We start from the raw sequence: 72,089 nt of genomic DNA, 5'->3' as shown, positions 1-72,089 counted from the left end.
TGGGTTTTCTTTCCATATACGACGGTGATAGGTTTTGCATCTAACATGTTTATCTCATTGGTCTTAACACACTCCCGTATATTTAGTTGGAATGAATCCAAGAGACACTATATATGTGACACTATATATGTTCCCTAAACATTAGGCAAACTTGGATAAAGTGTCTTTGAGCCCCTTGGTGGAATTTGCAGATTTAATCCTTATCAATTCCCATTAAAGACCTGGGTGGTTCAACGTGAATTTGATTTGACTTTCTAAAGGTGCCGAAGAGTCATTCGAGTGGGGTTATGATTTCTTCCCGTTTTCTCCTTTAAAGGCTCTTTTCTTTAGTTATAGTATTAACTGTTCAATTATGGTTTGGTAATGGATTCGTGTTAACATCAGGTGTATTATCTCGCTAGAAATTTATCTTTCCTACCCTTATAAGATCTCGCACCTTATATTTTAATGCTAAGTAGTTCTTGATGGTATGACCTGGATTGCCAGAGTGATACTCACATCGAGCATTGCCATCATACCACTTTGGAAATGATGGTTGCAATAGTTGTGTGCGAGTACAAGGAGGTGCTTCTCTACTAGAATTGGAAAAAGTTCTACGTAGGGGATGAGAATTGGACCAAACATAGGCCTCTCCCATGGCGGCCTTACTGGAGCTTAGGTCTATGGGGACCGGGTTGGCATAATTATCATGGGGGATTTGTAACGGGTATAGGTAGACGATACATAAACGGTGAAGTATTTGTGGCATTTATAGTTGGGTATTGGGGGCATGGAGGTATTGGGCTCGAGTATGGAAAGTAAGAGTATAGGTATCCTCCTGGTGTGGTTGTTTGCATTTCTGCTTCCTTTTTCTTCCCAACAGCACCTCTCTTTGTGCTCAAAGGGCATCTATTTTGCCCAACTTCAATGTATTCTCTATCATTTCTCTAGATAATACTATATCCGTGAAGGTCTTAGAGGTATTACCTACTATCTTGCCATACTATATGCCTTTTAATGTACCAATGAACAAAATAGTGGTCTCCTTTTTCATGAGCAGAAGATGTACTTGCAATGCCAGATCCCTCCACCATTATGTGTATTCCTTAAAACTTTCATTTAAATTCTTTCCATGTTTTGCAGAGTCAGACGTTCTGGGGTCATGTCTACAATTTGTTTGTGTTGAGCAATAAGTGCTTGTGTGAGCTCTCCCCAAGTTTGAATCCAGCTCCTGTTCAACTTTACATACCAACGAGCCGCAGGTTTGATCAGACTGTCTTGAAATATATGCATTAGCAATTTCTCATCTTTGGAGTAAGCAACCATTTTCCTATAGTACATGACAATGTGGATAATGGGGAAACTGCTACCATTGAATTTTCAAAGTCAGGGGAACTTTGAATTTTGGTGGGACGACCACATCGGGTACAAGACATAGGCCTTCTACTTTTACAGATCTGAAGGTGTCTAATCCTTTCCTTGCTTTGCCTTTAACCATTGTAGTCATCATTTCCATCATCCTTTTCATCTGTTCCTCTAGTTTGGCCATGCGAGCTAATTCTTCTCCGTCATTTTCTTGGCTTTTGAGTGGGTGTTATCCTGGTGAGCTATCCTTGGTCCTTTGTCAAATGGCATTTTTTTCCAAATTTAGAAAATTATTTGGATTAGTCATAAAAAATGTTCTTTTATTTTTTTAAATAATGTTTCTGAATAAACAAATGAGCGAATGAGCGAATGAGTGAACGAATGGATGAATGATTGAAATTGAGGCACATTGTCGTAAATATACTGGAATATAAACATTTTCTTTTATGGAAGGTTCGAAAATTTTTTGGCTTATAAAGGTTTTTTTTCATTTTTCATTCATACTTAAAGAAAATCCTAATCGATCCTATTGCCATAGGGCAAATCTCTCATCATCATTCTTCTTCTTCCTCCTTATGAGCTTGATGAAGTTTTGGTAATATGCCTGAGCCACCTCTAGAAGTTTCATTGCAAGCTCGTTCCTAGTTGTAAAAGGAGATGATTTTTTTTTGAGTTCTTCAATCTATTCACATATGTCTTTAGCTTACTGAGTGAAAGCTTGACCTTCCATGTGCAATGTTGCAAACACCTCTTCTTGGCTTACTGTAATTTATTCCACCGCGATAAAACGCTCTGCATGCTCTGTCTATTCTTTCATGATCTCTTTGTTTTGGTCTTCTTTTGTCTTTAATTCTTTAGTCAGACAAAAAATTTCCTCCTCTAGCACCTTCATTTCAGTAGTTTTCTCATTAGACACCCTCTTCCAAGTTCGCTCTTGTTCTCGTGCTTTCTGGAGTTCATTAGTTTGCAGACTCAGATCTGCCTCCAACCTCTGAATCTGAGCGAAGAAGTCAGATCTTTCTCGTTGACGTCGTTCTCACTATGTTCTTAGTTCTGTCTCTCTTCCCTTCATGTCTAACCGGTGTTGCTGTTGTTGCCTCATGATTTCTTCCTCCTTTTCCTTTACATATGCCTGATGCTACTCTTGTTGCCGTCTGACCTCTTAATCTCTCCCCCTTAGACACATCTCTAAATCGTATATCTTTTCTATTACCTTGGCTACGTCATCTGGGACCTTCCTCTTTCCCTTGAATTGTGTTGACACAAAAATTTTTCTTCTTTTTAGGCGCCACTAGATATACATTTTTGAGGGGGAATGGTTGAAAAAGGTTCTTGATTGCAGGCTCAAGGTTTGACCCCACTTGATTCGTATCTCTTCCAATTTCTTCAAAAATCCTTAGTCCTAAATCAAAGCTTCCACCCAGTTTAAACCAACTGTAGCAATTATGCATTGATCATATCTGTATTGGCTCAGAACCGTCAACAAGGAATAACTGACAACTCCTCATATGCAAATTAAGGGAACCCACAAATGACTACCACACCTGATGAGTAACGTGCTCCGAATCATCCATGGATCCTTCTATTCTATTTCTTGGTATGTCAATGTACTAAGGTTCTAAACCCACTCTTCAATAGATTGATTAGGAGGCCACTCACTTTGCAAAAATTCCTCTATAGGCCTGGTTGAAGGAACAAACACCTGACCAAAAGCGCTTATAGAGGCACCTAAAATGGCTTTTCATCCATACGAACAACAACTGTGTGTATCCTAAGAAACACCAATATCTTTTCCTTCTGATGAAATTGAGAGAAATAATGGTTTCAGCTAAGACTACTGGAGCAGGATTCACCTCTCTTTCAAACTGAAATAGGAAATCAACTAACTCTACACTCACATATCCCAGAGCTTTTGGGAACACAATCAACTCGTATATGATAAACGCGAATAGTGCCAAATGTCTATCAGCGCTGGCCTTTCCCGTAGCATCTTTAATGTCGAACTAGGAAATGTAGGGACCATTTTTATCTTTTAATCTTGCTTTCACCATATCTACAGGTAATCCCATCAGATTGGCTAAGGGTCCCTGAAAATCGACGTTCCACTTCCAATATATCCTAAACGGATCTTTAAAGTCATAATGGAGAAAGGGTAGAATATTCCTTGATAGTAGGTACCATATCTACTTCATTGAACGTAAAACACCTATAAGTGGGATCTAAAAAATAAACCATGGCCTTCAATAGGGCATCATCCGGTTTAACATACAGAAGCTGTGTTACATCGCCATACTTGTCTCAGAAGCGTATTTTCTTAGCCTCGTCCCATGATTTTCATATTCCCTTTAACTCATTTTCACTATTCCTCCTAGAGTTCATGCTGACTATTTGAGGCAGGCTCGAGTCAAAACTATCTATCTGGCGATCGCCTTCTCTGCTCTAAGTATCCTCTGACATTCTAACTATTATCCTTATATTCTCTACCCCATGCCGAAAAACTGAATCTTCTTGAAGTGTGTTCATGTCGAATATAGATATAACACTGTGCCCCACATATTTAAATGATGCATGAATTATGCCATAGAGAGACACAGACACAAGGAAAACAAAGTCAGTAAAAAAATAATGAAGTCAAATGAAAAAAAAATGTGAAATTAAATCATAAAGCAATACAAACAAATTCAAACACAAAAGATACGGATAAATGCTCATGAGGTCCTATATGGTACACATCGGCATACATAACAAAATAGGATAAGTAAATGAAATGAACAAATAAATCAATATTTAACACATATTCAACAATTTAAAATGACATTAGACAATTAAATAAATTAATGCACAAATAAATAAATCTAATATGCACAAATACTAAAAAACCTAGCTCTCAAACCTAAGTAAGTCAACTCACTAACATCCCCAATGGAGTCGCCAAGCTGTCATAAAGTTGCCTACATAAGAGTACGGGAATAAGCAAAGCTAGACATAGAGGGCCTAAATTAACGTAGAGTCGCCACTAACCAATTAGGGCTATGTTGGTTAGCCACCTATCGTCTAAAAGTCTAAATTTAATACTATGGAAAAATCTTAAAAGTCTAGACTTGATCTCATCACCAAATTTTAGGTTCGGGGGTTACATGTGGGAAAGATTATAGCACCACCACAACGCCTATTCGGGGATAGCCCTACGAGGTCTTAGGAGCTAGGTTTATTATTATTATTATTTAAGCATATTAATGTCTTAATTTAGGCTAAAATCTTATGGAAATCTTAAATAAAAAATCTAAAGAAAATGCCTACGATTTACTTGTAACTTGATTAAGATGTGTTCACCAAACTTATCTAATTTGAAACTTAAATTAGAGATTTTACTTTTAACGGAAACCCTAAAGGATACCTAAATAATTCTAGTAAAATACCTTCAATTCCTAAAATTAAATCTATTTCAAAAATCTAAAAAAAATCTAGAAATTACCAATGAATTAAGAGAAATATTAAAATCCATCTACAACTTATTTGATCTATTATTATTATTTTTTAAAAGATTTAATTAATAACATTGAAGCTATCAAGATCTTATGAAAGTATCCTGTGCCGAATTTATGATTTATCTTACTTTAAAATTCTTGATCTAAGGTTTAAATTCGTCAAAATCCTATAATAATATATCTTAAATAACATTTATTAGCTTTCTTAAAAAATTTCTAAAATAAAATACTTAGAAAGACCTACTTATGATTTACAATTCACCTACAAAAATCTTTAGTTTTAATCTTGAACAAAGTCCTAAAGAATATTTACATATTAATTTAAGATTCTAAAGAGGAATCCTATACGATATTTAAAATTAGTTTAAAACCCTAAAAAAATATCCTACATATTATTTATAATTTTCTAGGGTAAATGGTAGATAAGATCTTAAAAACTAACCTAAATTTAGATGTAAAAACCTTATGGTTTCATTAAGATGTAAAAACCTTATGGTTTTATTAAAATGTAACACCTACTTAACTAACTTCATGTCAACATTTATAAGATGGAAAAATGACCTAAAGTTCCCTCTTTTAAAACGTTTGGTGAAACAGGGTTAGAGCAATTTCTAGATTCCCTTTTCTGTCTTTAGAAATTCACCATAATTTGTGTAACAATAACTAGGACTCACAATTTATATGTATGGATTCCTTATTGAGTCTATTTTTAAGTGAAACAAACAGCATAGTCATTGGATTTCTGTATAGAAAGAAATTTGATTCATAGTGCACAGGGGTCAGAGTAGCTGAACCCTGAAATAGGGGAGACTTTAACTAATAAACTATACTAATTGGCCTGAAAAAAATTCTAGAAAATAATTAGTAGATAGATATATGAGTCTAGTTTCAGGAAAAATTTACAGATCTTAATTTTGAGTTTCGGAACTCGAGATATGAATTTTTAAGCGACTGTGATGCAGTTAGCCATCTTGTCTGGAAATTTTAAAAATAAATTGTTTGAGCTGTTTAATTAATGAATTAAGTCCGTTAATACCTCGTGCTCAACTCCGGCGATGGTCTCGGGTACGGGGGAGTTACAATGAAAGTTTTCTTTTAAAAAAATCACTACTTTTCTTAAAAATAAAAGCTTTATTACCAAATAGTTGAAAAACATCAAAACTTTGTTTTAAAAATTTAAACTTTCCTTTAAAATGACTAAAAACACATATTTTTATCTTTAAAAAATCTAAACTTTCTCTTTTCAAAAAATAAAAATAAAAAATTTTCCCAAGATCAAGGCTTTTTTTTAAAAAAAAGAAAGAAAACCCTTTATTTTAAAAGGGGAAATGATAAAAACAAGATTTTATTCCTAGGGGCGGAGGGCCGATGTTCCTGTTATGTCCCCTTCATCGGAGCTCAAACTCGATCCCTCAAAATATGTATATGGAAAAAAAAAGAAGAGCAAAAAAGAAATAGAATGCTTGTTATTATTGTTGTTATTTTTTTTTTACCTTTTTTTTAAGAACAAAGTATGAAAAGCCTCCCTTTTTTCTTTCTTTCATTTCATTTCATGTATATAAATATTTTTTAATCTTGTTTATTTGTTAAAAAAATTATAACAATAACATTTAATAATAGTAGTAGTAATGAGGCCTAGACGTCCAGACCAAGTTCAGAGGTTACATTGATGATATTAAAAAGTCTACATTTATAAACGAAGTAAAAATGAATCCATTTAACATATTATAATTACCACAACAATTAACTATCTATGTAATCTCAAACATCATAATATCGTAGAAAGTTGTAATAACTAATGGTAAAGTTAAAAGGAAAGATAAATGGATGACCTAGAAAGAAAAGTCAAATCCCATATAGAATCAGCGCAACATGACTTAACAAAATAAAAGGTCATTTTGAAAGGAAGAAACCAAAATGAAGAACTAAATATTGAGAAAGACTTACAAAAGAAACATAACAGAAAAAGAAAGAACAAAAATGAAAAGAAAAACCCGTTGGAGGTTTTTGGAAAGTTTTAAGTAACCAACCGAAACTAACTACCATACAACGAAATTCAAAATAAAATATTTTCTATTGCTTTCGCTGGGATTCAAACACAGGACCAATGGGTATACAAAAGCTTAGCTATTGAACCAGTCGGCACATTCTTGACATCAATTGATAGAATCTAACTTATAAACCCAACGTTCAAAGCTAAGAGTTTAAGCAAAATAACAAAATTTCTAGAAATAGGATTTGAACCCAAAATCTCACGCACATACCCCGAACACTTAACCACTGAATTAGATCAATTTACTTGTCATAAATTTCCAAAATCTAAACTCAAAATCGATGGATGACCACTCTTGGTTTTAAAACCCAATTTCTTCTAATCCAATTTTTGGGATGTTAAAATAATAATAATTTGGGCCTTTGGTAGGCCCAAAAAGGAAAGAAAGAGAAAGGAAAAACAAAGGCTTCCAATTGGGCTCAGAAAAAATGGGTGTTTACAAATCCCGTCTTTGAAATGAATGATCTTCTCGACTATCCTCGTACCACGAACTATATTAAGTGTGGGCTCGAGCAAGACAAGCCTCGTCTACCTCCAAGCCATTTCTATTGAAGACCATGCGACATAGTAAGAATGTATTGATTGCTTAAAGAAATTGATGATACCCTAAAGGAAAGATCCAGAGAGAGAATATCACTCAGACTCACTGGAACCAGTTGTGACATAAACAACATCAATTTCATATGCATGAAGTAGAACACCAACCCCTAGAAGCAAAAAAATAACAACACATAAGTTTTGCCATCAAGTCCTCTACCAAAACATAATTGAATAGAAGGCCAAAAATAAAGTAATGTTGATCATTAATCAACCAAACTAATAATACCTGTACCTAACATTATGATTAGCCAGCATTCCCATATAATAAGAACCACATTTGGGAATAAAACAGCCGTATATGCCACTAAAGATAAAAAACTCAAAAAATATCCAGAGGAGATTGTTGTAAGATACTTGGCCATAATGGTTGCATTCAGACATATTTAAAATTCAAACACTACCTCACTGACTACTAAAGTCATCGATGGTCTCACATTATTCTGTTTCACTAAAGTAATCAATCTAGGAGAAATTCTGGTTAACCCATTCTTTAGATATCATAGCAGTTAAAGTCGATTACCAGTTAATAACTTCTTCTTTTAATAGTGACGTTACACATTCCAAATAATCTCTAGAAAGATCTTCTATCTCACTAGAATTCTCTATATTTGCTAACCAACTCTCGGCTTTGACCACATTATTACTTATTCATCTGCTAAACTCTTCGACTCCTCTTTTGTAGGCTTAATCAACATAAATCTTGTGAATATTCCATTATATAAGACTTTAAGAATGAAGGGGTAGAGGTTGTAAAGCCACAAAATTTAACTCTCATGTATTCCATCAAACATAAATTTCATTATTAATATAATCACTATGAACCTCTACTCTAACCATTATAAATTTTGCTCATCATTAGAAACCTTTTAATCAGATACTTGAGTATCGCTTCCAGCATCATCGGAATTAGCTTGATTGGAATACATCTTTTATCTATACGTAAAACAAATCCCATCAGGCTTAGGAGGCATCATACTATCACAGGTTATATAATGACATGTATTTCTAGATTCCTTACATGCTACATTCAGTCCGAGAACCAAGTAAACCGTAGCTCTTATACAACCAAATGTAACACCCCTAACCTATCTCTTTCACCGGATTAAGGTTACGGAGTATTACCGATTAGTCATAAATCATACAACATCATAACATTTAAATAACCAAACATATTATAAGCCATTCATTCATATACCTTTTGTCCCTAAATAGAGCCTTCGAGGCCCTAGAAATAGCTTAGAAGCAATTCGAGACTAATTTGAAACAAAATGAAAAGTCCAAGAAAAAAATTATAAAATTGGAAAACAGGGGTCACATGGCTATGTATCATTCGAACAAGGGACACATGGCCATGTCTCAGCCTGTGTCCTCACCCGTGTAACTCATTAAGTAGGGTCACACGATCGTGTCACAAGCTTGTGTGCCATGTAATGTAATCTCTCAGATGCCACACACGCCCATGTGCCATGATATGTAACTCACTGACCTAAAATATCAAGAAACTTACAAAGGACACATGGTCGTGTGTGTGTCACACGGCCGTGTGACATCCCATGTCTCAATCCGCGTGAACCCAGCAATGTACCTAAAAAATCATGCCAATTCAAGTCTAATTCATATCTAACCAATCAAACCATTTAGGCACACATTCAAGGGTTCAAACACCATTCAAGCATACATAAGCAAGCCATTCAATCATCCAAAATCACCTAACCAATATGCCATTCTAAGGCACCACAATAGCATCAATACATCATTTACCTATACATGCTAAAATTACCTTAATACATACATAAAAACCTAGTTCAAATATGTGCCAAAACTTGTCTCAAATTGCCCATGTGTAAGCCATCATCAACTTAACAAAAGAACCTTAAAAACAAGCATAATAAGGTAACCAAAATGATATAACTTGGTAAGGCATCAAAATATACCAAACCAACATACCAAATAGACATTCAACCCTATACATGCCACTTATAATCGTAACCAAAGTAATAAAAAAAACTACCAATATAAGGAATGATTAGTGTGATGGTGCTCTGATGAGATTCTAGTCTATCAGGCCTTCCGTTGATCTACAGGAAAAGAAAACAAATAACATAAGTAATAATGCTTAGTAAGTTTGTATAAAGGCAACTTAACTACTGAACATATTAGAATAAACAACTAAACATAATTTTGATTGAATCTTAAGCTAACCTTCGTTTTCTATTCAGTACACCTCTCATGGATAATTATTGTAGTCTTACATATACATATATATATTTTCCTTAAGTATTTCATATAACCATTTCACTTAAACATCTCTTCTTACCATAACACTTACACACTTAACATAAATTCATCTTTCATTTCAAACTTGCATATACATTTATCATCCCAGAATCACTTCCTTTCACTAAGCAATGTGAAAACTAAATAAATAGATTAATCATACATGTTAATCATTTACGAAGCACATATAGGATTAGCACTGAAAATGGTTCATCGTATGCTTCCTACATTATAATAATACAATCCAAACTCATTCATGTATGTGTATAAATATCTAACTTTAACCGTATAATCATCAATATAATTATACTCACATATGATCAAGTAGTTCATTGAACGTTTAACATTTACTACTATCTTGACTATACATTAGCCTTTAATCACATAAATAATTTTGTAAATTCCATTAACATTTAGTTCGATGAACTAGTAACTTGACTCGGATACTCGGGTAACTACACCACACCAGAGGCATCATAGATGCATAATAGGAGCACCGAAGTGCTGACAGGGGAACCGTAGTGCAAACAGGGACACCGAAGTGTGTACAGAGGCACCGAAGTGCAAACAGAGGCACCGAAGTGCAAATCCCATACAAGTGCGCATACTGACCCTATTGGCATGCCAATCGTATCCTAGTGATTACTATGTTCAACTGGGTATTTTATGTAATTCATTACCTTTATACATATTTATCAATCAAGGGCACTTCATCATTTCTGTACACATAATATGATAACAATAAATTATCATACTGTCAATGTGCCATCACAAGGATTGCCACCTTCCATTAATCACTTTCATATGAATTTAATTTCAATATTTAAAATACTATAATAACATATAAAGTTTCACATTTATTTGTACAATTTACCAACAACAATAACTTATTTTCAAGAAACTTACAATTTACATAACAAACATTATGAACTTACCTTAATCCAAGTAACATTTAAATAGAAAATCTATAATTCATAATCACCAAATACATTAGCAATAGTTCACATATCATTTAATTTGATTAATTCCTTTAAATGATCCACAATAATAATTTATCACATATTTATCAATTAATTTAACCATAATATAATTACTATTTACATTCATCCCAAATGGAAAATAATGATTTCTATCTATATACGAACTTACCTCGACAAATACAGTTGTAACAACGAAGTCGACAATTAATCCAACTATAACTTTTCCTTGATTTTGATCTGTTTGGTTTGTTTTGTGATTTAAATAATAATGTTTCACACAATTAAACCATTCAATAACTTAAAATAATCAATTTAACTTATAACACTTGTAACACCACAAACCCGGCCCAAATGTTATGGCCGAATCTGGCGATGTCACATGAAAGTGCTTTTGAATACTAAGTTGTTGTTAGGCCATTTTTGTTATCTTACATTATCTCTAAATCAAGTTATTTGTTTTCAAAACATTACCCATTTATTTCCAAGTCATTATAATTTGCGAAAGCTTTTAAAACAATTTATGTAGCATGAGTGTTTGGAAAGAAAACATTTATAACTTTTGAAACCCATGTTATCCTACATCTAGTGATTATGAATCATAAGCAACGAAAAAAAATCCCAAGTTAAGATAAAAATCCATAAAGGCCTTATTATAGTAAAAATTACCCCAAATAATATTGCTTATAATCATAATCAAATATTAAAATATATGCAGTTGTGTGGCCACCTTTGAGTCCCCCGCTGTTCCGATCCACCTATGTCTGGGGATTACCTCTGTAGTGAGACAAAACGGGTGAGTTTACGAAAACTCAGTATGTAATCCCCATGCACAAAAACAGATAGCATATAGATAATCACAGTTTGGCATAAGCCTTTTTTCAGTAACACTGTTAGTCCAGTTTGGGCCTTAGCCCATCTCAGTACAGTAATAGTCACATATATGCAATCACAAGATTCCTACCCAACCAGCCTCTACACACTATCTCCGTCCAACCCTACACTCCATGTGGGGATATAATCAACCCACCCGACCCTACACTCCAAGTAATGTTGAATATGGCACCATACAGTAATATGCAGCTGAGCTGCCAGTAAGTCAAGCTCGAGGCCTATCAGTGCACTTCCTCTGCATAATATAACCCCTAACCCAATGTAGTGCAATATACAACATGTTATGCCAAATCATAGTACTATACATGTATTAAGAATCGTTTTAGCAACATGCCTCATATACAGTCACACAAATGTTTATATCAAATAAGAGTATAACAATCATTTCAGTCAATCAGGGGTCTAAGTACACTTACTGACCCTACAGTAGGTTCACAGTCGTCTTGAGCGACCCGTGCAACCTTAGCAGTTCAACAGTGACAATGCACCCATAAGCCCATGTCATTTGCCCATGTGGGCCCACACGCCCGTGTGGCCTACAAGGCCCAAAATGGCCTTAGCCATGTGGATCACATGACCTGGCCCAATAATCCCACACATCCGTGTGGTTCACCTGTGTAGGGCCCACACGCCCATGAGGCCCACTCGGCCTAATTCGGCCCATGTGGCGTCAACGATTCACATTTTTTGCTTTTTGCCGATTTCAGTTTGTGAGGTTGTGTTTACACACACTAATTACGAAAAATGCGCACACCGTTCTTGAGCACTCCAAACCTATATTCAATCATAGCACACAATTAATCACTTAACAATAGGATTAAAACGACCCCTCTTATAACACTTATCCAAAATATCAATTGCCACTTGCCTTTTTTGAACAACTGAGGCCTTGCACTATTGAACCGTTGATAATGATTAATCACTATCTCTACAGTTAGAACCTGAATTCCAGTTGAACCCCTATTAATAAGTATTCGCATGTCTAACTTGAAGAAAAACAAAAATCAACTTATCGAAAATGCAAATCCAAATATAGGGAAAGAAACTATCGGCCTACACCCAAAAAGAAGGCCAAAAGCACCACAATTCGACAGAGACAAAATATGGAACAACTGCACCCCTAGCAATAGTCGACAACTTAATCCACAAGAATAAATAAGAAGAAAGAAACCAAAGATAGCGATTGTAGGTAGCAAAATCGGCAGCGGAAGGGAGGTGTTTGGTGAAGCAACTACTATGGCTGAGAGGGAGGAAACTACCGTTTCACCAAAACCGATTGGTTGAAAAAAAGAGAGAACGACAAGAAAGGACAGGTTTTGGCTACAAAAAAAAAGTCGACAGCTAGAAAAATAAAAGGTACAAAACAGCAGGAAGCAAACAAGATGAGAAGAGAGAAAATTGCCAAAATCGAAAGAAGTAAGAGAGGGACAGGAAGAGTATTCAGCCAAAGAAAAAGAGAAAATTGATAAGCAAAGCGGAAGGAACGATTACCGTAGGGAAGAAAAAGGTCAAAATAGACGAAAAAGAAAGATACCCGAATGAACCCTTAGCAATATTCGACCTCCAAGAAGTGAAAAATGTTGACAGAAACCGAAATGTAGAGAAAATACCATCCAAAGCTGAAATCCTGAAAGATAAGAGTTCAATTTCGGCACCAACTCTCCCACTATCCTCAAATTCCCATATTTTCCTCCCCAAATCTCTCAAAACTGTCCACTCCTCCCTCAGCCTCCTAATTCAAATTCCACTACAACTCTTCAGTAGCTCGGTTTGACTAAAACAACCACACGGCACTAGCAGCAAAATGAAACACTCCACTACGCCCATCAGGACTCAAACTCAAGTCCCCCAGCATTTTACCACACTACTTAACCACTAGACCAAAAAGCCCATTCTGTCATGTTATACCCATATTTATTTATAAACATACTGACTAAAGACAATGGTTAATTCATTTAAAACAAAAATTTTGCACAAGCCAAGGCTTGAACCTAAAACTTCTCAAACACTTCCTAGAACAAATAACCACTGAGGCAAACATACAATTGTGTCACAACATAAATAAATAAATACTAAAGATTTTTGGGGCGTTACAACACTTATTATTGAAAAGGTTACAAAATTACCCCTAATATTTTAGCTTTTATGCAATTTAATCCCTAAACCTAAAATTCCAAATTTTAACAAAATTTCAAGAGTGCCCAAGATAGCTAAGTTCATTTACATACTAAGACAATGCCTATTTATTAAAATTTCACAAAAATTCCAAATTAATTTTAACATTTCATCAAATTAGTCCTTTAACTAAAATTATAAAAATTTACTTTACAAAATAGTCCCAATCAACAACCAACACTCCAAATTAATCATTTAACATCTAAAGTAACAAAGATTCATTAATGGAAAATCCAAAATCTTTAACAGTTTCAAAAATGAAGGTACGGGTTAGTTGGACCTAATTGAAACGATTTCAAAACATAAAAATTACAAGACACAGATGCAAAATTGACTCACATGCAAGAAAATAAAATTGGCCAAACCTTCAACCTTTCCATGGAGTTTTCTTGTTTCAATTTTGGTGGAAGAAAATGTTTTGGAAGATGACCATTTAATTTTATTTTTTTATGTTTTATTTACTTTATTATAATTTATCATTAAAATCTAATATATAAAATTTATAAAATTTACCTACAAGCCATCCCACTATAGAAAAATGGTATAATTACCATTTAAAACCCTCACTTCATGTTTCAATAATCATTTAGCATATATTTTTAATAGCGATTAAATTTTACAACTTTTACGATTTAGTTCTTTTTATTTAATTAACTATCTAAATGTTAAATTTCTTAACCAAAATTTAATATAACCTTAATAATACTCCGTAAATATTTAATAAAATATTTAAGACATCGATTTATAGAAACAAGATCCTGCTACCTCATTTCCTAAACCCACTTCACTTGAAAGTTTTACCACTTGAACCTAATTATTCAACCAAATAACATAAATTACCATATCAAAATCAAATATAAAATAATATTTGACTCATGAATATTAAATAATAATATTTACAAACTTACTCATCAAATTTGTGGCCTTAAAACCACTATTTCTAATACTACTGAAAAATGGGTTGTTACATCATGTCTTAGGCCTAGTGGACATAAATTTGCCTAAAATCTAGTCGTTTCCTATACCATTTCATGCATAATCATCGAACCAAATGTGCACATATACAAGGCATTAAACCATACATAAACATACATATATATATATGCCATTTCAAGACCCTAATTCAACTAACCAATATACTATTCAAAGGCACCTCAAATACACACAACAAAATTTCCCTAAACATACATATTTTACCACACTTCAATCACCAATTACTAGTTCAAAACTTACCAAACATGCCACAACTTGACCATTACCATACCATCTCAAAACATACCATTTGATTCATTCAAAACATGCAACATAAGATAACCACAATGACACAATTTAGGAAGGTATCAAATGGTACCAAACAAGCTAGCTTCACAACTTATACATACCTAATCATCAACTAAAATTTCAACTAAATACCATTACAACTAAATACCATTACAAATCCACCTATACATGCCATTATAACCTTGGCCACAACATTCAAAAGCTACTGATATTTATATTGGATAGTGATAGATATCTAATGAGGTTTCGATAATCTATAAAACACAAGAAAGAAACTACAAAAATAATTAATGCTTAGTAAGTTCGTAACGATCAAAACATAACTTACCATTTCATTTACTTTATAATTGTAATACCAAAGAAACCATAAGCTTGGCATAATGCCTATACAACATCATCAAATGCACAAGTTAGTGCATTTATACATGGTTCAAATGAATTCATCTATAACAAGTAATTTACACATGTATTCACATCATTTAGATCACCATTCCTTTTCATAGGTTCATGATACATTTCATTTGAACACTTACTGTCTCATTTCCTTTTCATACTCTTTGAACCATCTAGAATATCATTAGATACTCAAGAAAGCTCACACGAAGTGTGCCTTTACACCGTAACCTTTCCTTTACATCATTGCTCACACGAGCTGTGAAATGGGCTTGCTCACATGAGCTGTGGGTTGAAACGTAAGCTACACAATGTTGCTCACACGAGCTATGGAGAATCCACAATCAATGCAGAACGTTAGCCATCAGTTGGACATTCAAGGCCAGCACCTGAAACATGAAATCCCTAATGACATGTCATTTGTATCCTACGAATTCCTAAGATTCCATTAGGACTCGATAGCCGTCATTGCATTAATTTATGCATACATCGATCAAGTTACATTATAATTAACATAATAACATACATTTAAAAAACATGAATATAACAACCATTGATACGAACTTACCTAGACAACTAGGGGCGTAGAAGTTAAAACGAGTTATTCTGAAGCTTTTGTTTTGCCTCGATCTAGGTCCATATGTGTTCTATCTTGATCTAAATACACAAATTTCAATCCATTTAATACCTCTAGTATTCAATTTAGTCCACATTTCATATTTATGCAAAATTACTATTTTTCCCCTAACATTTTAACTTTTCACAATTTAGTCCTTAAGCTCATAAATTGAAATCTAATCATTTTAATCCCCCATTCAAGCTAATCAAATTTATTAAGGATTTATATCAACCCAAATCAACCATCATTTCATAAATTTAACATGAACTTTTACTATTTTTACAAACCAATCCCTAAATGCAAATTTCATCAAAAATCACTTGACAGAACTTGTTTATCTCTCAACAAAAATTCGTAATCTAGAATTTAACATCAAGAAACATTCAAAAGCATTCATTTCACAACCATCAACCTATAACAATTTTACAAATTGACCCTCGAGCTAGCTAGATTAAGCTAAAATGACTTCACAAACATTGAAATCATTAAAAACGGGACTTGAAAACACTTACATGAACTAAAGGAAGCTTGGCCAAACCTAGCTGCCAAACCTAGCCCTATCTTCAATGGTGAAATTGGATTGAGAAAGAAGATATGAAGATGATACTTATTTTTCTTTCTTTTGCTTTAGGTTTTAATTACTTAATAACCTTTTTAACCTTTAAAAACTTTATTAAGTCATCAAAACTCAACCATAAACATCCACTAACAATACAAGTGGTCTAATTACCATTTAAATCCACTCACTTTAATGATTCATAACCATTTAACCCTTTTAACTAATGAAACTTTACTTTTGTACTTTTTTATGATTTAGTCCTTTTCACTTAATTAATCAAGCAAACATCAAAATTTCTTAATGAAATTTTAATACGACCTTACTAATATCCCATAGATATTAGAATAATGATTTACTCATCAGATTTGTGGTTCCAAAATCACTGTTTCAATTTCACTAAAAATGGGTTGTTACAAAAACTCTAAAATGTGAAAATGGGCGAATACATTAAGTATTCAAATGGATTTATCAATCCATTAACAAGGAGGATTCTAAGTGATTCTAAACTTTCATATTTTTGATAACATGGATGTGATTCTGTGATTTTCTGATAAATGTGATATTATATGACTTATTGACACTCATGTTATTTGATATGCATGAAAATGAACATGCCACTATTTCTGTTGATATTCTGATTAGCTGATTAGCATGTTAACCATGCAATTATACTGATTCTAATTCGCATGTTAAGCATGTCATTATACTGATTCTGATTTGCATGTTAAGTGTGTCATTATACTGATTCTTATTCGCATGTTAAGCATGCTGCTATACTGATTCTGATCTGCATGTAAAGCATGCCTACTAAAAATTATGTTCTGTATGTCATATCACATGCATGGGGTTGGGACATGAATGTATGGAAGAAGTTATAAATGCGTATTGATATTAGTAAGCCATCATTGTCGGGTAAGCCAATGTGATAGGTCATCGTTGTTGAGCAACCCGAGATGACTTAATCGGCGGTATACTAACAATATTATGTACCTAGAAGCTTGACTACATTATCTAGTGCCATGTCCACATTATTGGTGTGTTATTGGATGGACGAGTACTGGGGAACTCATTATGGTGTGTACTGAAGATAGGTAGGAAATGTTTTCTAGAAATCTGCATTGTTTCTGAAAATACTTTGCATTGACATCATTGTTATGCATACTGATAAATATGGTTTTGAGATTGTGCAATTATGTATATGTGATTTGTTATACTATTGATATTTTGTTTTAATTTCTATTGCTATGCAAATTGACCTACACTGGGCTTTAAAAGCTCTCACCCCTTTACGTTTCTGATTTTTCAGATAATAAACGAGGTTAGGACATGGACTCAGCTTACGAATGTGCATTCGAATATTTTTGAATAAACTATCATACTTTATTACTTGATATTATGGAACTGTTATTTATTATTTTGGGCTATGTCATGAGACTTTTTAATTTGATTTTGTGGTTTTTCGATGAGATTGCATGATTGGGCTTTTAAAACTACATTTTAAGATGGTTTATAAATTTGGTAAGAAAAACTAAATTTTCCAACTCAACGACAAACCCAACTCGATGTTGTTATTTCAAACTTAAGAATTGATTTTTATAAATTTGAATCTATTTTCCCACTTAATCAATGTTTTACAAGACAAGTCAAACTACAATTTTAAAATCAACAAATGAGATTTAGTAATTTTCCAGTGCGACACTTTCTTCGAAATATAATGTTTTCTGTATATATTCAAAACTCGAGTTTTCTATATATAATCTAAGTTAATCAATTTCTTATAATTACTTTTCAAAAGAAAATTTATAGACACTACTAGACTCTTTTCAAGTAAGTTAAAAAAATGTCGATTTTTATTAAATGATGATTTCTAAAAGAAAAATAGTTAAATGTTTTTCTACGCCATCAACTTGCCCAATGTGATCTTTGAGATTCAACCATAAAGTTTAGGCTAGGTTTAGGGGCTTACATTTAGGGGTATTAGAGCCTGGTTCAAAACTCAAACTATGGTTATTTTCGAAAGTTGCATGCATATTTGATAAAAAGGGATATTTTGAGAGACATCCATCCCGTAGGTAAAAACTTATTTTAAAGAAAAATTTTGATTTGGATAAAAATTTGAGACTCCGAAGCTGGCCAAGATAAGTATTTCTTACTTATTGAAATTCTAGATTGTGAAACTATAGACTGTGAAACAATAGACTATGAAACTTTAGATTGCGAACACTATATATTATAAACATATAGTGAAACTATGGCAAAACTTTTAGATTCGAAACATTTTGGAATAATAACAAAAATACGTTTCTAAATTGTCTGATAATTTCATAAAACTTAGACAATCGATAATGAAAATACTTGTGGTGTATGAACCTGAGATATGAGAGCTCATGGAGAACAAGGTCAAAAGACCCAAGTCGGTTCGTCTGTGTCACAAGTACACACTCTCGAGTCAATGGCCGAGCATGTTGAGCATGCACCTACTATTGATAAGAGCCAACATGAGACTGCTGATGATTTTGTAATACAGGTCATGCTTAGGGTGCTACAGCGAGTAGCTGGAGTCCATTCTGGAGTGAATAGTCATGGAACTATAGTTGAGAGGCTTCATTCTAATAGAGCTAGGTTACCTAGGGGCATTACTGGGATGACCCTTATCATAGTTGAATACTGGTTAGAGGCCATGGAGAGAATTTTAGATTATATGGAGTGTACCCCTGAACAAAAATTAAGGGGCACTATATCATTGCTAAAAAATGAGGCTTATCGTTGGTGGCAAGAAGTCATGAGAGGTACTTAGACAAAGAGGCTGACATGGGACTAATTTTGGATGATTTCTAGAAAATATATATCGGTACCAGATATGTCGAGGCTCGAACGTTAGAGTTTATTAATCTCAAACAGGGGGACAAGTTTGTGGAAGAATGTGAGGCCAAATTCTTAAGGCTGAGTCACTATACTCTGTGAATAATCGCAACTGAATAGGATTAATGCGTTAGGTTTGAAAACAGACTGGTATATGGATTGATGGTGCTGGTAGCCCCTCATTAGGAAAGGGTTTTTGAAATTTTAGTGGAGAAAACCAATATCGCTGAGGAAGTGAAGTGTGTGGAATGTGAAAGGATGGGCAAGGCTAGTGTCCCTATTAAGAGAGATGTTGGTCTTACTACTCAGGCTCTATGACCCAAGAACCAGGTCAGAGATGATAGACCTCGATAGAATAACATAATTATTAGTGACATAACTGTACTCAGTCCCTTAGGACAATCTGTTTCTGTGAACAAAATTTGTTAAATAAGAGGTATCTCTGGCAGACTTGACGAAATTAACTTTTGATGAATTTGATCTTTTTTTTGGAAAGGACTGGTTAGTGGAACACCAAGTTAGTTTGGACTGCGCTACAAAGAGGGATACCTTGAAAACTTTTATTGGGAAAGAGATAGTGATGGTTGGAGAGCGTAGAGATTACTTATCTAACATGATCTCCTCTTTAGTGGCTGAAAAGTGTGACATCCCGAATTAGGGCCTAGTTAGAATAGTGGTTTTAAGACCACAAATTTGAGATAAAAATAATTATTTTATGATTTCTATGAGGCCTATAATATGAATGCATGCTTCTGTGAAAGTTTCATGAAGGATTTCTATGCATAAAATGTCTAATTGAATTTTAAGGACCAAATTGAATAAAATGTAAAACTTGCATTCTAGAAGCTTTAAGCATGAGATTGCTTTAGATTATGAATTAGAGGGTCCTAATTAGCAAATTGACCAATTTTTATAATTTTGGACAAAAATGGGCATGCATAAGAAAAATTTGAAAGAAAAACCCTAAGGGCAGTCATTTGGTAATTAAATGAAATAAAAAGGGAAAATCAAATGAAAATGTTGTCCATCTTCCTCATTAGCTACCAAAATTTGTGGAGAAGCATAGCTAGGGTTTTCAAACTTTTCAAGCTTGGAAGTAAGTCCATTCTAGCCCCGTTTTTAATGTTCTTTACGTTTTTGAAATCCTCATAACATGATGTACCCGCCTCTAACCATATTTTAAGCTAGGGTTCATGTTGAAATTTTGACCCATGCATGAGAACATTTTTTTTATTTTTAATGGAAGAATATGATAGTTTGATTTGTGTTCAACATCTGCTACTAGGTGATTTTGCATGAAAACACCTTAAATGGACCATTTTGTAAAAGATGTAAAATAGGTGATAAAAATTTAATTTTTGATGAAAATATGGGCTGTTATGAGTACAAGGAAAATTCGGCTAGGCTTGGGTAACAAAGAAAATGCATGCATTTCATTTTACGAGCCTAGGGACTAAATTGTAAATAAGTGAAAAGTTAGGGGTAAAAAGGTAATTTTACGAAGGCATGAATTATGGATTGATTTGAATAATGTGATTAGTAAAAAAGTTAAATTTGGCATTATAGATCAAGAAAAACGTGAATCTGGTCTTGATCAAAGGAAGAATAAAGTATACGATGATTAGGCTCGATTATCATCATTTTTGTATCGAGGAAAGGGCATATGCAAATAATGTGGTGTTGTAGCATGTTTTTAGTGTTTTGATATTATGTGATAAATGTTTTCTTATTATTATGAGTTATATACTTAGTGGTTGTTATGGAAGCATAAATGATAATTGGCTGCTACATACGACATCACGAGCAAGTAAGAGAAAGTATGCCTTGTGCAAGTGATGAAAATCCCATTTGAACCTTAGGAATAGTGTAGGATACAAGTGACATGCCACTAAGAATTTAGAAATCCGAACTCGTTGAGTTGGTCCGGGTTCGTGATATGTATAAGGCATCCGAACTTATTGAGTTGGTCCGAGTTCGTTATGGATGTGAGCATCCGAGCTTGTTGAGTTGGTTCAAGTTCATTATGGATACGATATATGTAATTGGGTTCCAGGTAATGGTCTTGTGTGTCCTACCGGTGGCTAGGTGATCCTTGAGTTGGTCGGATACTTGACAGCTTGTGTGAGCAGCCCTTGTAGCTACACCTTGACCGAAAACTTTTATGAGCAAGCCTGTGAGTAGCTCCATTGCAAGCGTTACATGTTACAAGGTAGCTATGGCTACGTATGTATATGTGGCACTTATGTGCATGTTTTCTGTGTATCCAATAGTATTCCGAGTGTTCAACGGGTAATATAATAAATGTGATGAAAGTTCCGAGGAGGGCATGTTAAAGAGGTATGGTTATATGATATATTACGATGAGTACATGTTTGTACGCTAAACCTATGAATAATGCCTTGGTAAAGAACGATTTGTGATGAGCAAGTATATATGTACATATGATAAGTAAGCCAAAAGGTTTGAATGATGGATAATTTTTATGTATATGTTACTATGTCTTTGCATGTTGATTTCTTACTATCATTGCTGTTACATCCCAAAATAGGGCCTAAACAGAACAGTGGTTGCAAAACCACGAATCTAAGATAGAAAAGTTTATTCTAATTAATTTTTATAATTTACCGAGTGATTAGATGTATATGTTAGAGTATTGATGGAAAATTTTATAGATAACATGCTTAATTTACCTACTAGGGCCTAATTGCAAAAGTTGATAAATATGAGTTTTAGATGCTAAAGGATTAAATTGAAGAGTATAATTGAAGTAGAGGTCCTTAAATGGTAATTAGACCATTAGGTTTTCATGGATAAAAATGGACATACATAGATAAAAATAGATAAAGTTTTAATGAAGGTTATTTTAGTCATTTGGTAATTAAAAGATTAAAAAAGGGAAAAAGATGGCAAAATTTGCCCATCTTATTCATTAGGCTAAAATTTCAAGGGTTCTGCATAGTTAGGGTTTTATCAAGCTTCCAAGCTTCATAGTAAGTGATTCCAAGCCCCGTTTTTAATGTTCTTTACGTTTTTGAAGTCCCGGTAACTTGATTTAGCTTATTCTAGCAATAATTTAACCTAGGGTTCATATTTGGAAAATACCCATAGGTGAAATGTGTTTATTTTGATGTTTTATGGTAGAATATGAAGCTTGAAATTATGTTAAACGACTTGAGCTAAGTGATTTTAAGCGAAAACAAGTAAAACGACAAAATCGGTAAAAATACCTAATGGTCATAAGTACAAGTTAGAGTGGGAATTTGATGTTGCCGTAGGTAAATAAATGATCAGCATGTCATAAAACATAAGAATTAGGGAGCCTTGGAGAAAAAGTGTAAATATGGAAAAGTTTAGGGGCAAAATCGTAATTTTTCCAAATTTAGAGTTAAGGACTGTTTTGATAAATGTGAATATTAAATAATTTAAATTTGCTAATATAGATCAAGAAAAACGAAATTCGAGGTTAGACCGAGGAAAGAAAAAGGTTGAGGACAAAATAAAAATATTTGATCCTATTTTGTATCGAGGTAAGTCTGCGGTAAATAAATGCAATGTTTTAGTATTTATAATTAATGATGTTATTTTTCAGCATCTATATTTTATTTTGTAAATTTATTCCTTGATGATTGAAGCAAGAATTGATGGAGAAATGATACTTAAAAGTCTCGGTTGAACCTAAGGAATGTGTAGGATACAAATGTCATGACATTAGGGTTTAAGGATACCAAGTAAGACCATGCCAAGGCATGGCATTGGTAAGTTTTACAAGGCAAGGAAATCATGTAAGACCATGTCAAGACATAGCATTGATAAACTACGACAAGGCACAGATCCCATGTAGGACCATGCCAAGGCATGGCAATGGTGAGTTCATAAGGCAAAGATACCACGTAAGACCATGTCAAGACATGGCAATGGCATGTTTAAAAAGGAAAGTTACCCTTGTATCCTTAGTATTCCAAGTGGGTCAACGGAAAATTTAAAGAGTGTACCAAAGGGAAGGTAATATAAGTCCATGTTCGAAAGGTTCAGGTTATCTTGATAATTCATTTAAAATGTTGTTATTTATTTACATGCAAACTTACTAAGCTTTATGCTTACTCCCTTTCTTTTCTCTTTTTTTTTATAGTATCGCAAAGCCAACTCGAAAAATCATAAGGACGTCGGAGATCGCCTCACACTATCAACGAGCTATTTCGGTATTTTGTGACTAGAAATACTTTAAGTTATGGCATGTATAAGGACTTGGCTATTTTGTGTGTATGTTCTTATGATATGATGAATGTAACAGCCCTAATTTGACCCTGGTCGGAAAGTGGTTTCGGGACCACAAAACCTAGTCATAAAAATAATTAACCGTTATATTTTATGCTTATTGTATGTGAACATGCATGTGTGAAAGATACATACCTTAAATTTTGTTATTTGAATGTGAAATTTATTAAATAGGACTTATGTGAGACAATTGTGAAATGTGATAGCTAAATTGTAAAGTGGTCTATTAATGCATGTTGTCAAAAAGGTGGACTTGCATGTCAAATTAGCCATTTTTTTTAGTGGCTGGCCATGATATTGATTAATATATATTATATAGGTTTTATATTAGCATTTTAATATATAAAATAAGATAAAGAGTTAGTGGGAGGAAAAACCAAGGGGAATCCATTTTTACTCCTCCATTGCTGTAGCTTGAAGGGAGGAAGAAGGAAATTTTTGCTTAAATTTTCAGCTTAGGTGATGGCTATAATGAGGTAAGTACTAAGAAATTCTTGAAAAATTATGCATAGTTTGGATGATTGGTTTGAATGTTACCTATTCCATGTTTTAAATTTGGGTTATTTGGGGGAGCTAAATTAGAAGGAAGAGGAAAGCTATTGCATGTTAATTTTGAGCTCAATTAGGAGCTGCTTCCATAAGAAATTCGGTAGCAGCAAGAAGAGGAAGGATATCGTTCAAGGGTGGGCTCGACTGCTGTTCAGTAAGTTCTTCAAAGGAAACTTTGTAAATTTTTTTATGTTTAAAATATATTTATTACATGCAAGTAATGTTCGGCTAATAGGACTGTTAAGTAGAGTTTAGTAGCTTAAAATACATGTTATTTTTAGCAAAATACTGCAGTTAGAAGTGAAGAAAAATTTTGATGAATAAATGCATAAGTTGCTGGTGAAATCTGCCGCATGAATGTCTATTTCTTCAACATATAGTTGTTGTATTGAACGTGCATTAAATTCTGGTGTAATTGGTCTGCTGCTGTTGTAAATAAGGAAAAATATTAGTTGTTAAATGTTAACCTTATCTCTGTCTGAAAGAGATATTTGCGGTCCGAATGCCGAAAATTTTTAGCATTCAATTCCTCTTATTTAAACTGATTAAAACATGCTATAAATGCAACATTTGTATACGCTATTCACTCACCAATTAACTGACAGTGAGCTTAAAATTAAGCTGTTCGAATGTGTTAGATTCACTATTCAAAGCATCATCATTTATGCTGTTTTATTTGGTAAATGTAGCTGTCCGAATGTGTTAAGTTCATTGTTCGATGCACTACCATATATGTTGTTTTATTTAGTAAATGTAGCTATCCGAATCTGTTGATTTCACAGTTAAATTTAGATGTTGTTATACTGCCAATTGGTGTTAATTAAGTTGTCGATTTTGGGTTAATAATACGATCCGAATGTGATGTTGTTATGCTGATTTAGTAACTTGCATCGTTGATGATTTTACAATGTCTAAAACATAATATATATTAAGTATGAATTTACAAATTAAATGCCCTGTACAATTGATGAGTTGTTATATTAAAAATGTCTTCATTTACGTTCGATTTGAATGCTTAAGTGAAATTATAGATATATATAATGAAATTGATTGGTGATACACATGTTTAAATAATATGTATGCAAAGGATGTGTGAAAGAGTGAATTAGTAATAATCTGCTTGGGACGACAGCAGTAAAGTGATTTTGGAAAATCACCATAAATTGTGGGAGTTGAGTTAGAAGCTGAATAAATCATGTAATTAAAGCTTGATGAGTCTAGTTTCTTATAAAAAAAACTATAAAAGCAAAAGAATTTCCGATAATGAGATATTTGAAGTAATGTGGGACAGAGTCAAAATGACTTCTAGATCCCCTGTTCTATTTTTATAAAATCACTATAAAACGTATAAAAATAGTCAAATGATGAAATTTATATGCTTAGACTCATTAATGAGTCTAGTTTCAAATGAAATAAACAAGAACATGTTGTGAGTTCTGTACAATGAGAAATTTATTTCGTAGTAAAAAGTGGTCAGATTAGTCAAACAGTGAAACAAGGGAAACTTTAGGAAAAATCTGGTGTTGATTGGCTAAACCAAAAATTATGAAAATTTTATGGATAAAATATAAATGAGTCTACTTTCAAGAAAAAATTACGGAAATTGATTTGGATTTTTGTAGCCCTAGTTATAAATAAATTAGTGACTGTTGCTTAGGAAGTCAGCTTATAGTGAAATTGTGATTATATTGTAAACATTGATAAAAATTTGCTAATGAATTGTTTACTGATTTCTTATAAGCTTACTTTGAATGTTATGTTTCTCTGTTTATTTTTGTAGATCTTTGACTCTTACTATTAGCTCGGGGATCATCAGCACTTCGTCACACTATCTACTATTGTAGTAATCATGTGATTTGGACTTAGCTTATGGCATGTATAGGATAGACTATAAATAGAATGATATTTTGACTATTGTATATAAGCCATGCGAATATGGCATCTTATGGAAGTTTACTTTTATAAGTTTTAAATTCGATCCTTGTTTGTGTCTATTAGTTATATAAATAAATGATCTTTTATTTAAGAAAAGGTTCAAAATTTTACTGTTTTGGTCCGATTCCTAATTTCTGGTAACTTCTCGTCCTATTCCGGCGACGGTTACGGGATAGGGGTGTTACAATGAAAGAATGGCATGTGAATACTTGGTAATGATTAGCTTATGATATAGCTAAATAAGAACATGTTTTGGTATTATGTATGCCTAAATGAGGTTTGATGCAAAGAAATTTTGAAGGAGTAAGAGTTGGTCATGGAACAGTTAGAACAGTAGCAGTGATTTGGTTTTGTAAAAATAACTAAAAATCTTAGAAATGGAATTAAATTTTGAATAAGATATAGAATTAAATTTTATTGAGTCTATTTTCATAGGAAAGAAACAGAGCAAGCAAAGGAAGTCTATATTCTGAGATATTTAAATTTTTGTAAGATTGGTTCAGAGTGACTTTATGATCCCATATTCCATCTTTGGAAAATCACTAGAAATTTTACAAAAATAATTATAACTAATATTTTATATTTATAGATTCCTTAGTGAGTCTATTTTCATTAGAAACAAACAGAAACATTATCTGAAATCTGTATAATGAGATAATTGATTTTTAGTGAAGAGAGGTTAGGTCCACTGAACTGCAAAATAGAGGAACCTTTAATGTATAAAATATAAAAATTGGCCAAACCAAAAATTCTAGAAAAATTATGGTAAGAAGATATATGAGTTTCATTTCAAAGAAATTTTATGGATTTAAATTTTGAGTTTCGGAACTCGAGTTATAATTAATTTAGTGACTATTACGCAGATGGACAGTTTTATTATAAATAGTGAAATAAATTGTTTTGATTTGTGTAAGTAATTGAAAAATTTTTAATGTTCCCAGTTTGGTCTTGAACCATTCCAATTGCACGTTTTAGGGGCCTGAAGGTCCTTTTCAGGGATTTATTGGATGAATGCGAGTGAATTAATTTAAAATAAATTTTTTATGCCCCGAACAAGTAAGATAAGTCTGGTAACGCCTTGTGCTCGACTCCGGCGACAGTCTCGGGTAAGGGGTGTTACATTTATTGGTATCAGAGCAAGAGTTTAGTTGGTTCTTGGAATATTTAGTAGAGTAAGAGTCTAGCTATACATGCCATACTTATATTTTAAAATGTTTTTCTTTTATAGTTATAGATCCCGAACGAGTTGGTGCAGATGATGTAGAAAGTAACGCACTCGCTCCCACAGAAGGAACAGTGCCACCAGATAGTAGTGAAAGGCCTGTTACAGTTAGTTAGGGAAGAGGGGCTCGATAAGCCTTCTTCCAAATTATGAATGAATGGTTTGCTGAGTTCGTTCGGACGAATTTGGCCGTTAGACCTCCACCCCCTCATGATCTTCAGACTACCCATGTAGCTTCCACAATTATAGATACAGTCAGAAGAGAGAAGCCACCAGTTGATAAAATTAGAAAACAAGGGGCCGAAGAGTTTCGGGCTATTAAAGATGATGATGTAGAGAAAGCTGAATTTTGGCTCGAGAATACTATCAGGGACTTTGATGAGTTATCCTGCACAGTTGAAGAGTGCATGAAGTGTGTTGTATAACTTTTACGAGACTCGACCTACCATTGGTTGAAGACACTTGTGTTAGTAGTACCGAAAGGGTTACTTGCGATTTCTTTCAGGAGGAGTTCCGTAAGAAATACATTAGTCAGAGGTTCATTGACCAGAAAAGAAAAGAATTCCTTGAACTAAAGCAGGGTAAGATGACAGTGACTGCATATGAACGCAAATTTTTCAGACTCAGTAATTATGCTTAAGAGTGTATGTCCACTTAAGCTATTATGTGCAAGAGATTTGAAGATGGGCTCAATGATGATATTCGACTGTCAGGTTGTGTTTTAGAAATAAAAAGAGTTTGTTATTTTAGTTGAAAGAGCTTGTAAGGCGGAGGAGTTGCTAAAAGGAAAGGGTAAAGTTGAAATTGAGTTGCAAGACACGAAGAAAAGACATATAAGCAAGTCGTTTCAGTCTACATCCAAGAGGCCTAGAGAGTTCCCTACGAGATCTAATTTTTCAGCAAGGTATTCTAGCCAAAACAGAGGTAGAAGATTTATGGGTCGAAAGCTCAGACCACTTCAATTGCGAGTTTAGGCAGTATTTAGCCTGATAGACTCAAGTGTCCTCAATGTGGTCAACATCATCCAGGTCAATGTCGAGCAACTAAGACTAGTTTTTTTCGATGTGGTGCATCGGGTCATTTTAATCTGGCTGAGATGGTTAAAAGAGAAGTAATAGCAAGTGTAAGATCAGGCAATGCCCCCGTTAAAGGTAGACCTCAGAGAAGTTCGGGAATAGGGGCAGGTAGAGGTGCATCTAAAGATTCAACAGTGAGACCAGATGTTCGAGCACCTGCAAGGACCTATGCTATTCGTGCTCGTGAAGAGGCATCCTCCTCCGAAGTAATTACATGTACATTTTCTCTTCATGATGTTAATGTTATTGCTTTGATTGTTTCGGGTTTGACCTATTCCTATGTTTGCAAGAAATTGATGCCTAGTATGACCATGTCCATACAGTCTACGATATTTGTGATTAAAGTATCGAATCCATTGGGTCAATATGTACTAGTAGACAAAGTATGTAAAAATTTCCCTTTGATGATTAGATGTTACTGTTTTCCGACTGATCTCATACTATTGCCATTTGATGAGTTTGATGTGATTCTTGGTATGCATTGGTTGACTGTGCATGACATGATAGGGAATTATGGAAAGAAATTCATTTAGTTAAAATGTAAAAATGGTGAAATTCTTCGGGTTAATTCAGATGGGTCAGATAGTTCAATTACCATGATTTCTATTATGTCTGCTCAAAAATGCTTGAAAAAAGGATATGAAGCTTATCTTGCTTTTGTGTTGAATACTAAAGATCCAGAGTTGAAAATTGAATCAGTGCATGCAGTATGTGAGTTTCCTGATGTGTTTCCGGATGAACTACCAGGTTTGCCTCCTATCAGAGAAGTTGAGTTTGTATTGAATTGGTTCCGGGTACAACACCCTTTTCTATTGCTCCTTATAGAATGGCTCCAATAGAATTGAGAGAATTGAAAGTTCAATTGTAGGAACTAACAGAAAAAGGCTTTGCAAGACCTAGTTGTTCACCATGGGGTGCACGAGTGCTCTTTGTGAAAAAGAAAGATGGTTCGATGAGATTGTGCATAGATTATCGGTAGCTTAACAAAATGACTATTAAGAATAAGTATCCACTGCCTAGTTTTGATGATTTGTTTGATAAATTGAAGGGAGCTACTGTGTTCTCCAAGATAGAATGAATTGAATTTTCAGACCTTACTTGGATTTAGTTGTGTTCATTGATGATATCTTGATTTATTCTCATGATAAGATGAACATTCAGAGCATTTGAGAACAATTTTACAGACTTTGAGAGATAATCTGCTTTATGCCAAGTTTAGCAAAAGTGATTTTTGGTTATGGGAAGTTGGTTTTCTTTGACATATAGTCTCAGGTGAAGGCATTAGAGTTGATCCGTGCAAGATTTCAGTTATTGTTGATCGGCAGCCTCCCAGGAATGTATCAGAGGTCAGAAGTTTTCTTGGTCTCGCCGGTTATTATAGACGATTTGTAGAGGGATTTTCCATGATAGCTACTCCATTAACAAGATTGCTACAGAAAGATGTCTAGTTTGAATGGACTGAAAAGTGTCAGTAGAGTTTTGACAAGTTAAAGGCATTGTTGACTGAAGCTCTTATCTTAGTACAACCAGAACCGGATAAAGAGTTTGTGATTTACAGTGATGCATCCTTGAATGGACTAGGTTGTGTACTTATGTAGGAAGGAGAGATAATTTCTTATGCCTCTAGAAAGCTAAAGCCACATGAGAAAAATTATCCGATACATGATTTAGAGCTAGCTGTCGTTATATTTCTGTTGAAAATTTGGAGACATCACTTGTATGGTGAGAACTGCCAAATATTTACTGATCATAAAAGTTTGAAATACTTGATGACTTAGAAGATTTGAACTTGAGGCAAAGAAGATGGCTAGAGTTGATTAAAGATTAAGAACTAGTGATCGATTATCACCCGGGTAAGGCAAACGTAGTTGCTGATGCTTTGAGTAGAAAATCTTTATTTGCATTAAGAGCTTTGAACATCAGTTTAACCTTATCGAATGATGGTTCTATCTTAGCCGAATTAAGAGCTAAACCAATGTTTCTTGAAGAAATTTGTGAACTTCAGAAAGATGACTGTGAGTTGCAAGCCAAAAGAGCTTAGAGTGAGTCAGGTATAGAGTTAGATTTTTAGATCAGTTCTGATGGTTGTTTAATATTCAGAAATCGGATATGTGTACCAAAGAATGATTAGCTTATTCGAAAGATTTTAGAGGAAGCATATAGCAGTTCCTTGTCTGTTCATCCAAGTAGTACAAAGATGTATAATGATTTGAAGAAAATGTATTGGTGGGTAGGAATGAAGAGAGATATCTCAGAGTTTGTTTCTAGATGCTTGATCTGTTAGCAGGTAAAAGCTGAACATCTGGTACCATCAGGTTTATTGCAGCCTGTGTTAGTTCCTGAATGGAAATGGGACCGAGTTGCCATGGATTTTGTGATAGGATTGCCGTTGACATCGAGAGAGAAAGATGTAGTATGGGTTGTGATTGATAAGATAATGAAGTTGACTCATTTTATTCCAGTTCATATGGATTATTCACTTGACAAGTTGACGGAGTTGTATATTTCAGAGATAGTCAGACTACATTGAGTACCATTATCGATTATTTCAAAAAAAGACCTGAGATTCACTTCGCTGTTTTGGAAGAAGTTATAGGAAGCTTTGGCCACAAATTTGAGTTTTAGTACAACTTTTCATCCTTAGACTGATGGTCAATCAGAGAGAATTATTCAGATACTCGAGGATATGCTTTAATGTTGTGCCTTAGAATTTCAAGGTAGTTGGGAGAAATATTTGCCTTTGGTAGAGTTTGCTTATAATAATAGTTACTAGTCGAGTTTGAAAATGGTACCTTATAAAGCTTTGTGTGGACATAAATTTCGCACACCTTTGTATTGGATAGAGCTTAAAGAAAATTAGATTTACAGGGTTGATTTAGTTAAAGAAACTGAAGAGAAAGTGAAAGTTATCAGAGATTGCTTGAAAGCAGCTTCAGATAGACAAAAGTCTTATGCAGAGTTAAAAAGAAAAGAGATTGAGTATTAAGTTGGTGACAAAATGTTCTTGAAAGCATACCCGTGGAAGAAAGTCTTTAGAATTGGCAAGAAAGGCAAACTAAGTCCATGTTTTATTGGACCATTTGATGTGACTGAAAGAGTTGGACTATTAGCATATCGGTTAGCTTTGCTGCCAGAGTTAGAGAAGATTTATGATGTGTTCCATGTGTCCATGTTACGCCGTTACCGTTCTGATCCTTCACATGTGATTTCACAAACAGAGGTTGATATTCAGCAAGATATGACTTATGGTGAAGAACCGGTAAAGATTTTAGCTCGAGAGGTCAAGCAACTAAGGAACAAAAGTATTGCACTTGTGAAAGTATTATGGAATAGGCATGGGGTAGACTAGGCTACATGGGAACCTGAAGAGGTTGTGCGAAAAAAATATCCAAATCTTTTCACAAGTAAGATTTTCGAGGGCGAAAATCCCTAAAGGGGGGAGAAATGTAACATCCCAAAATAGGGCCTAAACGGGATAGTGGTTGCGAAACCATGAATTCAAGATAGAAAAGTTTATTCCGCGTAATTTTTATAATTTACCGAGTGATTAGATGCATGTGTTAGAGTATCGATGGAAAATTTTATAGATAGCATGCTTAATTTACCTACTAGGGCTTAGTTGCAAAAGTTGATAAATATGAGTTTTAGATGCTAAAGGATTAAATTGAAGAGTATAATTGAAGTAGAGGTCCTTGAATGGTAATTAGACCATTAGGTTTTCATGGACAAAAATGGACATATATAGATAAAAATAACTAAAGTTTTAATGAAGGGTATTTTAGTCATTTGGTAATTAAAAGATTAAAAAGGGAAAAAGATGGAAAAATGTGCCCATCTTCTTCATTAGGCCAAAATTTCAAGGGTTCTTCATAGCTAGGGTTTTGTCAAGCTTCCAAGCTTCATAGTAAGTGATTCCAAGCCCCGTTTTTAATGTTCTTTACATTTTTGAAGTCTCAGTAACTTGATTTAGCTTATTCTAGAAATAATTTAACCTAGGGTTCATATTTGGAAAAATATCCATAGGTGAAATATGTTTATTTTGATGTTTTATGGTAGAATATGAAGCTTGAAATTATCTTAAACGACTTGAGCTAAGCGATTTTAAGCGAAAACGAGTAAAACGACATAATTGGTAAAATACCTAATGGTCATAAGTACATGTTAGAGTGGGAATTTGATGTTTCCGTAGGTAAATAAGTGATCAACATGTCATAAAACATAAGAACTAGGGATAAAGTTTCATTTTCGAGCCTTGGGGAAAAAGTGTAAATATGCAAAATTTTAGGGGCAAAATCATAATATTTCCAAAGTTAAAGTTAAGGACTGTTTTGACAAATGTGAATATTAAATAAGTTAAATTTTCTATTATAGATCAAGAAGAACAAAATTCGGGGTTAGACCGAGGAAAGAAAAAGGTTGAGGACAAAATCAAAATATTTGATCGTATTTTGTATCGAGGTAAGTTTGTGGTAAATAAATGCAATGTTTTATCATTTATAATTAATGATGTTATTTTTCAGCATCTATATATTTATTTTGTAAATTTATTCCTTGATGATTCAAGCAAGAATTGACAGAGAAATGATACTTGAAAGTCCCGGTTGAACCTTAGGAATGTGTAGGATACAAATGTCATGACATTAGGGTTTAAGGATACCAAGTAAGACCATGCCAAGGCATGGCAATGGTAAGTTTTACAAGGCAAGGAAATCATGTAAGACCATGTCAAGACATGGTATTGATAAACTATGATAAGGCAAAGATCCCATGTAAGACCATGCCAAGGCATGGAAATGATAAGTTCATAAGGCAAGGATACCACGTAAGACCATGTCAAGACATGGCAATGGTAAGTTTAAAAAGGAAAGGTACCCTTGTATCCTTAATATTCCAAGTGGTTCAATGGAAAATTTAAAGAGTGTACCAAAGGGAAGGTAACATAAGTCCATGTTCGAAAGGTTCAGGTTATCTTGATAATTCATTTAGAATGTTGTTATTTATTTACATGAAAACTTACTAAACTTTATGCTTACTCCCTTTCTTTTCTCTCTTTTTTATAGTATCACAAAGCCAAATTGGAAAATCATAAGGAATTTGGAGATCGTCTCACACTATCAACGAGCTATTTTAGTATTTTGTGACTAGAAATACTTTAAGTTATGGCATGTATAAGGACTTGGCTATTTTGTGTGTATGTCCTTGTATATGATTAAAGAATGAAATGTGAATACTTGGTAATGATTAGCTTATGATATAGCTAAATAAGGACATGTTTTGGTATTATGTATGCCTAAATGAGGTTTGATGCAAAGAAATTATGAAGGAGTAAGAGTTGGCCATGGAACAGTTAGGAAACAACAGCAGTGATGTGGTTTTGGAAAAATCACTAAATATTTTAGAAATGGAATTAAATGGTGAATGAGATATATAATTAAAGCTTATTGAGTCTATTTTCATATGAAAGAAATAGAGCAAGCAAATGAAGTCTATATTCTGATATATTTAAATTTTTGTAAGACTGGTTCAGAGTGACTTCATGATCCCCTGTTCCAATTGTGGAAAATCACTAGAAATTGTAAAAAAAGAATTATAAGTCATAGTTTATATTTCTAGATTCCTTAGTGAGTCTATTTTCATTAGAAACAAACAAAAATGTATCCAAATTATGTATAATGAGATAATCGATTTTTAGTGAAGAGTGGTCGGGTTCGCTGAACTGCGAAACAGGGGAACCTTTAATGAATAAATTGTACTAATTGGCCAAACCAAAAATTCTGGAAAAATTATGGTAAAAAGATATATGAGTTCAAAATATACGAATTTAAATTTTGAGTTTCATAACTCGAGTTATAATTAATTTAGTGTCTGTTACGCATATGGACAGTTTTATTATGAATAGTGGAATAAATTGTTTTGATTTGTGCAAGTAATTGAAAAAATTTTGATGTTCCCGGTTTGGTCCCAAACTGTTCCAATTGCATGTTTTAGGGCCTCGAAGGTACTTTTATGGATTTATTGGATGAATGTGAGTGAATTAGTTGTTAAAAATGTAAAAAAAATTATGCTCTGAATAAGTAAGATAAGTCTGGTAACGCTTCGTGCTCGACTCCTGTGACAGTCTCAAGTAAGGGGTGTTACAATTGCATATTATTTGTATGTGGACTTACTAAGCTTTAATGCTTACCCCCTTCTCTTTCCATCCCATGTAATTCCACCAAGCTAGCTCGGGGATCAGAAGCTGTCAGAGTATTCAATCACACTATCAAAAGATTATTTGGTATAGTGAAATTGTTATTTTGAGTATGGCATGTATAGGGGACTTGGTGTTTTTTTTGTGATATGTGTCATGCTATTTGGCCAAATTGTGAAGGCCTATGATGTTGATGATTCATTTTGTAATGGCCATGTGATATGGCTTATATTTGATCATTGGGCTATAATCTAATTACCCATGCATACATGTGTTAGTGCATGAAATTGGTGTGGAATGCTCCTAAATGGTGTAACAAAATGAATGTGCAATAGGATGACATTATGAAGATGTGAGAGTGCCATGGTGTTGAATATTTGAATGTCTAAATATGTCATGTTGCATGCTATCAAATATGTTTGAATGTATGAATGATTGAGGGTGACAATTGGCTTGGAAAATAGCCTTTAAATGATCCACACGGGTAGACACACGGGCATGTGTCTAGACTGTGTGTGACACACGGACTGCCCAACGGGCGTGTTGAATGGTCGTGTGTCCCCTGTACCCTAATTTTTGCAAGTCAATATGCTTAGTAGTAAACACACATGCTAAGACACGGGCGTGTGTCTTGGCCGTGTGAGAGACACGACCTACCCACATTAGCCTGTACTCTGGCCATGTGAAGTTTGTACCTTTTTATGAAAAATTCATTTAATTTTAATTGACCACGCGATCTGGCCACACGACCGTGTGACCCTAAATTGATGCTGACGTCATAGTTAGAGAGCTACCTGTCTCACACAGGCGTGTGGCTCTGTATTAGGGAAAATTTCCCAAACTTTTCTTAAGTCTTCGATTTAATCCCGAATCCCTTTCGATGGTTGTTTTGGGCCTTCCAGGCCCAAATCAGGGACAAATTATGTATGTATGAATTAATTTGTTTTAAAGAAAAATTTTATAGCCCGATTTTTGCTTGAATGACTGTGTATGTGTTCGGTAATACCTCGTATCCTATCTCAGCCTCGGGTACTAGTAAGGGGTGTTACAAAAAGCTTGTGTACAAAAGATGCGAAGCCTATCTGACTTATATTCTAGACATGAATATTAGTGAGTCAGCTGTACAGAACATTCATATAGTGAGGGATTTTTTTGACGTCTTTCCAAAGGATTTACCTAGATTACCTCTGGAGCACAAGGTTTAATTTGGCATTGATCAATTCCCTAGAACAGCTCCAATGTCCATTGTCCCTTATCGTGTGGCACCTAAAGAGTTGGTGGAACTTAAGGCACAGTTATAGGAACTTCTAGATAATGGATTATTAGATCAAGTATGTCACCATGGAGAGCCTCTATTCTATTTGTAAAGAAGAAGGATGGATCTATAAGAATCTGCATTGATTATCGACAACTGAACAAGTTAATCGTAATGAAATGATACCCTTTACTGAGGATTGATGATCTATTTGATCAGTTCAGAGGTGTGAAAGTGCTCTCTAAGATCGACCTAAGGTCGGGATACTATCAATTGAAAGTAAAAGAGACAGACTTTCCTAAGACCGCATTTGGGACTTAGTATAGTCATTACGAGTTCCTATTGATACCCTTCGGTCTCATGAATACTTTGATAGCTTTAATAGATCTAATGAATCGGGTTTTCAACCATATCTTGATCGATTTATTGTAGTCTTCATTAGCGACATCTTGATCCACTCTAAGTATAAAATAGATCATGATGAACACTTGAGAGTTGTCTTACAGATTCTCTGTGAGAAACAGTTTTATGTTAAATTAAGTGTGAGTTCTAGCTCCACGAAGTGAAGTTCTTGAGACACATGGTATCAGTTGAAGGTATCTATGTCGACCCTCAGAAAATTGAGGCTATCATTGATTGCAGTTCCTATGACCAAGCTGTTGAGGAAAAGTGCACCTTTCAAATGGACTGAAGAGCAGCAGGAAAGTTTTGGAAAGCCTTAGTTTCTGTTGACTCAAGCGCTTGTTTTGATCTAGACAGAGTTTAGAAAAGATTATGCGGTATACAATGATGCATCTCATACCAGTCTTAGTTGTGTTTTGTTGCAAGACAATAAGGTTGTGGCCTACGTCTCTAGACAACTTAAGCCTCACAAGTGTAACTATACAACCCATGATCTTGAGCTTACAGCTATTGTCTTCGCTTTAATTGATGAAATGTGATTTTTCTTAAAAGAGAGAGTAACTAAGGTTTTCAAGGAACGATAGGATAGGTTAGTCACAAAGGTGGCTAATGTAATCTTCACAATTTGACCATAATGTCTAGGTCGAGTTTAGGAGGTTACAAGATGAGTTAGAAGTTACCTTAGAGTCATAATGGCCAAAAGGTATAGGTTAGCTACTTCTTAATCTTCTTCATCAAAGGAATCCTCATCACTCCATGTAGCCAAATTGGCTTTAAGCTTTTGTTTTCTTGATCCCTTCTTCCATTGAGTAAAATCAAACTTGATATGTCCCAGATACTTGCTCTTAAAACAAATAATGAGATCTTTCTTTTTGGTAGATTCAAGCCTCAACCCCTCCTTTTTTTGGAATTTTCTTCCTTTATTGGAATTCATGAACCTCATGAATCTCCTAAGAAACATGGCCATCTCTTTATCTTTATCCACCTCTTCACTTGATTCACTATCTTCACTTGTGGTGGATTTAGAAGCAACAACAACCTTTTTTGTAACAACCCGTTTTTTAGTAAAATCAAAATAGTCATTTTGGGACCACAAATATGAAGTCAAAAATTTTATTTTATTATTATTTTATGGTCTAAAGCATGATTAAAATACCTTATAAAAATTTTGTTAAGAAATTTTACCGTTTACATGTTTAATTTGATAAAAATGACTAAATAGCATAAAGTGCTAAAGTTGTGGTCTATTAGCTAAAAGTATTAAATAGCTATAGAACTTTAATGTGGAAGTTTGGATATGGTAAATAACCCATTAATGAGATAGTGGAGGATGTTGGCCTGGCATATTGAGTAAATTTTCAATTATTGAAAAGTTAATTAAGTAAATTAATTAATAAAGAAAAATAAATAAAACCAAATTAAAGCTTTCTTCTTTATTTCTTACTTCAACCGAAAATGGAGGATTAGAATAGTCATGGAAGAGCTTGTTTTGGCCAACCTTAATTTGTCAATAGGTAAGTGATTCTTGTTCTATTTTTAATGATTTTATGTTTTCAAGATTATTGTATCTTAATCTAGCTAGCCCGGGGATGAATTTGCATAATTGTTTAACTGCTAGGATTTTACCATTGATGAAAATGTTTGAGTTTCGAAGTTTGATGATAGAAAATGAAAGGTTGTTGTTAGATAAACAACTTTTGTAAATGGATTTTTAGTGAAATTGTCAAATTGGGATTAAATTAAAAAATGTGTTAAATTATTGGTAAAATTTGTAAATTTGTGAAATATGTGGGATGCTATAAACATGTATATAATTCCGCTAGGATTGGGTAGGGATAAAATTTAATGAATTTCATTTTTCAATCCTAGAGACTAAATTGCAAAGAATTAAAAGTAGAGGGGCATGATGGTAATTTTTCCAAAATATGTGTTGGACTAAATTGAATGTGAATTATATTGAATTAAGTTAAATTCATTTGTATAGATCCGATTAGACCTCGTATGGAGTTACATCGAGGCAAAGGAAAAATCTCGGATTAATCGCCTTCGTATCTACGTATACTCGTCAAGGTAAGTTCATGTAATTTAATTGTGTAATTATATGCTTTAATTCAATTATATGTATGTGATTTAAATTATTGTCACATACGAATACCAATCGCATATCCGATGACATACAACGATTATCGAGTTCCGTTTGAACCTTAAGAATTTGTATGATACAAATGACATGTTATTAGGGTTACCGATTCTCAACTCGAGAGAGCTTACTGATATTCAGCTCGTATGAACTTACCAATTATAGCTCGTAAGAGCATACCAATTCAGAGCTTGTATGAGCATACATGTATAGGAATTGATGGATTACAGTTCAGTACACCTTGTGTCTTCTACTTGTGTATCCAACGATATTCTAAATGAGCACAATTTTGTAACAAGATTATAAGAGTTCAATATGAACTGCTACAGGTATTTACATGAAGAACATGGAAATGATGTTACATGATGTATTGATATATGAAATGTATGATACATGTATATGAAATTTGAATAATGGTTGAGTTCATCAGTGTGTATTAGACATTATATATATGCTTTTACATGACTAACATGTTGGTGAATATGTGATTAGGCATTTGGCTAAATTGAGTTGGGATTTGCTATGTTTATTTACCTAAATTGTAATTAAATGGTAGGTTAAATTCTATGTTATACAAACTTACTAAGCTTAAATACGTACTCTATGTTATTTTTCTGTGTTTTATAGTGATTCGAAAGCTCGTTCAAGTTGGAAGCTTTTCAAAGCTATATCACATTATCCATCGACTCTTTTGGTACTTTTAGTTGGTTACATTTTGGTTATCATGGCATGTATAGGTTATTTTGGCTAAATGTTGGCCTATATGTGTTTTCTTGAGATTAGCCACTTATTTGGCTTGTGTTTTGGTCTGTGCATCATTTACTCTATAATGTTGATGTGTGGATAGATTTGTGGTTGGATGATAAAAGGTAAAATAGTAGTTGAATACGCATATGAGGTATGTTTTATAACTTGGTGTGATTTGGTGCTACGCTATGGCAGCATATATGTATTTGATGCTATTGAATAAGTGGTATAATTGGTGCCAAATGGTAAGTTTTGGTAAATGACTTATATGTTGTGTATTGATGCAATTATATATATATAAGTTGGTTGATTACTTGGTTACATGGATCACATGATTACATATATTTATACTTGTCATTTGAGGTGCCTAAGGGGCATATTGGTTTTATGTGAATATACCACATGTTTAAAGCTTGCTCATGTCTATTTTGGTTGCTTGGTTATAGTTAGTGTATGTGTGCAATGTTGAGTGTAGGTGGATGCCAAATTAGGTGAGAAATGTGGCTTATAAAATAGCCTATTTTCGTCCACACGGGCAGAGACACGAACTTGTGTCTTAGCCGTGTGTGACACATGGCCAAGTGACACGGCCATGTGTCCCCTGTATCTTTCAAAAGGGTTGAAAGTCAACTATTAACAGCCTAGCACAAGGCCTGGCACACGGGCGTGTGTGGCTACTTCGAAGGGTACACGGCCTAGTACACGGGCGTGTGGCTTGGCCGTGTGGCCCAAGTCAGTGAGTTACACGGGAACAGACATGGGCTAGGACACGGCTGTGTGTCCTTATTTCAAATGTCCATATGGCCTGAGACACGGGCGTGTCTCTTGACCATGAGTCACAAACATGATAGAATAATTATGAAAAAAATTTGTTAAGAAATTTTATTGATTGAGTGTTTAATTTATCTAAAAGGTCTAAATTGTAATAGGTGCCAAACTTGAGTTCCTTTAGATAAAGGTGTTTAATTGTTATGAATTTTTAAATTTGAGGAGCTTAGATGGTAATTAGTCCATTATACTTTGGGATGGACAAAAATGGACATGATTAGGTGAAATTTTAAAGTTTTGCATTAAGGGTATTTTAGTAATTTGGTAAATAAAGACAAATTAACTAAAATAAAAGTGTCCATCTTCATCAATTTAGTCCCCCTAACCAAAATTTTGGAGGAGAAGACCTAGCTAGGGTTTGGCCAACTTTCAAGCTCGATTGTAAGTCCGTTCTTGTCCCGTTTTTAATGATTTCTATGTTTTTGTGAATGTTGTAACATGGTCTAGCTATTCTAAGGACTAATTTGAAGGAAAGTTAAAGTTTAAAATATTACCCATGTTGGATGTATTTGTATTTTGATGTTTGATGATAGAAAATGCATGTTTTTTGTTAGATAAACAACATTTGTAAAGTGATTTTCGATAAAAACGTCAAATAAGGACTTATTTGTAAAGTGTTGTAAAATGTATGGTAAACTATGAATAAATGAAAAATGTGGGCTATTATGAGTAAGGGTAATATTCGGCTAGGCTTGGATTGTGATGAAATTGAAAGAAATTCATTTTACAAGCCTAAGGAATAAATCGTAAAATGTTAAAATGTTAGGGGTAAAAATGTAATTTTTTCCATAATGTGATTTTGGACTGAATTGAATAGCTTGATGATTAAATAAGTTAAATGTGGTATTATAGATTAAGAGTTCGAGTGTAGATTGGAGGAAAAACAAAGTAATTGATGAATAGATCCTTTTCATCCTTTTTGTAACTGAGGTAAGTTCATGTGTTAATAAGCTTTGTTATAATTGTATTTTAAATGCTTTAATATTGCATAAATGGTATGAACGACTCTAGGGCACGTTCGATGATGTTCTGGCCAGCAAGAAATCCCAATCGAACCTTAGGAATAGATTAGGATACATGTGACATTTCACTAGGCTATTATGTTATGTGATCCGGGTTCTGCTCCTGTACGTCCTACCGATGGCTGAGTATACCGGCATATGTTACAGTTTCTTGACAGCTTGTGTGAGCAGACCCGTTGATGGCTCGAGAGCGAGCATATATGTGTTATGAGATAGAGGTAGCAATGGCTACATATGTGACACCTTGTGTGTAAGTTTTCCCGAGTATCCGATATTATTATTCTAAGTGGTTCATTGGGTATGCCAACAATAAGAATTTGTATGAAATTATTACGAGATGGTACAAGCACGTATATAAATCTTCTGATTATTAAATTCGTGAAATGATGATTTCAAGGTAAGTTTGTGATGGAATGAATTATGGTCATGATACTATGGTAAAAATTTTCTAAATTGCGTAAAAATTCCCTCTGTGATAACCCTAAGTTGGCCCTAGTCGAAAAGTGGTTTCGGGATCACAAAACCAAGTCACAAAAATAATTTAATGTTATATTCTGTGTTTATTATATGTGAAAGTGCATGTGTGAAAATTTCATGCTTTGATTTTGTCATTTGAGAGTAAAATTATGAAATAGGACCTATGTGAAAATTTCTGAAAATGCTATAGGCCAAATTGTAGTGGCCAAACAATTTGTAGTGTAAAATAGGAGGATTTGCATGTCAAACCTCCCATTTTACATGTAGTGGCCGACCATCATGTTGGTGGTAGACAACATGTGCAAATTTTTTTTATTGAAATTATGGCATGAGTATGGCACAAATATTATATGCCATTTTGTGTCATAAATTGTTGGGTAATTAGAATAATAAGAGTAACAAAAGGAAGTGAAGGAAAAGTTTTGTCCATCCTTGTTCATGGTAGCCGAAAATGGAAGAGAAAGGAGAGGAAAAGAGCTCTTGAATGTTCGATCACTTGGGAAAGAAATCCAAGGTAAGTTCATGGTGCTTTGCTTCTATTTTGATGTTCATGGGTTTTTCTTGTTTCTACCTTAACCCATGAAGCATATTTTTGATATTTGGTTGTGTTGTGAGCATTCGGTCATGAATGGAAATGAGAGAAATGGTTGTTGTTTCATGTTCTTTTGATGAAAAATGGAGAATAGATGAAGTTGAGCCAAGCAAATGAGCATGCATGTGCCTTAGATGCTAAGGGGAAAAATCAGCTAACATGTTGTGTGTATTATGGCCGAATGTGAACTTGGATATTATTGAGTAATGTTGTGCTTTAAAATGATGAAAGGAAGATTATGCTTAAGTGAAGTTATAGGTATGTGATGATTGATTTGTGATATGCATGTTTAAATAACATGCATGCAAGGTATGTGTGAAAGAGTGAATTGGTAATCAATCTGCTTGGGACAGCAGCAGTAACGTGATTTTGGAAAATCACCATAAATTGTGGGAGATGAGTTAGAAGCTGAATAATTTATGTAATTAAAGCTTAATGAGTCTAGTTTCTTATAAAAGAAACCGTGTAAGCAAAATAATTGCCGATGATGAGATATTTGAAGTGATGTGGGACAAGGTCAGAATGACTTCTAGATCCTCTGTTCTGTTTTTATAAAATCATTATAAATTGTACAAAAAATGGTTATAAGATGAAGTTTATATGCTTAGACTTCTTATGAGTTTAGTTTCAAATGAAATAAACGAGAACATATTTTGAATTTTGTACAATGAGAAATTTGATTCGTAGTGAAGAGTGGTCAGATTAGTCAAATAGTGAAATAAGGAAAACTTTAAGAAAAATCTGGTATTCATTGGCCAAACCAAAAATCCTGAAAATTTTATGGGTAAAATATATATGGGTCTATTTTCATAGAAAATTAACGGAACTTGGTTTGGAGTTTCGTAGCTCCAGTTATAAATGATTTAGTGACTGTTGCTCAGGAAGACAGCTTGCAATGAAATTATGATTATGTGGTAAACATTGACAAAAATTTGTTAATGAGTTGCTTATTGATTTCTTATAAGCTTACTATGATCAGTAGGTGTGAAAGTTGAATATATATATATTATATTTTGAAAGTGTTGCTTGAATAGTCGAATAATGACTAGTTTAAAATCTTTAAATTTTAAGCTCAAGAGCATAGAGGGGCAAATTCGGATAAGAGAAAAGAGAAAGGAATCGAATAGCCGTTGTAATCATTCGGCAACATTCGAGGTAAGTTCTTAAGTGTTTAAGCTTGATTCCTTTTTATATGCCCAAGAGTTAAATTAATATGGTAAAGGGAATGTAAATTTTATTTAGTTAATGTACCGAATATGTAATGATTTAAGGCTGTAAGCCCATTATGGCTATTATGCTTAAGTTGAATTGGATTTGGAAATTTGATGCACTAAATGAGTGTTACAATGAATAAACTATGCCGTATATGTACTGGTGGAGATATCACGATTTGTGATTATTAAATACCTAAAGGAAACCATGATGTGTATAAAATTATTATTATTAGTCCTTTGTGATAGCCGAATATGGCTTGGCACTAAAGTGATTAAATGTGAACTTCGATGAGGTAAACCATTAAAAGTGTGGTGCTATAAGACTATGGGCTAATACGATATGTGGATTCGTTCCGTAAAGTAAATTATTCAGGTATGCGATATGTACTTAGGCATGTTAAATCGATTGGAATTGAATCATGAATGTGAATTGAGAAGCATAGGTAAAAATGCCTATGACATATATGTGAGTAAGGGTAAAACCATCGTAAATTATCGATAAGGATGGGCTATGTGCGGAACCATCTTATAATTGCTAATTTGAAAGGTTGTGTGCGAATTAGTGAGCAATATGTATATATTAGATGAATCGTGACCTTTTGGTTCTACTTGAACTAAGTTGCGCGATAAATAATTTATGCATACGACTTATAGTCGAATGGTCACTATGGGTTAAGTTTGAATGGTGAAATGGAAATGTGATATGTTGAATGAGATGTGTTAATATATAATTAAATATGCATATATTTGATGTGTATCCGGGCTTAAAGACCCGCAGGCTTCATACTGGTAAAATATCCGGGTTAAATCTCGCAGGCTTCGTGCTGGTATTATATCCGGGATAAATCCCGCAGGCCTAGTGCTGGTATTATATTTGCGCCTTCGTACCTAGCAGGCTTTGTGCCGGTGATGTGTATTCGGGCCTTCGTGCCTAGCAGGCTTCGTGTCAGTGATGTGTAATCGGGCCTTCGTGCCTAGCAGGCTTCGTGCCGATGATGTGTATTCGGGCCTTCGTGCCTAGCAGGCTTCATGCCGGTGATGTGTATTCGGGCCTTTGTGCCTAGAAGGCTTCGTGCCGGTGATGTGTATTCGGGCCTTCGTGCCTAGCAGGCTTCGTGCCGGTGATTGTATTCAGGCGTGATGTGTATTCGGGCCTTCGTGCCGGTGATGTGTATTCGGGCCTTCGTGCCTAGCAGACGTAATGCCGGTGAAATGATATGTTATGTGAATTCGGTGTTCCTTGTAAGATAAGGGTTTAGCCGAATGTTAAAGATGAAATGATAGTGTTTTGTATCATGCTTATATGGCCTAATGGCAAGTATAACATGTTGGTAAATATGCAATGTGCTTTTAGAATCGAATAATAAGTTTGAAATGAATGTGAGTGAAATGTTATGCATAAGCTATCAAATGTTAAGTGTGAAAATGAGATGAAAGAAAAGTGCTTGACATGTATAATTATATATACATTCAAATGATGTTAGTACTCAATTGATATGAATATGTTATATGGAACTTGTTGATTTGATTATTCGGGCCTTTGAGCTTAGCAGACTATAATGTCGGTAAGATACTATTCGGGCTTTCGAGCCTAGTAGGGTATAAGGTCGGTGAAATGATATCAAGCCTTGAGCCTAGCAGGCGAAATGCCGGTGATTTGAGAAAAGCCTATGACTAAGGTACCTCGTGCTAGATTGTCAAATGAATACATTTAATACGTAAAGTGGGCCAGGTATGCAGTATGTACTCATATGTGAGTTTGATTTGAAGTGAATCATAAGGGAGTAATGTGATACATATGTGAATAAATGTTAAAACTATACCTATGATCATGATACACCTGGTCAGGGTGTGAAAGTATGTGAGGGTATTTGATAAAAATATGTTATATGAATTCATATTAAGTGTGATAAGAATGCTGAACGTGCATTATGTGCTTGTGTATATTCGGCCAGATGGCAATATCCCTAGAATTTGGCCTCTTAAGAAATTAAATAATCGAAGTATAATTGTGTTTATTTGTTTGCATTGCTTAAGACTTACTAAGCTTATGAAAGCTTACTCCATTGTTACATTTCTCTGTTTTATAGATTGTTGACTTCAGTTACCTGCTCGGGTTGGAGTTCGCCGGAGATATTATCACACTGTTGAGCTCACGTTATCGGTGTAAGTAAATCCTAGTATTTCGAGTCTATGGCATGTATAGGGTTTTAATGTTTTAGACCCCGTAAGCTGATATATGGGATAGATTGCATGTGAAAAGAAAAGTTTTAAATTGATTGAAATTTTTCAGCACGGTTTTTGTGTAATTGACTGAGTTTAAGTCGGGTAACACCTCGAACCCTATTTCGGTGAGGGATACGGGCGAGGGGTGTTACATTTAGTGGTATCAGAGCTATGGTTTAGTCGGTTCTCGGACTAACATAGCAAGTATAAGAGTCTAGCTATACATGCCGTAAGTAAAGCGTGATAGTGTGATATCTCCCGGCTCTTATAAATTGTTTTGCTCAGGTAATGATGTGTTCCAATCGAGCTATTATTAATTGATCCGAAAATGCTATTGAACTGATTGTGATATATTGTGATATGACGGAATTAAAAGGGAATGATTACGATCCTTCACTAATGAATTGACAGAAAAGACCATGGTTGGACCATGGCAATACATGAGACAGATGAACTAGTGTAAGACCCATCGGGGACGTGGCATCAGCTTGACTTGCGCTAAGCGTAAGATCTATCTGGGATAGGCATCGGCACAGCCCAGTGAGTGCTAGTGTAAGACCTATCGGGAATAGGCATTAGCACGAGCAGAGCAGAGCTAGTATAAGACCATAGTTGGACTATGGCATCAAGTAAGCGATGTACTCAAAACCGTAAGACGTTTTTTGATTTGATAAATATTGACAAGTGATCAATACTAAATGTGGAAACTTGATAAGACATTATTGGTAATTTGAGTAAGAGAAATGAAAGTGTGAATTGTGATAAATTCACTTATGTTTTGCTAATATTCAATTGAAATAAAGTTGCGTGTATTACTGAGATATGTGAAATTGTATCTATAACGAATTGAAAATTTGAACTGTTTGAATCAATGTGCGTAATATTATGATTGAGTGATAAAGTTATCTGTGTATACAAATATGAAGGTTCCTTTCGAGGCTTAACGACCCCACCCCTTTATCAGTGTTATTATTATAAGATTTCATTGTAGTATGATCGGAATAAATTCGAGGATAAAGTCATACGATGTTATTATTCTGTTTCTATTAAATGGTATTCCATCTTATAAAAGTATATGAAATGTGATAGTTCAAAATGAGTTCAGAGTAACAGTTATTTGATTTTGGATATCTGGACATATAAGATTTCTGTTGATGTTATTATTGTTCTGATATGGAATAAGTATACAGATGGGTTAAAGGTAATGTAAAGGATCTTTATATGAACTCCGATTCTGAAATGTTTGTTTATCTGAGTTGTAATAGATTATACAAGTATATGGAATAAAAGAAATCAATGGTATTATAGAAGTGGTTGTGAGATAGAATTTCTATCCAAATTGAATAAAAAATTTTATTATTTTTTAAGAGAGAAATCTTATTGGATTATGATTTATCATCTGACGAGAAAAGATCGGTAAGATGGGGTTTGCATGTGCAAGGTTTTATTTGATAAATTGACTAAAGTATCTATGATTTGATCTGTTGGTGTAGACCAAAGTTCTGGATTTTTGGTAAAAAGAGATACATGTGAAGAATGGAAAAAATTGTGATTCCGAGAGTTTGGCGAAAATGTTTTTAGAGTGGAAACTATTTCTTCTCGTAATATTTTCGGGGACGAAAATTCCTAAGGGGGGAGAGTTGGGAGAGCCCTAATTTGGCCCTAGTCGAAAAGTGGTTTCGGGATCACAAAACCGAGTCACAAAAATAATTAAATGTTATATTTTGTGTTTATTATATGTGAAAGTGCATGTGTGAAAATTTCATGCTTTAATTTTGTCATTTGAGAGTAAAATTATGAAATAGGACCTATGCGAAAATTTCTGAAAATGCTATAGGCCAAATTGTAGTGGCCAAATAATTTTTAGTGTAAAATAGGAGGATTTGCATGTCAAACCTCCCATTTTACATGTAGTGGCCGACCATCATGTTGGTGGTAGACAACATGTGCAAATTTTTTTTATTGAAATTATAGCATGAGTATGGCACAAATATTATATGCCATTTTGTGTCATAAATTGTTGGGTAATTAGAATAATAAGAGTAACAAAAGGAAGTGAAGGAAAACTTTTGTCCATCCTTGTTCATGGTAGCCGAAAATGGAAGAGAAAGGAGAGGAAAAGAGCTCTTGAATGTTTGGTCACTTGGGGAAGAAAATCCAAGGTAAGTTCATGGTGCTTTGCTTCTATTTTGATGTTCATGGGTTTTTCTTGTTTCTACCTTAACCCATGAAGCATATTTTTGATATTTGGTTGTGTTGTGAGCATTCGGTCATGAATGGAAATGAGAGAAATGGTTGTTGTTTCATGTTCTTTTGATGAAAAATGGAGAATAGATGAAGTTGAGCCAAGCAAATGAGCATGCATGTGCCTTAGATGCTAAGGGGAAAAATCAGCTAACATGTTGTGTGTATTATGGCCGAATGTGAACTTGGATAATATTGAGTAATGTTGTGCTTTAAAATGATGAAAAGAAGATTATGCTTAAGTGAAGTTATAGGTATGTGATGATTGATTTGTGATATGCATGTTTAAATAACATGCATGCAATGTAACATCCCGAAATAGGGCCTAAATGGAATAGTGGTTGCGAAACCACAAATTCGAGGTATAAAAATTTATTTTATTATTATTTTGAGGTTCATGGTATGATTGCATGATTGTGTGAAAATTTCGTGATGAAATTCTATGCATAAAGTGCTTAAGTTGAGGTTAGGGACTAAATCGAATAATTTGCAAAACTTGCATTCTAGAAGTTTTTAGTATGAAATCACTTTGGAATATTAATTAGGAGGGTTTAAATAACAATTTGACCAATTTTAAGTTCATGGACAAAAATTAGGACATGGAAGGAATTTTTGAAAGTTTAGTAAGGAGGGGTAATTTGGTCATTTGGATATTAAATGAATTAAAAAGGGAAAAATAACACAAAAATGGTCATCTTCTCAATTAGTTTCTGCAACTTTCAAGCTTCATAGTTAGTGATTCCAAGCCCCGTTTTTAATGATCTTTACGTTTTTGGAGTCCCGGTAACTTGATTAAGCTTATTCTAGCAATAATTCAACCTAGGGTTCATATTTGGAAAAATACCCATGGCTGAAATTTGTGTATTTTGGTGTTTTATGATAGAATATGAGGTTTTAAATTATGTTAAACAACTTATGCTACTCGGTTTTAAGTGAAAACGAGTAAAAGGGCTTAAATTGGAAAAAAATACCAATAGTCATAAGTATATGTTAGAGTGTGATTTTGATATTTCCATAGAAGGGAAAAATGATCAGCATGTCATAAAACATAAGAAAATAGGATGAAGTTTAATTTACGAGCCTTGGGGCAAAAGTGAAAATATGTGAAAGTTTAGGGGTAAAAATATAATTTTGCCAAAGTTTGGGTCAAGGAATGTTTTAATAAATGTGAATATTAAATAAGTTAAATTTGCTATTATAGATCAAGAAGAACGAAATTCGGGAGTAGATCGGGGAAAAGAAAAAGTAAAAGACTAAATTGTAAAGTTTAGTCACATTTTGTATCAAGGTAAGTTACAGTAAATAAATGCAATATTCTTTTATTTTACATTATTATTGTCAACTTCCAGCATTTATATATTTATGTCATGAAAATATTTAAAGTCGAATTTAAGGTGAAGTGACAGAGGAAAAGTGTTAGAAAGCCCCGGTTGAACCCTAGGAATGTTAGGATATTAGGATTGACAGGACATAACAGAAATGAGCTATGTAAGTCCATATTAGAAATATGGCTTTGGAGACAGGATTGAGCCATGTAAGTCCATATTATATATGGCATTGGAGACAGGAATAATTCATGTTGGCAGGATATTGATAGACAGGAACGACCCTAGTATTCTTAGTATTCCGAGTGGTTCAACGGGTCAGGATACGAGTTAAATTACAGTGAATTAACAACAAAGGAAAAGTAGATTATACTTATGAAAAAGGAAAGGTCAGGTAAGAAAGAAGGTAAGGGAATAAAGAAGAAGATAGAAATTGAAAAGTAAAGAAATTTATGATGTTAGATGATATTATGCATAATTATCCATTATGTTGAATGTTGTGATTTATTTGCTTGTAATCTTACTAAGACTAGTGCTTAATCTCTTTATTTTCTTCTTCTTATAGTACTTATCTAGTCACTCAGGGATCGAAGGAAACGTCGGAGACCAATCACACTATCAAAGAAATAACTCGGTATAATTAGACGTTTTGTTTTGGGTATGGCATGTATAGAAACTTAGCTACTTTTGGTATAATATGAATAATGAATGATGTGTAAATATTTGCTAGTGATTAGCTAATAAAATGGTCGATGATATACATGTTTATTAATATGTATGATTGAATGGTGATTATCACATGAAAATTATGAAAAATGTGAAAGTAACCTAAAAACAAATTCAAGTAACAGAAATGACGTAACTTTGAAAAATCACTAAAAATTGTAGAAACATAGTTTGAAGATGAATAATATATGAAATTCAAGCTTATTATGTATATTTTCTTATGGAATAAGCAAAAAAAGGTAAAGGTATTATATTTTATGAGCTATCTGAGTTTTAGTGAAACAGGGTCAGAGCGATTTCTGGATCTCCTGTTTCAACTTTGTAAATTCACCATAAATTGTAAAAAAACTAATTATAAGGTGTAATTTATATGGTTAGAATCCTTGTTGAATCTAGTTTTAATAGAAACAAACGGCCTAGTCATGAATTTTGTAGAGGAAGAAACATGATTCGTAGTAAGAAGAGGTCAGTGCAGTCGAGTTTTGAAACAGGGGAAACTTTAACTAATAAACTGTACTAATTGGCCAAGTCAAAAATTCTAGAAAAAACTTAGTAGATAGATATATGAGTATAGTTTCAGGAAAAATTTACGGATCTTAATTTTGAGTTTTGAAACTCGAGAAATGAATTTTTAAGCAACCGTGACGCAGAAAAATAGTTTATTCCAAAAATTAAAATAAGTGGTTTAGAGTTGTTTAAAATGTAAGATAAGTTTAGTAACACCTCAAGCTTGACTCCGGTGATGGTTTCGGGCATGGGGGTGTTACATGCAAGGTATGTGTGAAAGAGTGAATTGGTAATAAATCTGTTTGGGACAGCAGCAGTAACGTGATTTTGGAAAATCACCATAAATTGTGGGAGATGAGTTAGAAGCTGAATAAATTATGTAATTAAAGATTAATGAGTCTAGTTTCTTATAAAAGAAACCGTGTAAGAAAAATAATTGCCGATGATGAGATATTTGAAGTGTTGTGAGAAAAGGTCAGAATGACTTCTAGATCCTCTGTTCTATTTTTATAAAATCATTATAAATTGTACAAAAAATGGTTATAAGATGAAGTTTATATGCCTAGACTCCTTAATGAGTCTAGTTTCAAATGAAATAAACGAGAACATATTTTGAATTTTATACAATGAGAAATTTGATTCGTAGTAGGAGTGGTCAGATTAGTTAAACAGTGAAATAATGGAAACTTTAAGAAAAATCTGGTATTGATTGGCCAAACCAAAAATCCTGAAAATTTTATGGGAAAAATATATATGAGTCTATTTTCATAGAAAATTAACGGAACTTGATTTTGAGTTTCGTAGCTCCAGTTATAAATTATTTAGCAACTGTTGCTCAGGAAGACAGCTTGCAGTGAAATTATGATTATGTGGTAAACATTGACAAAAAATTGTTAATGAGTTGCTTATTGATTTCTTATAAGCTTACTATGATCAGTAGGTGTGAAAGTTGAATATATATATTATATTTTGAAAATGATGCTTGAATAGTCGAATAATGACTAGTTTAAAATCTTTAAATTTTAAGCTCAAGAGCATAGAGGGGCAAATTCGGATAAGAGAAAAGAGAAAGTAATCGAATAGCCATTGTAATCATTCGGCAACATTCGAGGTAAGTTCTTAAGTGTTTAAGCTTGATTCCTTTTTATATGCCCAAGAGTTAAATTAATATGGTAAAGGGAATGTAAATTTTATTTAGTTAATGTGCCGAATATATAATGATTTAAGGCTATAAGCCCATTATGGCTATTATGCTTAAGTTGAATTGGATTTGGAAATTTGATGCATTAAATGAGTGTTACAATGAATAAACTATGCCGTATATGTGCTGGTGGAGATATCACGATTTGTGATTATTAAATACCTAAAGGAAACCATGATGTGTATAAAATTATTATTATTAGTCCTTTGTGATAGCCGAATATGGCTTGGCACTAAAGTGATTAAATGTGAACTTCGATGAGGTAAACCATTAAAAGTGTGGTGCTATAAGACTATGGGCTAATACGATATGTGGATTCGTTCCGTAAAGTAAATTATTCAGGTATGCGATATGTACTTAGGCATGTTAAATCGATTGGAATTGAATCATGAATGTGAATTGAGAAGCATAGGTAAAAATGCCTATGACATATATGTGAGTAAGGGTAAAACCATCGTAAATTATCGATAAGGATGGGCTATGTGCGGAACCATCTTATAATTGCTAATTTGAAAGGTTGTGTGCGAATCAGTGAGCAATATGTATATATTAGATGAATCGTGACCTTTTAGTTCTACTTGAACTAAGTTGCACGATAAATAATTTATACATATGACTTATAGTCGAATGGTCACTATGGGTTAAGTTTGAATGGTGAAATGGAAATGTGATATGTTGAATGAGATGCGTTAATATATAATTAAATATGCATGATATTTGATGTGTATCCGGGCTTAAAGACCCGCAGGCTCCATGCTGGTAAAATATCTGGGTTAAATCCCGCAGGCTTCGTGCTGGTATTATATCCGGGATAAATCCCGCAGGCCTAGTGCTGGTATTATATTCGGGCCTTCGTGCCTAGTAGGATTCGTGCCGGTGATGTGTATTTGGGCCTTCGTGCCTAACAGGCTTCGTGCCGGTGATGTGTATTCGGGCCTTTGTGCCTAGCAGGCTTCGTGCCGGTGATGTGTATTCGGGCCTTCGTGCCTAGCAGGCTTCGTGTCGGTGATGTGTATTCGGGCCTTCGTGCCTAGCAGGCTTCGTGCCGGTGATGTGTATTCGGGCCTTCGTGCCTCGCAGGCGTAATGCTAGTGAAATGATATGTTATGTTAATTCAGTGTTCCTTGTAAGATAAGGGTTTAGCCGAATGTTAAAGATGAAATGATAGTGTATTGTATCATGCTTATATGGCCTAATGGCAAGTATAACATGTTGGTAAATATGCAATGTGCTTTTATAATCGAATGATAAGTTTGAAATGAATGTGAGTGAAATGTTATGCATAAGCTATCAAATGTTAAGTGTGAAAATGAGATGAAAGAAAAGTGTTTGAGATGTATAATTATATATACGTTCGAATGATGTTAGTACTCAATTGATATGAATATGTTATATGGAACTTGTTGATTTGATTATTCGGGCCTTTGAGCTTAGCAGACTATAATGTCGGTAAGATACTATTCGGGCTTTCAAGCCTAGCAGGCTATAATGCTGGTGAAATGATATCGGGCCTCGAGCTTAGCAGGCGAAATACTAGTGATTTGAGAAAAGCCTATGACTAAGGTACCTCGTGCTAGATTGTCAAATGAATACATTTAATACGTAAAGTGGGCCAGGTACGCAGTATGTACTCATATGTGAGTTTGATTTAAAGTGAATCATAAAGGAGTGATGTGATACGTACGTGAATAAATGTTAAAACTATACCTATGATCATGATACACCTGGTCAGGGTGTGAAAGTATGTGAGGGTATTTGATAAAAATATGTTATATGAATTCAGATTAAGTGTGATAAGAATGCTGAACGTGCATTATGTGCTTGTGTATATTCGGCCAGATGGCAATATCCCTAGAATTTGGCCTCTTAAGAAATTAAATAATCGAAGTATAATTGCGTTTATTTGTTTGCATTGCTTAAGACTTACTAAGCTTATGAAAGCTTACTCCGTTATTACATTTCTCTGTTTTATAGATTGTTGACTTCAGTTACCTGCTCAGGTTGGAGTTCACCGGAGATATTATCACACTGTCGAGCTCACGTTATCGGTATAAGTAAATCCTAGTATTTCGAGTCTATGGCATGTATAGGGTTTTAATGTTTTGGACCTCGTAAGCTCATATATGGGATAGATTGCATGTGAAAAGAAAAGTTTTAAATTGATTGAAATTTTTCAGCACGATTTTTGTGTGATTGACTGAGTTTAAGTCAGGTAACACCTCGAACCTTGTTCCGGTGAGGGATACGGGCGAGGGGTGTTACACCCTCAGTTATCGGTTTAATCTCGGACCATTTCCGATGCATGTTTTGGGCATCATAGGCTCGTATTAGTGACTTTATGATTGAATGCAAATGGTTTTAATTTGGATGCAAATTTATGACTCGATTTGTATGTTCGCTTGCGATATAAGTCCGGTAATGCCCCGTATCCTATTCCAGCGTTGAATATAGGTAAGGGGTGTTACATTTAGTGGTATTAGAACAAGGTTTAGTCGATTCTCGGACTAATGTAGCGTGTGTGAGAGTCTAGCTATACATGCCGTATATAAATTGTGATAGTGTGACAACTCCTGACAATTTAAAATTGTTCCTTCATATAGTAAATGGATCCCGACCAAGATGTAGCTGATGATGTTGAAAGTAATGCTCCGAATCCCACCCAAGGGACAGCGCTATCTGAAACTAGATCGGTAACGGTTAGTCAGGGAGGAGAGGCTAGGGAAGCCTTCTTCGAAAAGATGAATGAGTGGTTTGTCGAGTTTGTTCAAACAAATCTGGCTGCCCAACATCCTCCACCCCCACCTAACCTCCAACGGTTCCTGTAGCTCCTCAAGGTGTGGAATTGCCAAGACTGATCAAGCCTTCAGTTCATAAGATTAGAAAACAAAGGGCTGAAGAGTTTAGAGCTAATGTTGACGATGATCCCAAGACAGTAGAGTTTTGGCTTGAGAACTCTGTTAGGGAATTTGATCAGATTTCTTGCACACCGGATGAGTGCTTGAAATATGCCATAGCACTACTAAAGGACTTGACATATCAATGGTGGAATACTCTAGTATCGATGGTACCAAGAGAAAGAGTTACCTGGGATTTCTTTCAGGATGAGTTCAGAAAAAATATATCAATCAACGGTTTATTAATCAGAAATGCAAAGAGTTTTTAGAGTTGAAATAGGGTCGTATGTTTGTGACTGAATATGAGTGAGAGTTTGTTAGACTCAGTAGGTATGCTCGGAAATGTGTTTCCACCCAGGCTATCATGTGTAAAAGATTCGAAGATGGATTGAATGAGGATATCAAATTATTAGCAGGGGTTTTAGAGTTGAAAGGATTTGTTATGCTGGTCGACTGAGCTTGCAAAGCCAAAGAGTTAAGTAAAGAAAAGAGAAAAGCTGAGTTTGAGGCTAGAGATTCGAGAAAAAGACCGCTGAATAAGTCATTTCAATCTTCATCAAAGAAATTGAGGGATTTGTATACTCGTTCGAATGTTTCAGCTGGGCATCCCAACAGAGATTGTGGGAAGCAATATTCAGGTTCTAAGGCCCAAACTACATCAATAGCGAGCATTGGTAATGCTAGGTCTAATAAACCTAAATGTCAACACTACAGTAGATGACATTCTAGTGAATGGAAAATGAATAATCGGGCTTGCTTTAAATATGGCTCCAGAAATCACTTTATTCTATATTGCCTTGAAATGGCTGAGAAAGATAATTTTCAGAATGCAAGACCGAGTAACACTACCACTAGAGGGAGGCCACCGAGAAATACGGGAAATAGGAATAGTAGCAGAGGTGTAACAAAAGATTTAACTGTAAGATTAGAGGTCAGAGCACGTGCTAGAACCTACGCTATTCGTGCTCGCGAAGATGCATCATCCCCTGATGTTATCACTGATACATTTTCTCTTTATGATACTAAAGTAGTTGCATTGGTTGATCCTGGATCGACTCATTCTTATATTTGCATGAATTTGGTATCAAGTAAGAATTTGCCTGTTAAGCCTATTGAGTATGTGAATAAAGTGTCGAACCCCTTAGGCAAATCTGTTTTAGTTGATAAAGTTTCCAAGAGTTGTCCTTTAATGATTCAGGGTCACTTTTTTCCAGCTGGCTTAATGCTTTTACCGTTTGATGAGTTCGATATAATTCTTGGAATGGATTGGTTGACACTACATGCTGTTGTGGTGAATTGTAGATGAAAGGTTATTGAATTGAAATGTCAAGATAATGAAATTGTTCGAATTGAATCAGAAGAGTCGGGTGAGATGTCTATTGTGATTTCATCAATTTCAGCTTAGAGATATGTAAGAAAAGGTTGTGAAGCTTATCTTGCTTATGTACTGAATATGAAAGTGTCTAAATTGAAGATCGAGTCTGTGTTGGTAGTTTGTGAATACCCGGATGTGTTTCTGAAAGAGTTGCCTGGGTTCCCACTGATTAGAGAAGTCAAGTTTACTATTGATTTAGTACCGTGAACTTGACCAATATCGATAGCTCCGTATGTAATGGCTTTGACTGAATTGAAAGAATTGAAGTCAAGTTTTGCAAGACCAAATTTTTCACCTTGGGGTGCACTAATGTTATTCATCAAGAAGAAAGATAGATCCATGAGACTTTGTATTGATTGTCGTCAGCTTAACAAGTTTACAATAAAGAACAAGTATCGTTTACCGAGAATTGATGATTTGTTTGATCAGTTGAAAGGGGCAACAGTGTTCTCAAAGATAGACTTGAGATTAGGATATTATCAGTTGAGAGTTAAAGATTCAAATGTACCGAAGACCGTGTTCAGAACAAGGTACAGGCATATGAATTCCTCGTTATGCCGTTTGGGTTAACAAATGCTCCTGCAGTTTTTATAGACTTAATGAATCGAATCTTCAAACCGTATTTAGATAAATTTTTTATTATTTTTATTAATGACATTTTGATTTATTCTCGAGATGAGTCAGACCATGTCGAACATTTAAGAATTGTATTACAGACTTTGAGAGACAAGAAATTATTTGCTAAATTCAGCAAAAGTAAGTTTTGGCTCCTGAAAGTCAAATTCATAGCATACATTGTTTCAGCGGAAGGTATACGAGTTGATTTGAGTAAAACTTTGGCAGTTGTTGATTGGAAACCACCGAGAAATGTATCTGAAGTTAAAAGCTTTTTGGGTTGGCTGGTTATTATCAATGTTTTGTTAAGGGATTTTCAATGATTGCTACACCTATGACCAGATTGTTACAAAAAGATGTGAAATTTTAGTGGTCTGAGAAATGTCAATAGAGTTTTGTGCAGTTGAAAGCGTTGTTGACTGAGGCACCGGTGTTAGTGTAACCTGAGTCGAAAAAAGAGTTTGTGATTTTCAGTGACGCGTTCTTAAACTGTTTAGGTTATGTGTTGATGAAAGAGGGTAAAGTGATAGCTTATGCCTCGAAACAGTTGAAACCGCACGAAAAGAATTATCTGACGCATGATTTGGAACTAGCTGCTATTGTGTTCGCTTTAAAAATTTGGAGACACCATTTATTCAGTGTGAAGTGTCATATCTATACCGATCACAAGAGTTTAAAGTATTTAATGACTCAGAAAGATTTGAATTTGCAACAACGGAGATGGCTCGAACTATTACTGATCAACTATCACCCGGGGAAAGTGAACATAGTTGCAGACGCTTTAAGTAGAAATTATTTGTTTGCTTTGAGGGCGATGAATACACATTTAAGCTTATTGATGATGGATCGATTTTGGCCGAGTTGAGAGCTAGACCGGTATTTCTTCAGCAAATTTGTGAAGCTTAGAAAGGTGATAATGAGTTGCAAGCTAAAAGAGTTCAATGCAAATTGAATAGTGATTTAGAATATCAGATTGGATTCGATGATTGTTTGAGGTTCGAGGTAGGATTTGTGTACCGAGAGATGTATAATGATTTGAAGAAATTATATTTGTAACATCCCGAAATAGAGCCTATCGAAATAGTGGTTTCAGGACCATAAATCCAACATTAAAATATTTATTTTCTCATTAATATGAGGTCTAGAATATGAGAATATGCATGTGTTAAAGTTTCATGAAGAAATTCTTTGGGTAAAATGTCCAATTGGAAATTAGGGACTAAATTGAATAAATTGCAAAACTTGGATTCTAGAAGAAATTTGTATGAAATTGCTTTAGATTATTAGTTAGAGGTCCTTAGAGAGTAATTTACCCAATTTCTAAGTTTTTGGACAAAAATGGGCTTGTGTGGATGAAATTTTAAAGAAAGGGCTTGAGGGCATTTTGGTCATTTGGCATTTTAATGAAATAAAATGGGAAAAATAAGCCAAAAATCAGCTCATTTCTTTCATGTTGCTGCCGAAAATTTGGGGTTTTCCATAGCTGGGGTTTTCAAGCTTTTCAAGCTCAATAGTAAGTGCTCCCAAGCCCCTTTTTAATGTTCTTCATATTTTTAAAATCCTGGTAGCTTACCCTCTCTATTTCTACCCATATTTCATGCTATGGTTCATGTTTAGAAATTTACCCATGCATGAGTTACTTGTATTTTGATGTTTTATAGAGGAATATGAAAGTTGGATGTGTGTTAAACATCTTTTCCTAGGTGATTTTCATTAAAAAACCCTAAAAGGACTTTTTTGCAAAAGGTGTAAAGTATGAGGTAGAAATGTGAAATAATAGAAAAATGTGGGCTGCCATAAGAGGGAAAAGTATTCAACTAGGCTTGGAAAAAGTAGAAATAACATGCATTTGATTATACGAGCCTAAGGACTAAAACGTAAAAATATGAAAGGTTAGGGGCAAAACGGTCATTTGGACTGGGGATGAAATTTAAACTTGAAAAGGTATAATGTGAGGTGTTAATAATTTAATTTTATTGTTATAGACCCCGTGGAACAAATTTCGGAGGTTGATCGAGGAAATCGAAAAGTTTTGAAATAACCGAAACACGATTCCGAGACGAATACCAGGTAATTTTAGATAACTGAAAGTAAACTCATAGTATGCTTAATTGCATGATTATGAATGCATGGTAATTTCGTTTGATGATGGCATGAAAATCTATGAAATACATCCTTAATAATGACATCTCGGTAAATGTCCCGGTTGAGGTTAGAAAGGGAATCTGATGGATAAACCATGGCTTACATGACTTGAGATCCTGCATGTGTTGCAGAAAGGATTTGGCCCAGACGAGTAATCCGTTGATCTCAAATATAAAAAGGATCTAGCCTGGACGGGTGTTTCTTGAGTGATCGAGCCTCCCAAAGAATATGTGTATGTTTTGGATTTAGCCCGAACGGGTAATCTGATTAGGGTCTGAATTTAGCCTGGACTGCTATTTCAGATCCGAGCTCATTAAGGGTGTTTGTCTCTATAAGAAATTTAGCCTGAACTGGTAATCCCGACATCACTTTATGAGTTTAAATATGGGGGATTTAGCCTGGAATGGTAATCCCGCCGTAAGATGTGAGGTTCGCGAGACTGCGTACATGAGATGATCGCTCTTATGACTTAACGGTAAATGGATAATCCATCGAGATTTCCAAGAAACTCAACGGGAACAACATGAGATATAAAAATGGAAATATTGGATGATGAGTTCATCGAAGACAAATTACATGGTGTATTATTATTGTGACTAACTTGTTGATTGAGTGCATGTGATAAGGAAATCATTTCATTCTTGTTGGTATATTTGCTAAATATGGTTGTATGCTATTACTTGGTAAGTTTACTTTCTAGTTATTCGGGCTTACTAAGCATCTAAATGCTTACCCCTCTCCTTTCCTTGTCTTACAAAGCTCGAGGACTCGTAAAGAGTGGAAAACGGTTGGAGAATCAACACACTATCAATTAGTCCAGCTTTGGTATATAAATACTATTATTTTGTTCAATGGCATGTATAGGAATTTGGTTCATTTTGTGATATGTTTCATTTGAATTGCCCGTATGAAAGCCTGTAAAAATTTACGTATCTTCTTGTATTTGGCCATGGAAATTGGCTTATTTTGAAGTAGGCTATGACCTGCAAATCTATGCATGTTTATGTTTACATGGAGTGGCTTGCCCATAATTGGCAATGAGTTATAATAATGAGCCAATATTAAAGGTGTTAATGAGGCATGGAAAATCCTTAATACAAAGGAAATAACCTAGTATGTATAAAACCAATGATTTGAGGTTTACATGCAATGAGGTTTTCCAAGGATATATGTAAGTATATAATCTGGCCTTATTATGTATTAAGGTAACCTATAAGTGTGACTGGTTGATAGAGGGTGACCAAAGGCTTAGAAAACAGCCTAACAAGGTCCACACGGGTAGACACACGGGCGTGTGTCTAGGCCGTATGTGACATACAGATTGCCCCCAAGAGCGTATGGTATGGTCGTGCATCCCCTGCACCTAAAACTTTAAGTCAGTGTCGAGCACAGGCTAGACACACGAGTGTCTGTCTTGGCCGTGTGCCCTTAAATGTATGCTGATGTCATAAACAGAGAGTTACACGGGCTGAGGGCACAGGCGTGTCCCAATCCATACAGGCGTGTACGACCATAAGGCCCCACCTACACGGGCGTGTGACTCACTAAAGCAAAGAAATTTAACAAGTTGCCCAAAGTTTATCGAATGTTCTCGGTTTTGTCTCGAACTGCCCCGATGTATGTTTTAGGTCTCAAAGGCCTATTTAAGGGACGATATGCATGTGTTTGAAAATTTTTAATTTTGGGTGAAATTAGGTGACCCAATTTAGTGTGTTTGTGAATGTGTAAGCCCGGTAACGCCTCGAACCCTATCCCGACGTTGGGTATAGGTGAGGGTTGTTACAGTATTGGTGGTCAGGCATGAAACGAGACATTTCAGTGTTTGTAACGAGATGCTTGATTTGTCAACAAGTGAAAGCTGAACATCAGGTGCCTTCAGGTTTACTTCAGCCTGTAATGATACCCGATTGGAAATGAAATAGAGTTACGATGGATTTCGTATTGGGGTTACCATTGACTCCAAAGAAGAAAGATGTTGTTTGGGTCATTGTTGATAGGTTGATGAAATCAACTCATTTTATTCCGGCACGAACCGATTATTCACTTGATAAACTAGCTGAATTGTACATTACTGAGATTGTTAGATTACACGGGGTGCCTACTTCTATTATTTCAGATAGAGACCCAAGGTTTACATCACGATTTTGGAACAAATTGCAAGAAACGTTGGGTAAAAAGTTGAATTTTAGTACCGCATTTCATCTACACACTGATGGTTAATTTGAAAGAGTGATTCAAATTCTTGGGGATATGCTTCACTGTTGTGTTTTAGAGTTCGAAGGTAGTTGGGAGAAATATCTACCATTGGTCGAATTTGCTTATAACAACAATTTTTAATCGAGTATAAAGATGGCACTATATGAAGCATTATACGGTCGCAAGTGCCGAACTTGACTGTACTGGACTGAGCTTAGTGAGAAATAGATTCACGGGGTTGATTTGGTCAGAAAAACTGAAGAGAAAGTGAAAGTAATTCGTGATTGTTTGAAAGCAGCTTCGGATCGATAGAAATCGTATGTGGATTTGAAATGGAAGGATATTGAATTTCAAGTTGGTGATAAAGTGTTCTTGAAAGTGTCTCCGTGGAAGAAAATTCTTAGATTTGGCTGCAAAGGCAAGTTGAGTCCATGTTTCATTGGGCCGTATGAGATTATTGAAAGAATAGGGCCAGTGGCATATCGACTACCTTTGCCATCGAAATTAGAAAGGATCCATAATGTATTTCATGTGTCGATCTTGCGACGATATCGATCAAATTTATCACATGTAATCTCACTGTCAGAGATTGAGATTTGACCTGATATGACATACAGTGAAGAACTGATTAAAGTGTTAGCTCGTGAGGTTAAACAGTTGAGAAATAAAATCATAGTCGTAGTGAAAGTTTTGTGGCAATGACACAGGGTCAGAGAGGCTACGTAGGAACCCGAGGAAGCTATGAGAAGACAGTACCCTAACCTCTTTTTTGGTAAGATTTTCGAGGACGAAAATCCCTAAGGGGAGAGTTGTAGCAGCTTGTTTTTGGATCAAATCGGAACAGTGGTTTTGGGACCACAAATCCAAAGTAGAAATATTTATTTTATTATTTCTTTAAGGTCTACAGCATGATAGAATAATTGTATGAAACTTTCGTTAAGAAATTTTATTGATTGAGTGTCCAATTTAGCTAAAAGGACTAAATTGCAATAGGTGCCAAACTTGAGTTCCCTTAGATAAAGGTGTTTAATTGTTATGAATTTTTAAATTTGAGGTCCTTAGATGGTAATTAGCCATTATACTTTAGGATGGACAAAAATGGGCATGATTAGGTGAAATTTTAAAGTTTTGCATTAAGGGTATTTTAGTAATTTGGTAAATAAGGACAAATTAACTAAAATAAAAGTGTCCATCTTCATCAATTTAGTCCCCTTAGTAGAAATTTTGGAGGAGAAGACATAGCTAGGGTTTGGCCAACTTTCAAGCTCGATTATAATTCTGTTTTGTCCTGTTTTTAATGATTTCTATGTTTCTTGTGAATGTTGTAACTTGACCTAGCTATTCTAAGGACTAATTTGAAAGAAAGTCAAAGTCTAAAATTTTACCCATGTTGGATGTGTTTGTATTTTGATGTTTGATGATAGAAAATGCATGTTTGTTGTTAGATAAAAACGTCAAATAAGGACTTATTTGTAAAGTATTGTAAAATGTGTAGTAAAGTGTGAATAAATGAAAAATGTGAGCTGTTATGAGTAAGATTAATATTCGGCTACGCTTGGGTTGTGATGAAATTGAAAGAAATTCATTTTAAGAGCCTAGGGACTAAATCATAAAATGTTAAAATGTTAGGGGCAAAAATGTAATTTTGTCATAATGTGATTTTGGACTGGATTGAATAGCTTGATGATTAAATAAGTTAAACGTGGTATTATTTCTAAAAAACAAGTTTGGGTGTAGATCGGGGGAAAAACAAAGTAATTGACGAATAGATCCTTTTCATCGTTTTTGTAACCGAGGTAAGTTCGTATATTAATAAGCTTTATGTTAATAAGCTTTGTTATAATTATATTTTAAATGCTTTAATATTGCAAAAATGATATGAACGACTCTACGGGCACGTTCGATGATGTTCTGGCAAGTCAGAAATCTCAATCGAACCTTAGGAATAGATTAGGATACAAGTGACATGTCACTAGGGTATTATGTTATGTGATCCGGGTGCTAGTCCTGTACGTCCTACCGGTGGCAGAGTATACTAGCATATGTTGTGGTTACTTAACAGCTTGTGTGAGCAGTACTGTGTAGCTACATATTGACTGAAAATTTGTGTGAACAAGCCCGTTGATGGCTCGAGAGTGAGCATATATGTGTTATGAGATAGAGGTAACAATGGCTACATATGTGACACCTTGTGTGTATGTTTTCTCGAGGATCTGATATTATTATTTCGAGTGGTTCATTGGGTATGCCAACGATGAGAATGAGTATGAAATTATTACGAGATGGTACAGGTATGAACATAAAGCTTATGATTATTAAATTCTTGAAATGATGATTTCAAGGTAAGTTTGTGATGGAATGAATTATGGTCATGAAATTATGGTAAAAATTCCTTGAGTTATCGGTTTAATCCCAAACCACTTCTAACCCATATTTTGGGCCTCGTAGTCTCGTATTAGGGACTTTATGATTGAATGCAAATGGTTTTAGTTTGGATGAAAATTTATGACTCAATTTGTATGTTCGCTTGCAATGTAAGTCTGGTAATGCCTTGTATTTTGTTCCAGCGTTGAATACGGGTAAGGGGTGTTACATTATGTTTGTTTCTATTGTAAACTTCGGTAATACTCTGTAACCCTATTTCAGCAAAGGATACGGGTTAGGGGTGTTATATTTTTCTTTTCAATTTTAGTGTCTTTGACCCCTTCGTTGAGCATCATTTCAATTGTAAGCAAAAAACCAATGAGCTCATCCAAAGTCAACGTCTCTAAATTCTTTGCTTCTTCAATTGTAATCACCTTAGCTTCCCACAATTTAGGCAAGCTCCGAAGCATCTTTTTACCATCTCTTCATTTAGATATGTCATCCCATAAGATTTTAATCCACTGATGATGATAGTAAACCAATTGGACATTGCCTTGATATCTTCTTCATGCTTTATTTTAAAGGTTTCATAATTCAGAGTAAGAATTACCTTAGACTTCTTTACTTGGTTAGTACCTTCACGTGTAACTTTAAGCTTATCTAATATCTCCTTGGCATTGGAATAAGATGATACTCTAATATATACTTCCATATCAAGTGCATAAAATAAGGTGTGCATAGCCTTAGCTTTCAACTGAATACTCCTTCTATCTTTCTCATTCATTATTTCTTACTTTTAAAAATAAGGAGCCCTCCTTCTTGCTTGAAAGGTACGAAGATGTCTCATACAAAATGATCAATTGCTTGTATAAACAACATCATTCTTATCTTCCAATAGGAATAGTTGGCACCATTAAAGTAAGGTGGCATGGAGATAGATTGTGATTCTCCAAGAAAAACTAAACTGGATGTAGATGTCATCTCTTGTGAATTAATTTGCTAAAAGTTTAGCTACCTCAAAGATCTTCTCTTGGTTGTACAACTGTCAAATTAAGACTAGCTCTGATACCAATTGATAGTTCAAAAAATCAAATTGAAATTGCCAAGAGGGGTGAATTGGATTTTTAAAATTTTGTAGATGCTAGAGCATAAAGATAGAAAAATTTTAACACAAGATTTTGAGTGGTTCGACTCTAATTGCCTACTCTACTATCTTATCTTTTCACTACTAAGGATTTTTCCAAATTCACTAATTTGATAACCTTTGAGTACAAGGTTTAATCTTATAAACTCCATTAAGGTTTCAGTAGAACCTTTATACACAAACCCTATCAAAGATACACAAATAAGCAAACAAAGAAATAACCCTTACAAGATCAAGCTGTTTGCCAATAAAGCACAATTACAAAGATGAACACTTGAGCTAATAGAATAACAATGAAGCTCACAAGTGTATGTAAGAAAAGTATGAAAATTTGAGCACAAAGGTTGTTTGATTGATCTTTAAGTTTGAATATATGCTTTCTTATAATTGTAGGTCCTTTGGAAGCTGGTACTCATACCCACTAATTGATTTCCAACTGTTCTGCTTGTTAAAGAATTAAATGGAGCTGTTGGGGATGAAAATACCAGATCATTAAATTTACCTGCAACAAAAGGTATCGATACTTTTTCTACGAGTATCAATACTATTAGCATTTAATGCATAATTTAGTGATTGTTAAAGTTAGATTACAATGATACCAAAGATATTTTATCGATACCTAGTAGAGGGTATCGATATTTTTGAATAGGTATTGATACTTTTTGTGATTGTTTGAAAAATCAAGTTAGATTGCAAAAATGGTATCGATAAAAATACAATAGGTACCAATATATTTTGAAAGGTATCGATACTTTTTGCTTTTTTTCAAAAAACAAATTCAAGTCAATAAGAAAGTTTGGTATTGATATAGAAAATGGTATCGATAAAAATTATATGGGTACCAATACTTTTTGAAAAATATCGATACTTCTTATAGGGAGCAGTTTTTCAATCGGTTTGAGAATGTTTCAATCGAGTTAAAGATTTTAAAATTGTTTTTGAACTTTGTCCAAGATTTTCTAAGTGGTCAAATCATTTTCTAATATGTTTGGAAGTCTTGAAATGATTTTTATGATTTGAACTTATAATTTCTTTGTTCAAAAACAAACTTTATTCAAAAACATTTTTGTTTGTTATATCAAAATAATTTATCAATACAAAGTTTAATTTTAGTAAAATAAGTGTTTTTACGCATGTTTGAATGCTTGAATGATCTGTAAGGCCAATTTGGGCTTCGGTGTGTGTAGGGCATCAATTTGGGCTTAAGTATGCAAAGAACAATAGTCGTGTCACAACATCAGCATCCAAAGTTGCGACACTAAACTTTAAAGCATTAAGGGCTGAAAACAAGGTTAACGTCGTGACGTGGGGATCTTGGCGTCGCGACGAGAGCATGACTAAAAGTTGATGTCAGCGGTCGCGTGAACAAAATATAATGTTGTAATTTGTTTATTAAACCAAGGCTATTTTAGGGATAAATTAATTTAATGTGGCCCTAGGTTTTGCCTATATATACACTCTTATAATCTCATTAGAGGGTGGAAAAAATTAGACATTGTTCATACTTAAATAGTTTTCTTTATAGTTTTATTTTATTTTCGTTTGGTCAAGATTTTCCTTATTCCAATGTGAAGATGATTGCGAGCGGAGATAGCTCTAGAGCCGCCCATATATTTATTCAAAAGCTTTCTCCTACTTCTTATTCGTTTATTTATATTTTCGTTAACCTGATCAATTATCGCTTGTATGAATAATTGAATAAATTGTGCATTATTTATACCTAGCATGTTTCGATTATGGAATTGTTTGATTGATTAAGTAATTTAACAAGTGGATGTTGAGTAGTTAGCAAATTAATGAGGGTTTCTTTTAAGAATTAATTGGTATAAATTCATGTTTAATTAAAGCTTAGGATTGATGGCCCTAGAAAGTAATATAGGTAAATGGATTGAGTAACGAGGTTACTAAGTAAATTGTGGATTTATCACGGTTAGGAAACTGAGGCCGAGAGGTACTACTGTCTAGTTAATAATTAATTCATCATTAAAACCTAAGTTCTTCTATTAATTACAAGCATTGAAGCAAGTTAATCTTCTACCGATTAACTGAACTTAGGCTAAAGCTCGCATCATTGGCACTAGGAATAGGAAATTCCATTAAGTTAATTTAGGTTAATTGATTTAATTAGTTTAATAAATAATATAATTTGGATTCACATTACTAACTTGTAAATTGATTAGATTAGTAATTAATTTGACAATAATTTCTCCAATTTGTAATCCCTTGGATGCTATCCTCGAAATACTTATTAGTGTTTTGTTGTAACACAAATCTATGCTACAATTGGACATGTTCGCTTGTAGATAACACACTTAATTTATATCTATTTATTGGCACAATTTTGTAACACCCCTTACCCGTATTCAACGTCGGAATAGGGTTACGAGCATTTTCGGACTGTAATAGCCCATTTTTTAGTGAAATTGGAACAGTGGTTTCGGGACCACAAATCCGACCCAAAAATAAGATTTATTTTTATTTTATTATATGGTCCGTGAATGGTCAACATGTCGTGTAAAAATTTTGACATGAAATTTTTATCGAGTAAGTGTTTAATTACGAGAATGACTAAATTACATAAAATGTGAAAGTTGAATTCTAGTAGCTATAAGGATCAAATAGCTATAGAATTCAAAACTTAAGGTCCTTATATGGTAATTAGACCATTAAGGAAAGTATGTAGATTTTTCTTGGTGACTCATCCATGGAATTATAGAAAAAGGGTAATGACTAAATTGTAAATACCAAAATACTTAATTAATTAAAAGATGAAAAGAAATATATCATCTTATTTTCATCATCTTCAACCTAAAACTTTATGAAAACCCTAGGAGAGAAAGGGGAAACTTTCAAGGCTTAATTGGATTCGGACAACACTAATTCGAGGTTAGATCTAGGAAAAGAAAAGATTTCGGATTAGTAGACTTTTACGAGAACAAGTGTTGACGTAAGTTCGTGTAACTTAATCCGGAATGTAATTATGTTAATTGAATGTTGTGTTTGTATGTAATGTGATTTATATTGATGTACATTACTTGAATGCTATCATGAGAAATTTGATTCATGCCTCAAAATGGTGAATAAGAGTTGAGTCCCGATTGAATGTTGAATTCCGATGATTACTCCGTTTTATTTTTCCCTTATTTTATAGTGCTCGGAAGCTCATGAAGGTTGGAAGATCATCAGAGCATCGTCACACTATCAACTATCATTTTGGGTACATATAGTGAAATCATTTTAGTATAATGGCTTGTATAGGACAACTTGACCGTTAGTAGCTTGATAATGTTATTTTGTAACCTAGCCATTGGAATGGCTAGTAATGGTTCATTTTGGTATTACTAAGTAGGTTATTGTGATATATATATATACACACATGTGTTAAGTTGAGTGCATGTGATCAAATGTTGTTATTGCCTAAGTTAAATCAAGGTAAGTTTATACACACTTGTGCTTGCAATGACATGTCATGTTAAATAATGAAATTGCCTGTTTTGAATGCTTGGAATGGTTGGTGTTGGTTGTGTGTTTCAAGTGTAGGTCTTGGGTGAAATTTTGTGTGAGAAATGAAGCTAGAAATGACTTCATTTTGTCCATACGGGCATGTGTCTAGACCGTCTGTGACAGACGGCCTGGTAACATGGGCATGTGGTTAGGCCATGTGTCCCCTGCACCTTAATTTTGAGAAATAGAAAGCTCAGAATTTAGCACAAGGTCAGAGACACGGGCGTGTGTCTCAGCCGTGTGTGCCATACGGCCTAGAGCACGGGCGTGTGTCTTGGCCATGTGAAACTTGTACCTAATTTCGAATTGAATTAACTGACCACATGGCCTAGCACACGGGCGTCTGGCATGGCCATGTGTGGAAGTCAAAGAATTACACGGGGTCGAACACGGGCATGTCCCAGGGTCACACGGCGTGTCCCTTGGACCACACAGGCATGTTAGCCTGCACCTTGCAAAATTTTTGTAATTTTACAAACAGTTCTTAGATGTCCCGATTAAGTCCCAATTTGATTCTAATGCTCGTATTGGGCCTCAAGGCCTAATCGAGGGACGTTATGAATGATCTCGGTAAATTAATAGTAAATTATAAGAATTATTGTAAAATGTTTTGAATGGTCTGGTAATGCTCTAAAACCCTATTTCAACGATGGATACGGGTTAGGGGTGTTACATTTAGTGGTATCAGAGCTATAGTTTAGCCGATTCTCTGATTTGACGTAGCAAGGACGAGTTTAGCTATACATGCCATTATATAAATTGTGATAGTGTGATGACTCCTGATCATTTAAATGTGTTTTTCATATAGTAATGGCATCCAACCAAGCTAGAGCTGAATCCGAGGAAGCTGAGAACAATGATTCAACTTCAGTTCAAAGAGTTGCATCTGAGTCTGGTAGTGAAAGGCCCGTGTCTAAGGGCCAAAGTGAGGAGGCAAAGCAAGCCTTCTTTCAAATGATGAATGAATGGTTTACCCAGTACTTGAGAACAAACCCTGTTGTACAACGACCTCCTTTACCTGCTCCCTAACCGATTCTTGAGGTACCATAAGGTGCCGAACCTGTTAGAATTGGTAAGCCTCCGATAAATAAAATCCGTAAGCATGGAGCGAAAGAATTTAGAACTACCGCAGATGATGATTCAGAAAGGGCCGAGTTTTGGCTAGAGAATAGTATATGGGTTTTTTATGAACTATCCTGCACACCTGTCGAATGTCTAAAATGTGCAGTATCCCTACTGAAAAATACAACTTATCATTGGTGGAATACCATAACTTCAGTAGTACCGAGGAAGAATGTCACGTGAGAATTTTTCCAAGTTGAATTCAGAAAGAAGTATGTGAGTTAAAGATTTATGGATCAGAAAAAGAAATAATTTCTAGAGCTTAAATAAGGAAACATGTTCGTATCCGAATATGAACGAGAATTTATTCGGTTGAGTAAGTATGCTAAAGAATGGGTTTTAACTGAGGCTAAAATGTGTAAATGCTTCCAAGAGGGCCTAAATGAAGACATCAAGTTGTTGATTGGAATTCTCGAAATAAGGGAATTTGTGGCACTAGCGGACCTAGCACACAAAGAGGAAGACCTGAGTAAAGAAAAGAAACAAGCCGAAAGAGAGGCTCGGGTTTCTGGAAAAGGAACTATGAGTAAGTCACAATCATTTGCTTCTAAGAAATTCAAGAAGTATTATGATCTTGTGACCACCTCTACAGGATATCCTGGAAGAGAGCGGGGCTCTCAACATGCTAACCCGAGATCTTCATCTCCATCTGTGACTAGTGTGGGTAGTGTCGGTAATCCCAAATCGAAATGTAAACATTTTAACAAAATTCATCATGGGGAATATCGGTCTAGAAGTGGTGCTTGTTTCAAATGTGGTTCACTTAAGCATTTTCTCATAGATTGTCTATAAATAGTTGAAAAGGAGATAGAACCAGCTCCAAAGCCGAGTAATCTTGTCTCGAGGAGCAGACAACCCTGCCATCCCAGCAATGTTGGTGGCAGTCGAGGTACAACCAAGGATACAACAGTTAGATCTGAGGCACGAGCACCTGCAAGGACATATGCTATTCGTGCTAGAGAAGATGCCTCTGCACCAAACGTTATTACTAGTACATTTTCCCTACTTGATACTGATATTACTACATTGATAGATCCTAGTTCCACATATTCATACATATGTACAAACCTAGTGTCTATTACAAATTTACCTATTAAATACACTGAATTTGTGGTTAAAGTTTCAAACCCCCTAGGCCAGTGTGTTATGGTGGATAAATCTGTAAGAACTGTCCATTGACGGTAAAAGGTTATTGCTTTTCGGCTAACTTGATGTTACTGCCATTCAACGAACATGATGTGATCTTGGGAATGGATTGGTTAACCTAATATGATACAGTGGTGCACTGTAAACAAAAATATATTGTATTGAAATGTGAGAATGGTAAATTGCTTTATGTTGAATCTGATAAACTGGATAGATTACCTAATGTGATTTCAGCATTATCAGCACAGAAATATGTCAGAAAAGGTTATGATGCTTATCTCACATATGTGTTGGATAATAAAGTATCTGAGTCAAAGATTCAATCAGTGCTTGTAGTATGTGAATTTTTCGATGTACGCTTAGAAGAATTAACTAGTTTACCACCGGATAGAGAAGTGAAATTCTCTATAGATCTTATTCTGGGTACAACACATATATCCATAGCACCTTACAGAATGGCTCCTACTGAATTGAAAGAGCTGAAAGTACAGTTTTAAGAGTTGATTCACAGAGGTCTTGCTTGACCTAGTTTCTCACCCTGGGGTGCGCCAGTTCTATTTGTAAAGAAGAAGGATGGAACATTGAGGCTGTGCATTGATTACAGACAGCACAACAAAGTTACAATAAAGAACAAGTATCCATTGCCTTGGACTGATGGCTTGTTTGACCAGTTAAAGTATGCTACAGTGTTTTCGAAGACTGATCTCCATTCTAGTTACTATCAACTATGGGTAAAAGAATTGGATGTGCCAAAGATGGCTTTTTGAACTAGGTATGGACACTATGAATTCCTTGTGATGCGATTCAGCTTGACAAATGCACCTATAGTGTTTATGGATTTGATGAATAAAATTTTCAGCCCGTATTTAGACAAGTTTTTGGTGGTATTTATAGATGATATTTTGGTTTATTCCCAAGATGAAAATGAACATGTTGAGCACTTGAGAATAGTGTTGCAAACCCTAATTCAGTAAATATGAATTTTGGCTACGGGAAATTAGTTTCCTTGGACATATCGTGTCTCCTGAAGGTGTCAGAGTAGACCCGAATAAAATTTCAGCCATTGTTAATTGGAAGCCACCAAAAAATGTGTCTGAAGTCTGAAATTTTCTAGAAATAGCTGGTTATTATCGGAGATTTGTAAAAAGTTTTTCAATGATAGCTTCCCCGATGAATCATTTGTTACAGAAAGATGTGAAATTTGAATCGACTGAGAAATGCCAGCAGAGCTTTGACAGATTAAAGGCTTTATTGATAGAAGCACATGTGTTAGTCCAGCCTGAGTCGGGTAAGGAATTTATAGTTTACAATGATGTGTCATTGAATGGTTTAGGCTATTTTTTAATGCAAGATGGTAAGGTAGTAGCCTATGCTTCATGACAGCTAAAGCCACATGAAAAGAACTACTCAGCACATGATCTTGAATTGGCAGCCATAGTGTTTGCATTGAAAATTTGGTAGCATTCCTTGTTTGGAGAAAAATGTCATATATTCACCGATCATAAAAGTCTAAAATACTTGATGTCACAAAAACATTTGAATTTGAGACGGCGTAGATGGCTTGAGTTATTGAAAGATTATGATCTTGTTATTGACTACCATCTGGGAAAAGCCAACGTAGTGGCAGATGCTTTGAGCAGAAAATCCCTGTATATTCTGGGAGCAGTGAATACTCGATTGTCATTTACTAATGCTGGTTCAATCATAGCTAAGTTAAAATCTAGACCAACTTTTTTGCAACAGATTGTTGAAGCTCAGAAAAATGATAGTAAGTAACAAGCAAGATGGGTACAAAGCAAATCGACTCCTGACTCAGAATTTTAGATCGGGGCTGATGGTTGTTTGTTATTCAGAGGTAGAGTATGTGTACCGTAAGGTTCAAAACTAGTACAGAAGATGCTCACAATGG

This window comes from Gossypium hirsutum, chromosome A08 (assembly GCF_007990345.1).
Source record: "Gossypium hirsutum isolate 1008001.06 chromosome A08, Gossypium_hirsutum_v2.1, whole genome shotgun sequence".
Classification (NCBI taxonomy): Eukaryota; Viridiplantae; Streptophyta; class Magnoliopsida; order Malvales; family Malvaceae; genus Gossypium; species Gossypium hirsutum.
The sequence above is the reverse complement of the archived record's forward strand: the minus strand, read 5'-3'. Positions refer to the sequence as shown.